The following is a 72,089-nucleotide window of genomic DNA, read 5'->3' on the forward strand; positions in this document are numbered from 1 at the left end:
TCTCTCAGCAATGGTAGATAATTCACTCCTGATTGCGGATCAGTGTCATTGCTCCAGTGGTGGAGACCATCACTCCAGAAGTGCAGTGCTTCCGTGTTATGATCAATTTGGATTAGGCCAGGTGAAAAGGAACTTCAATGGAATTAGTCCCAAATCCATGTAGCCAGACCAATCATCTCCCTGCACTCAAAGTGCAAAAAGTGTTCTGATCCATCTGTGCATGTTCAAAATGTTTGGAATTGACTTCTCAGCTCTGTTCTGTCTTCCCCAATCCATCTCTTCCCATTTCTATTCATAACGTCACTTAGCCATGGAGAGACTGGCCCTTCAGCCTGCTGAGTCTGTGCTAACACCCACACCCCAGATTTTCATACTCACTCACACACCAGGAGGAACTTACAACTGTTTGCTAACCTAACAAGGAACATAAGGGACATTTCTTAGATAGGGAAGGAAACAAGGACATCTGGGGAAAGCCAGTGTGGTCACAGATTTTGCACCAAAGCACAACTGGGAGAGGAAGTTGTTGAGTTACACAAGGCAGCTGCTCCAGATAATTCAGATTTGCTCGTTCTACCTGTAACCCCTTGGAATTCTTCCTGGGTGGTTTTTTTCTCCCTCCATCACAATGATGCACAGGTAGGTGCATTAAATGGCAACTGCAAATTGCCATAAGTGTCTGGGTGAGGGGCAGAATCTGAGCAGAAGATTGTGATAACGTGGTGAGCATGAAATAAAAATATAGGACTAGTAACACTGATTGCTTGTTAGGCAGTGTGGCTACTGGGCTGGATAGCTTGTTTGTGTAACTTTTTTGATGTTTTGCTTTTCAAACAGGCATTCAACTTAGTTGTCTCAGTTGAGTCTTTCCGCACAATTAGACTGGTAACTCTTTGTTGTTTTCTTGCACATAGACATAGACTCATACAGCACCGAACTAGACCTTTTGACCCACCCAGTCTATGCTGGCTATCAACCACTGATTTGCTCAAATTCTACACTGATCCCATTTTGTTTGTCACATATTTCAATAATTTTCCCCAATTCCCACACATTAGAGACAACTTACAGCAGTGAATTTATCTCCTAATATGTTTTGTCTTTGGAATATGGAGAGAAAAATGATGCACTTGGGGGAATCTTGTGGGGTCACAGAAGTAAGTTGCAAACTCTTTGCTGACAGCACCAGAAGTCAGGATCAAACTTAGGTTTCTGAAGCTATGAGGCAGTGACTCTCCTTTCTGCACCACTTTGCTGGATGAGCTTTTCTGCAAGTGAGAGTGTTTTCTGAAGGTTGCACACAGAGTGACTGATTGACATTGGACAGCACAGTAGGTGGAGGCAAAGCAGGAGTGAAGTGTGGGAGGTAGAGAGTGTGGTTCACATCATGAGTGGGAGAGGTAGTGGACAGTGAGTGGTAGAGGAGTGAGGGTGACATGTTCAGGACTGAGGGTGTGTGGTGCAGGGTGAAGGAGGTAAAGAGTGATGGTCCAGGAATGTGGGTAACAGTGAGGAACGTGTGTGAACTTTGAGGGCAAGGATTCAGGAGAGTGAGGAGTCTGAGGTATACAAGAATGAAGGATATAAAATTCATTGAAAATTTATTATCTAAACTATATAAACTACATATTATGTTACCATATACTGTACTAACTCCAGATTCCTTTTCTTGCAGGCATGTAAGGGAAAGAAAGAAATACAATTAAAAAAAACAAATAAATGAAGAAAACCTGACAAACAACCACTGTGGAAAAGAAGACAAACCGTAAATACAAATAATATTGAGAACATGAGTTGTAAAGAGTCCTTGAAAGTGAGTCTGGAGCTTATAAAATTAGTTCAGAGTAGTGGTGAATGAAGTTATCATGCCAATTTAGGAGCTGATGGTTGTAGGGCAATAACTGTTTCTGCCCTGGTAATGTGAAGTCTAAGGTGTCTGTACATCCTACCCAATAGTAGTTGCAAGAAGACTGGATGGTAGGGGTATTTGAAGATAGATATGCTTTGTTGTAACAGCTCTCCATGTAAGTGTACTGTAATGGACTGGTCTGTATATACCACTTTCAGTAGACTTTAAAGCTACTGACCCTCTTCACCTCTGATCAGCTAATAAGGACTGGCTTGTGAACCTCATGCTTCTTCCTCCTGTAGTTAATAATAAACTCTTTGGTTTTACTGATGTTGAGTGAGAGATTGCTATTGTTCTACAAGCTCCCAAATCAATCCCTCCCTTTCCAATCGTAAATAAATCCTGTTCCTTGGAATTTATTCTAAATGACTTCCCTACAACTCAGATAATGACTATCAGCCTCTAGTTACTTTGCACATTCCTGGTGCTCTTCTTGGATAAAAGAACATTACATATCCTCCAGCCCTCTGCTGCCTCACTATGGCTAACAAAAGTGAAAAATTCTCCACTTTGGCCCGAACTAATAACTTTACTTCCTCTATTATCTGAGGATAGACCTTCCACCAATTTAGGACAGAATATCAGTTGTGGTTGAAACCTGGAAAGTATGGCACATTGGGGAAGAGGGAAGAATGTGGCAGGGTGGGTGGTGGGAACGGGACTACAGTAGGAGGAAGAACACCCGATGGATGGTGAAGGGAGAACGAATGGGGAGTGCAAGTGCACAGGGAAGGAAAGTCATGGCCATACCGCATGAAACAGGCAATTCAGTCCACCATGTCCATGTCAACCAGTGAGTACCCTGCCTTATTAAACTGATCTTCCAACAATTGTTCCTTTGTCTTCTGCAGCTGGGAGATACACGTGTTTGTCCAGATGCAACTTCAGTGCTGTCAGTGATTCTGCTTCCAGAACTAACTGGAAATGTGTTCCAGATACTCACTGCTTTCTGGCAGAAAAGGTCATCCAGTCTTTTCCCTATTACCCAAGTCAATCACCTCAATAAATACCTGTGACACGAGGAGTAGAGTCTTGTACTCTATTTGTACTCAATGCAATTTCAGGACCCCTCAAACAGCCTCTGTCCCGGGGAGAACAAATCCAGCCTCTCCAGCCTTTTCTCATTAATCAGCCATTCTAGATGCACGTCTTCTCCATCCTCTATACTGTTCACAAATCCTTCTTGTAGTGTGGAACTGCACACAGGCTCCAACACTCAAGAGGGAGGAGAGCGCACACTGTGCAGTCGACAGTGCAGTTCATGGGTAGGGATGCATGAATGAACGTGGGAAAGCGTACGGGGGTGGGGGAGATTTGGGGAAAGAGCGTGCGGGGTTAGAGTGTGCTTGGGCGGCACGGGGGCGCGTGCACGAATGAAGAAACCGCACATAGGAATAGGACAGGGTGGCTGTAGGCAAGTGGGGGGAGGGAGAGGGATAGGTGCAGATTGGGGAGCAATGAGTTTGCTGGGAAGTCCGCACTGGCGTCTGGCAGTGTGTTGTATGAAGTATAATCCTAGTTGTCCAGGAGCGGGGGCGCAAGATACGAGTTCCGCAGAATCGAGTGGATAGAGCCTCGTGAGTGTACAGTCGCTAGAATTTAGAGCAGAATCTAAAATTCTGGGGGATCTCGTGTGGAGGGAAGTGGACAGTCGACATTTTGGAATCTTATCTCTACTCTCAGTCCTTCACCTAGCTGGCTACCTGCCCTTTAACCTTCCAGTCTAGAGGAAGTATCTCGACCCAAAACGTCGTCTGTGCATTTCCCTCAATAGATGCAGCCTGACCCGCTCAGTTCTTGCATCAGTTTTGTTTTACAGCAGGGGTTCCCAACCTGGGGTCCATGGACCACTTGCTTAATGGTACTGGTCGATGGAATTAAAAAGATTGGGAACCCCTGTTTTATACAGTGGCTGGTGACGGTTTTTGGCGAGCATCTACTGAGAGGATCCTGGAAACCTGCCCAGAGACATGTCGGTGACTGGGCGTTGCTGCCTGCGCCCCCCTGTCGCTGTCTGCACGTGTCCACATCCTTACATGAAGAGGTTTGGCTCCGCACCCTGCCTCTGCACATCCTGTACCTGGCCGGCTGTCTACCGCCCCACCTCCCTCCCTCCCTCTCTCCACACTCCGGAGCAGCGGCGGGGCTGTTTATTTCTGCAGGAAGATTTTTAATTACAGGAGTTCTTACTGGTTGTTCCTTGTAGAGAGCGCTATTTATCCCCGAATTGCCTCCGTGAATTTTATCTGCGCCCTCAGCAGTTTATTGGCAAACGAGTAGATTTGTCGAGGTGCGGTGACACCGCAATGGAGAGTCGGAACGAACTGGGATCGCTCCTTTTTACCATATTGTCTCTCTGCGGGAAGCCAGGCTGGGAAGGCAAGGCTGTGTGATTGTTTTAAAGGACTGTGGTTGCGATTTGGAAACTCACCGCTAATCTCGAGAGATCCCAGGCTCTCCATTAAAGATCCTCCATTAGACTGGAGAACGGCTACATCGCACTGATACAGAGGAAGTCCAAGATGCTGGGGAATTTCTGGAGTCTATAAGTTCGGGATAAAATTATCACTGAAAAATGTTCAACTGGTCTTTGAGATTTGTCGCGGATTCCAAAAGATCTCTTTTCTCTATGAAGTTTAACAGCAGTTGGCAGATCTACATAAGGTGCATTACCGCCACCTACTGAATTGGGGTGTGGAGTAAAGAGACGGGACTAATATCCACGATATCACCTCACCCCCCACCCCCCGCCCCCCAACACAAACCATCACCAAGAAATCCTCAAATAATATCAAAATGAAAGTTAATGCTCACTTAAACACATGAGATGGCAGTGGTATCATAACAAACTTTCTACGTTCACCTGTGTGCCAAAGATCGCAATTCAGCAATAAGATGTTTCCTTTCCACCTCTTAGGAACTACATTCAAACAATGTATGCTGCACTGTTTCTTGACAAATATACTCACTGCAGATGCTAATGTCATGCATATTATTCAACTTAGTATTTCCAATATGTAAATGTATAAGTGTGACTTCTTTCATTTCATACCCATCTGCTAGTTGAGTTCCCACCATCCTATGAATTTTATTTAAAAGCCATTGTTTTATTTCCTTATCCCAACTAAAAAGGTACTTCACCTATTTATCCCACTAATAGTGCTATTTGGGAAATTTAATAGTACCACAACATAATCTAAATGCCTGAGCTTGAATTTTATCTAGAGTCTTTAAGACTTCTAGTGAGGCTGATCCATAAGTAACACATCCATAATCAAACAGATCTGATTAAAGCAATATACATTTATTTAACTGACCTCCTACTCACACCCAACTAAGCAACTGAGCACATTAACGGCTTTTTATATTTCTCTGGAATCTTATTCACATACACTTTTCATGTTACCCTTGAATCTATCCACATATCTACCACAAACATAAAACTTCATCAGTATCTCTTGTTTAAGTGGTGTAATATATAACTTGAGATCATGTCTGGGTGTAATGTTCCTTTCAGAAAAACAAATAAATTTGGACCATGCAAGAGAAAATTTAAACACACACGGACATCACACAGACCTCCTCTCCAGCATTAACTCAAAAGAGTCCGGATTGTAGCTAAGGGTGGATCCAGCCTTTCTGATGAGTCTATTTAGGCTTTTTGCATCATCAGCACTGATGCTGCTCCCCCAACGTAAAGCAGCAAAGGAGACTTGCTACAACAGACTGGTAAGTGATTTCCAAAATCCTGCTGCACACATTGAAGGATCTCAGCTTCACTAAATTTCAACCCACAATTGACTCGTAAACAACCCAAAACTCCAAAAGTCTACTGAATATGCTATCCCATTTTTGACAAATGTAGCCACTTCTCCAATGCCCATTTTCCAATCATGGCTTATGTTAACATAGTTTTGTATTTTGAAACTTACAGGATTTCAACCAGGTTTCCTGTACACATGACATGAGGTTTATTAGTAAATCTTCAATAAATGTCTTAACCTCTTGACCATTAGCTAACAGACTTGCAGAATTCCATTGTAAGATTAAAAAGCCATTAAAAACTCTCCTTTGAAATGTGAACATTTTTACTCCTTGAATAGCTTCTGGAGTCTCTTGTCTCAATGTTTTCTTCTGCTTTTTATTTAGTCCTATTTTAGTTTGTGCTGTGCAATTTACCACATCTGTCATGAAAGTTTATCAACAATCAGAGAATCCCTTATTATATATTAATGCACTTTACACAATGCCATTAAACTATCTGCATTCTGGATATTAATAGATCCCATTGACACTGTCTTCTATACTTTCTGCAGAGCCTCTGCATATGATATGCCTATTTCCATCCAAACACATAAATATGCAGGACATCCCGGATAATCAAGTTACCTTTTCCTTGACAGTTGCTACAATTTAGCCTAATGCTTTCTCCACTATTGCCATAATCACCACATCTACCACATTGCTTTTTACCCTTACACACTGCTACTACACGACTGAACAAGATTTAACTTGGCCATGGATACATCTAGAGGCACTCCAGAGATTACACCCCAAAGCCATTTTGTATAATTACTTGGTGTTATTTTCTTCCTCCCACTGCTTTGAACCCCCAAAGTTTTCTCACATTGCTTTCTATCCTTGTAATATCTCTATAAAGGTTTTGCATGCACAATATTTCACAATTTTTCAGATCGATAGTTGCTATGATTGGATTTATATTGGAGGCAGATCCACATTCAAAACCTTAAACTCTTCCTTCTTTTAGTTAAATCCTGTCGACTGCCATCGTCACTGGAAGATAAGCCTCTACAATCTTCAAAGAGCTTTTTGTTTCTCAGTTTCCCAGAAATCTGCCATTTGCCTTCCTCCATACACCTCCCAGTCGCTACCGCCGAGGTCCCCGTTCCTTCCTGCCATCTCTACCCCCTCCTGCCTGACAGAAAACTCCCAACGGTGGGCTTAGTCCATTGTTCCAACCCCAGTCAGCTTAATTAGCTTGGTGGATGACTTGCAAGCATACACAAACCTTCCCAGCCCCTCAGATGCCCAAGGATGACAACCGCATCACCTTAAGGCAGACATCACACAAAAACCACTGATTTCCCTCAGGGTAGCAAACACCTCCTCCTCTGTAATCTGTCCAGGGTCCATGAAGTTGATGCTGCCTTGCCTCACTTCTGTTAAGTCTGTGTCTATCTCCTGAGTAAATAAAGATGGAAAGAATGTATTTAAGATTTCTCCCATCTGTTTCAGCTCCACACTCAGATTACTATTCTGATCTTCCAGTGGACCAATGTTGTCCCTTGCAATCCTTTTGCTCTTAATATATCTATAGTATCCTTTGGGATTCTCCTTGACCTTCTCTGCTTGAGCAACTTTATGTCTTAGCCTTACTGATTTCTTTCTTGTGTTCTCTTGCATTTCTTGTACTCCATCAGCACCTCATTTGTTTCCCCACTGCTGATGCCTGCTCGACACTTTCTTTTTTCTCTTAACCTGGGGCTCAACATTTCTTGAAACCCAAGGCTCCCTGCACTTCTTATCTTTACCTTTTATTTAGCAAGTACATACAGCTTTGTACTCTCAAAATTTGTTTTTGAAGGCCTCTCACTTTCCAAGTACTCCTTTGCAAAAAAATAGGATGTCACAATCCACACTTACCAGATTCTTTCTTGTACCATCAAAATTAGACTTTCTCCAAGTTAGAATCTCAACCAGTGGACTGGACCTATCTTTTTGCTTATTTACCTTGAAACTAATGGCATTATGGGCACTGGATGCAAAGTGTTCCCCTATATAAACTAATGTCACCTGCCCTGTGTCATTGTGTGTGTGTGTGTGTGTGTGTGTGTGTGTGTGTGTGTGTGTGTGTGTGTGTGTGTGTGTGTGTGTGTGTGTGTGTGTGTGTGTGTATGTGTGTGTGTGTGTGTGTGTGTGTGTGTGTGTGTGTGTGTGTGTGGCCTTCATTGGTCATGGTCAACCATGGGTACTGCACCTCTGGTAGTCACTGCAGTGGCCTCTTCAGGGCGCAAGCCGGGGCAGAATTGATATGGAGATCCATCTGTGCCCATGCAGTGGGACCCCTCTCTCCATGCTGATGACAGGTCCAGAGGAACAACGAAAGTTGATACAGTTTGGTGCCTGCAGCATTGCAGGAGTTGCTGTGCCGGTTCTGGGTACAGCAGTCAGCCGCTTTCGGGACTCTGATTCTGGATTTTTCCTCGAGGTTTACCCCAAACCCTTTCCCATGAGCAGGTATAGTTGCACGGCAGCGGAGGTTTGAAATTTGAGTTTTCCTTCTCCGACATGAGCTACCATCCATGGTTAATGAGCCCCACCTGTCCAGTCATTCCCTAATAGCAGATCAAGTATCCATAATGCCATAAGACATAGGAGCAGCATTAGGCCATCTGATCCATCGAGTCTTCTCCGGCATTCAATCATGGCTGATCCTTTTTTTTTCTCCTCCTCAACCCTAGTTCACGGCCTTCTCCCCATAACATTTGATGCTAAGTCCAATCAAGAACCTATCAATCTCTGCCTTAAGTACACCCAGCGACCTGGCCTCCACAGCTGCCTGTGGCAACAGATTCCGCAAATTCACCACCTTTGAGGGGAACGGCCACAGGGGTGCTCTGCTGTAACTGCCTATTTCTATTTTCCGAACTCCTGCAGCTTCGGGGTGCATACTACCTGTAACTTTGATCAATTATCCGCTCAGTCTCCTGTATAATCCAAAGGTCATCCAGTTCCTGCTCCAGATCCCTAACACTGTCTTTAAGGAGCTGCAGGCAGATGCACTTCACGCAGGTGTAGATCTCCGGGAGATTCTGGGTCTCCCAGTTCTCCAACATCTGGCACGAAGAGCACATTACAGCCATTTAAATAGTATAGTAAAAGAGGATTAAAAAAAAACAAAAAGCAAACGTTAACAGACACCTTATTGTCCCACCCAACCTCAATTTAACTGTATATTGCTTAAAGGCAAATTACACACTGCAGATTGCAGTGAGAGTAATTCAAAAGAGATATATTTGGAAGTATTGTACATAGCACACAGAATGTCGCCATGATTCACCGGCACCATATTGCAGCTTTAGCAAACCCCATTTTTAGAGTCACCCCATAATGTATGTGTGGCGTGTCATGGCGAAGGCCTCTTCCATGTCCGACCTGACATGGGAGACATCCAACCCTCTCTTCTGCACTTAGTCGATGATATCCCTGAGTAGCTCGAGTCTGTCAGAGATTTTCCTGCTCGGTACAGAATACTGAAGAGAAGTGCTGCGGGAGCTCTGCGCTGTCAGAGCAGCGGTATTTAGTGACTTCAGCAGTGGTCGGAGACAATACTGAGAGAGCACTGCAGAGTGAAGCGATCGGCACTGATGGGCTTGTTGAGGCTTCTGTCGGTCAGCGTTGACCATGGATGTGGCATCCTAGCTGTCCAGATACGCAAGCCTGGGCAATACAATGTGGAGAACGAGCTGTTGCCCATGTAGCAAGCTCTCTCTCTCTCTCTCTCTCCGGGCATCTGATGAACCGAGAGGAACAGCAGAGACCGATACACTTTGGCACCAGCTGAGTCGCGGGATTTGCCAGTCAGCGATAAACTCAATGTACGGACTGCAGCTCCAGATTTTTCCCTCAGGGTTTACTCCCAAAGCCTTCCCCATGAGTGGGTATAGCTGCAAGGCATCAGAGGTTTGAGATCAGAGTTTTCCTTCTCCTAGATCAATTGCCAAGCAGGGCTGGCGAGCCGCATCTGCCTGAGGTGACTGGTTTTAAAGTGACAGTACGGTAACCCAGCTTTGGTCTTTCTCCTGTCAGTAGAAACAGTTCCGCTGGGCGAGGTAGCTGAACCACACAGGAAGATCAGGAACTGGACTGGGTTGTCAGGCTATTTGAGTCGCACCCCATTAGACAGTGGCAGCGTATCCCCATTGCCACCCCGGCGATAGCAACCTTAAGGAACTAACTGATGGACGTCCGCACTGTTACAAGGACAATAAAGTAACAATCCAATAATCAACTGACTGGCTTTGCAGCGATCACAAAGGTTCAGTATCCAGCTCAGCAGTTAATGTTTGCCGGGCTCCCTCTCACTCACTGAAGCCCTGCTTCTTCCGGTCCATCACTGAAACCCGTTTCCTGCGCACCCTTTCTGCTTGGCTGGTTCATGGCAAAATGTATTCTCATATTATGTAATAGTTCTTACAAACGAGTTAAGAGGCTGGTGAGGTACCAATGCAAATAATCCTGAGAACCTGCGGATCGAACCCCACCAGAAAACACCAGAACATATGAAGGTTTCAATATGCAGGTCGTTCCCGGGTCCTGTGAACTGGCCATCACCCGAATTCCTTTGTGTGTGGGAAAGGATTGCGGGAACAGGAGAGACGGGAGAACGATGTAGACACGGGAACAGCGGCCGCCAGAGGGCTACTTCCATGCCTGGTGTCCCTGGAGAAGGCGTCTAAGTGTCCATGGCTTTTTCAGGGACCGACGGGCACCTCAGGGGCTCAAGTGCGTTTGGACAGTGACTTCTTCTTCTGCTTATCGTGGAGAGTGACGACCGTATTATAATATGAAATTGTAAATAGTGTGTTTGTCCTGTAAAACGTATAATATTGTATTCTTGTGATATTGTAATGGTATATATAAACCTTGGTTTAAATATAAAGTGCGTCCATCAGCTGGCCTATTTGACTCAGTGAGCGAAGGAGCGAGTCTCCTCAGCTCCACCCAGAACCCAATTAGTGCAACTTTGGGTGGGGAGCGAGCAGGCACGGTAGATGCCCCGTATCCTCCCGGCAGAAGGTGCCCGCAGCTCCGTATAAGCCCCAATACACCCCGGTCTGGAAAATGCTCGATTGCACGAGTGTCTTTAAGTGTCCATAAGTCGAGCGTTTGTAACTGGGGAGTGCCTGTTCCGCGAACATAAGAAAGAACCCCCAAGAATTCCAGCAGCACAAGCGAAGTGCTGAAGGAACTCCAGAGGCCAGGACCCAGGTGAATCTCCACCGCATTCCCTCCATAGTAAGTCCTGTGAAGCTCCGATATCCCAGCACGCTCAAGACTTCAGAGGAACCAGACAATCAGATTTTCACGAGTACTGAATGTAACCCAATTTAATATCCCAGTGTGTAGTTACCTCTTTTAAAGATCTTACGCAATGTTATGATAAATTTTCCCGTGATTCCGGAAGAGTGGACGGCATCAGGAGCCTGGTCAATTTACAGGGAGCGTGGTATCCGGGACACTAACAAGTTTCTGGGGGAGGCCGAGAACAGGAACTCCGGTAGTGTTCCGGGGACCCTGTGAATTCAGTAGAGAATAACGGGTGAGTTTGAAGGGAACACAGAAAATAGACATTTTATTGGGAAAACAGAAGTAGAGACCCAAGTGAGTCTCCTCGAACTATGGGAATTGAGGCAACAGTGAGGTTCAGGGAGCAGGGGATATGTTATATGTGACCCAGATGCTGATATATCAGATTAATCAAAATCTTACCTTGTATAGCTCCGCCCTGGAGTATGAACACCCAATTTTTGGACAAACATGAATGAACTAACTAACGAAATTTCAATTTGTCTGAAGGTTTCCTGTAATTTTTAAAACAATTTTAGGACTTCCATCACTTTAGAGCTGAGATTCATGGTTGAGTTTGTGAGCTGAATCTAGTGATCTGGCTTTAACCAATGTAGTCAGAGCCTGACCATGCATGCAGGCACTTCAAGATGGGGCTAAGGAACCTGAAACAGGAGTGACAGGGTTTGTGGTGGCTATAGCAGCAAAAGAAATTGCAATCAGCAAAAGAACATCTGATAAGTTAATGGTGTATGCAGTGGAGATGCTAGCAGTGTTGGTTCCGTTGCATTGGGTGGAGAAAGCTAGACTAGTCAAAGCATTGATATGCTCAGATTCATCCTCAGTTCTAGCAAGATTAAGGTCTTCTCACTCAAACAGCCGGCAAGATGTACTTCATGAAGTCCTTCAGTCAGTCACAAGAGTTGCAAATCAGAGAGGTCCGGTTAATCTGCTATGGGTTCCAGCTCATGGAGGGGTGAAGGGGAATGAGAGGGTGGATGAGTTGGCAAAGAGGGTGTTAAAGAAAGAAAATATAGAAATGCACATTAGTATCAGTAAAGCAGAGGTTAAGTGTGTTATCTGGGGAAAAATCAACCAAATGTGGCAAGAAAGATGGGACAAGGAGGGGAAAGGGAGGCATTTATATCAAATACAAAAAAGTTTTGCAGGTACTATGGTAGGTAGTAGATACAGAAGAGAGGAAATTGTGTGGACTAGGTTAAGGTTGGGGCACTGTGCACTAAACCAAACATTGTAATTGATAGGGAAACACCAGACAGGACTGTGTGAGGAATGTCAGGAAGAGGAGTCAGTAGAATATGTAGTTCTAAGTTGCAGCAAGTATGGGATACAGAGAGAGATGATGAGAATTAATCTAAGGGAATTGGGGGAGCAGGAATTCACAATAAAAGGGTTGCTGACAATGGATGAGAGAGCACAGTTTAGGGTATTTTTAGCTTTCTTAAGGGGTACAGGGGTTTTTGTTTTTTTATAGGATATGATGGATAAACAGGAATGGGGTACTAGGATGGCTAAAGATGGGAGGATAAAGTGTAGGTTAGGGTATGTGTTTGTGGGATTGGGTGAAGGGATTTAGAATGTGAGACTATTGCACATTCCGGAGCAGAAGGTGGCGGTAGTGCGCCACTAAGCTGGGTGCCAACCACTGTAAAACAAGGATAGAGAGAGAGAGTGCTCGCTTTCCCATTTCTGTTCAAAGTAAAGATATTATCAGAGTATGTATATGTTACCATATACAACCCTGAGTTTGGATTTCTATTGGGCATACACTGAATCCAAGAAACTCAATAGAATTATCTAACCAAAAATCTGTTCAAAAAAGCTGTGATGCAGCCAGACAATATACTCTCTACCATCCATCTATAAATGTTTATCAAGGTTTTATATTTCATGCCGAATTTTTGCAAAATTAAGGAAGTAGAAGCACTGCTGTGCTTTCTTCATAATGGCACTTATGGCTAGGCCCAGGACAGATAATCTGAAATGATAACATAGAGCAATTTAAAGTCACTAACCCTCTCCAGCTTTTATCCCCCAATGAGAACTGACTCATAGACCTCTTGTTTCTTCCTCCTGAAGTCAATAATCAGCCCCGTGATCATGCTGACATTGAGTGAGAAGTTGTTGCTGTGGCACCACTCTGCCAGATTTTCAATCTGCCTCCTATATGTTGATTCATCACCACCTTTAATTCGGCCAACAACTGTGTCATCATCAAACTTACATATGGCATTAGAGTGTGCATAGCCTCACAGTCAAAAGTATAAAGCAAGTACAGCAGGGTGCAAAGCACATAGCGTTGTGGTGTTTCTGTGCTGATGGACATGTTGCTGCCAACCTAAACTGACTGGTGATAACATGCGAGGACATTGAGAATCCAATTGCACACAGAGATATTAAGGCCAAGGTCCTGAAGCTTATTGATTACTTTGGAGGAAGTGATATTATTAAATGCCTAGCTGTACAGTAGTCTATAAAGACTATTGTGATATATGCATCTTTGCAGTCCTGATGTTCCAAAGTTGAGTGAAGAGCCAATGAAATGGCACCTGTTGTGACAATATGCAAATTGGAATGGATCCAAGTGGCTTCTAAGGCATGAGTTGATATGTTTTATCACCAACCTCTCAAAGCACATCATCACAGTGGATGTAAGTGCTACAGGATGATGGTCACAATAGACAATAGACAGTAGATGCAAGGGTGGGCCATTCGGCCCTTCTAGCCAGCACCATTCACTGTGATCATGGCTGATCATGCACAATCAGTACCCCATTCCTGCCCTCTCCCCATATCCCTTGACCCCGCTATCTATGAGAGCTCTATCTAACTCTCCAAGGGTGAGTGGAGAGGTTGTAGTGGGGATTTACCAGGATGCTGCCTGGATTAGTGAGTACGTCTTATGAGGATAGGTTCAGTGAGCTAGGGCTTTTCTCTTTGGAGCAAATGAGGATGAGAGGTAACTTAATAGAGATGTACAGGATGATAAAAGGCATAAGGAAAATAGGTTGAGTGGATAGCCAGAGCTTTTCCCCATGGTGGAAATGGCTAATATGAGGGGGAACAATTTCAAGATGATTATAAGTGAGAAGTCAGGAGGTAAGTTGTTTTTTTTGTTTGTTGTTTTTTTTTTGTTTGTTTTTTTTTTAAATACACAGAGAGCGGTGCACTTAATATTTGACATTTCTAGTCTGGAAAAAACTGACTATCCCATCTCTGCGTGGCTCAGGATTATATATATCTCTACCAGGTCTGCCCTCAACCTCCAATGCTCCAGAAAAAACAATATGAGTTTGCCCAACTAGACAACAGGGAAAGTAACCATGTTTATTCCATTGTGTAATCCTCATATTTTGTAGTCACTCATTCTCCAAATTGCCAAAAAATTCCAGAGTTTCTGCTCATACTATAAACTAAATTTTGGACCCTGCCAATCTCCCATGAAGAAAAGAATTACTCTTGGGTGTCCAGTGTTCAAAACAAGCATTCATACTTCAGAGCAATGATTTGACATTTGGCATTTGTGGTGGAATTAGGACTGGAAGGAGGAACTCAACTCAAGTGGGACCTTACAGACCTTACAGTTCACTGCAACACTGAAACTTGAATACTTTCTCAGATGTAAGAAAAAGTTAAAACATAGCTAAATGGGAGTTCATTAAAGCAGCAGAAGATTCAGCCAACAAGATCCCACAGTGGAAGTAACACTAAACCTATCCTCATAGAGGGATCAGAAGTGGAGAGAATGAGCAATTTCAAGTTCCTGGGTGTCAACATCTCTGAGGACCTAGCATGGACGCAACATATTGATGCAGCTATAAAGAATCCATGACAGTGGCTATATTTCATTAGGAGGTTGAGGAGATTTTGTTGTTCTACTAAAACACTCGAAAACTTCTACAAATGTACAATGGAGAGCATTCTGACTGGCTGCAACAACATCTGTTATGAGGGACTACTCCACAACTTGTAAAATTAGTCAGATCTATCAGGGGTACCAGCCTCCATAGTATCCAAAACATCTTCAAGGAGTGATGCCTTAGGAAGGCTATATCTACCACTGCTCAGGACATGCCACCTTACACTGGAGCCATCAGGAAGGAGGTACAGAATCCTGAAGGCACAGCTTCTTCCCCTCTGCCAACCAATTTCTAAATGGACATTGAACCCATGAACACTACTTCAATACTGTTTTAATTTCTGTAATTTTGCACTACTTATGTTAACTCAATAGTCATATATATACTTTATGTAACTCAGCTTTTTCCTTGGTGTTTATTGTTAGTTTCATTGACTTGCTGCTGTGAAGTTAACAAATCTCAAGACCTATGCCAGTGATATTAAATCTGATTGATTGTGACTAAGCTTGTTGAGGTGTGCAGTCACTCATCACAAAACCTGTTTGAAGCTCCACCCCGTGGTCAGAACTGTGGTTGAATTAGAGCCAAATGCTCACCTGCAAAGGAGAAAAGAGAAGAGATTGAATTGTTATGAAGGATGAGCAGTTCTGATGGGCAGAAGGGTGCAGAGGTGCCCATGTCCTCCCCCCCCCCGGGAGAATTGCAAACCATTACTTTTGTTATGCTGCTTATGAGAGAGAGAGATGGAAAACATGTTGGAACTGGAACATATGCTACTGATAAGGAGGGAGAGGAGAGGCTATTGATTTATTGTTACGTCTTCTGCAAAGGTTGTTTGCCTTGTACCATTCTGCTCATTAACATTCCTCAGTGGACAGCCAGAGTGGGCTGATTTGATGGACACAGTCTCTCAAATGTGGTGGACAATTCAGATGCCGTGAGTGGGGATAAAAGTCAGGTCTGGGAAGACACCCCTCATACATGCCCAGAGACACACTGAGTGTTGAAACCCACGGAAGGTGTGGGGCTTTCGGAGACTGAACCAGGAGGTGAGTCAGTAAAGCTCACAGTGTTACAGCAGGGCCGGTGGGGGCTTGTGTGTGTGTCCACTCATGCCAGAGTGATGAGTCCGCCACAGAAGAACGGTCTAGCTGAAGGACAGAGGGGTCATAACTGAATGGCCACAACAAACAACCCGATGGATCAAGAACACAAAGGAAGGTCTGATCTCTCTCTCTCTCTCTCTCTCTCTCTCTCTCTCACAACAAAACCACCAACAGCTACCTCAGCCTACATGAACTGAACTGAAATTTATACTTATAAACGACAATTCATTATCCCCTAGACAACGATAGAGCTTATTTATATTTGATTATTATTATACCCACACTTTTAGGTTTAGTATTGCTAATGTGTATTATCTGTATATTTGCATTGTTGATATTGTTTTGTATATTTTACTAATAAACACTGTTTAAAATAGTACCACCAGACTCCAACGGATTCTTCTATCTTTGCTGGTTAGACACCCATTTACGGGGTATGTAACAGAATGTACAGTATAATACTGTAGCAGGCTTAACAAAGACATCTGTATGTTTACCCACCTCCAGTGATACCTTGGTTCTCTCCTTGCTGCACCTCTACATCACTCCAAAGATTATCGCAAACACAGTCATCATCCCCAACATGGGACCTGCACAATGGGGCTCACCAACTCCTGTCCACCAAGTAAAGATTGGTAAATTTATAAATGATTTTATTATTGTCACCAGTTACTAGGTACAGTAGAAATACTTGTTTTGCATTCTGTCCATATAGATCATTACATCAGGATATTAAGGTTGTACAAGGGAAAGCAGTAACAGAATGTAAAGGAATGTATTACTTCTACAGAGGATGTGTGGTGCTGGCTGGCAATAAGATGGAAGACTGTTAAAAGTTAAACTGTGAGGTCAGATGTCCATCTTACTATGTTTGGAGACCACTCAGTTTTCTCACAGGAGCAAGACAGAAGTGTTCATTGATCATAATAGTACATGCTTTCAGGCTTTTGTATCTTTTTCCTGATGGGAGCTGGGAGAAATGGGGGGGGAGGGTAATCCTGAGTGGGTGGTATCTTATATATAGGAGGATAGGAGAATGGAAGATGTTTTGAGAAAGGAAGGATGTCATTAGGATGGAGAGGAGTTTCACAAGAATGGTGCCAGGAATTGAATGCTTGAGATACAAGGAGAGACAGGATAGGCAGGGACAATTGTCCCTGGAATGTAGGAGGCTGAGTTATAAAGAGAGGTATATAACATTTTGAGGGGCATAGAAAGAGTGCACAATAATTTTTCAGGGCTTGATGGTATAGGTTTAAGTTAAGAGAGAAAAGATGTAACAGGAACCCGAGGGGCAACATTTTCACCCACAGGGTGGTCATTTTATGGGTGCCAGAAGAAGTGGTTGAGGCAGACAAGTTAACATCTTTTAAAAGATACATCCAACAGCAGGTGGATCTAAAGGGTTTAGAGAGATATGGACCAGGATATATGGGACTTCCTTGAACGGGAATCTTGATTGACAAAGATGTGTGGGGCTGAAGGGTCTGTTTCTCTGCTGCAGAATTCTATGAATCTATGACAATCAAATACTCAACAGCCAGGCAGTGACCACTTGACAGTCAGGTCTTCCCCACAGTCCCAATTGCTTCTTAGTTGTTCTTTCTGTTGAGTTCCTATTGTGTTTCTTTGACCAACAGCTCAACTGCTTCTGTAACAGCTGGTGAGCAGAAGGAACAGATTTAATTCGAGTGGTAAAAGGGCATAGTAAATAATAACTTCCAAATTGGAAATGGGATATGTTCTTGGAATTAAGAAATTTTCAAAGGTGTGTGAGAAGGAGTGGGGCTACTTGAGCAAGTCTTTCAAAGTAGGGAATAGGGTGGTGAAGATAGCCTACAGGATGCTGGATTGCATTGATCAGGGCATCGAATTCAAGAGAAGGGAACTAATGATGCAGCTTTATGGTGGAGATTCTTGATTAGGTCTTTCAAAGAGGTAAATAGAGTGGAGATTCTTGATTAGGTCTTTCAAAGAGGTAAATAGAGTGGTGAAGGAAGTGTACAAGAGACCAATTGACAATGCTTAGAATACAACAGCATGGAAATTATGGTACAGCTTAATAAAACATCAGTGAGAATACATTCCGAGTATTGTTTACAGTTCTGGTCACCAGAGCTGAGGAAAGGTGTGATTGCATTAGACAGAGTGCAGAGGAGATTCACCAGAATGTGGCTCAGATGGATTGGGAAAAGAAAATGGATACACTGGGTTTGTTTTCCTTAGATGGGAGGAGACTGAGGGTGGACCTGATGGAGTTATACAAAATTATTAGGGTTGTAGATAGGAAACACATAGAAAGTGTCCGATGATTTTTTTGATATATATATTAATTCTGTTAATCCACTATTTTCAAATCTGTTTAATATATATACACATTATAGTTGATTTACTTACTTTATATTTCATCTTTCTATATTATCATGCACTGCATTGTTCTGCTGCTGCTAAGATAACAAATTTCACAACACATGCCAGCAACAATAAACCTGATTCTGATTCTGAAGAATGCTGTAGGTTTTGCTTGCTGCAGTTTATGCTTCCACTTCATGTGTTTGCTTGAACTGTAGTAAACTTTTCCCCATAGTAAAGGTGCCTATAACTCGAGGTAGATTTAAGTTGATGACTAAGAAGTTCATAGGGAATCTAGAGATGAATGCTTTCACCAAGGGGGTGTTGGAGTAGGGAAAGGACTGCCTGAGGAGATGGTGGAGGCAGAGACTCTCATAATTTTCAAGATGTATCTAGATGATCGCTTAACTCGTCAAGTTACAGAAGGGGACGGGTTGTGCTTTTGAGAACTAGAGGGTTTGCATTAATCAGGTAGGCTGAAGAGCCTCCTTCTCTGCTACATGAGACCATGAGCCACCACAGGCAGAATGAAGCAAATTCTGTACCAAACAATGACCTACCTCCCTTCAACACCAGTGCCTGTGTCAGGCTGCTGTGCTCGACGCGACAGGCATAGATGTTTGGGTTGTTGCCCTGCAGCTCAATGACTAGTTCCATCCAGTATGTATCATTGTAGTTCGGTAGCACAGTCACCTTGTAGCCCTCAGAAACAACCTGCCCATTCTTCAACCACGTGGCCTTGATAGCACGGGGGTAGAATGGAGTGATGATGCATGAGAGACTCTCGCCTGCAGTAGCTGTTGGCCTCCTTGTCAACACTTGAGCCTCTGGAGCAACTGGGGAAGAATCAAAAATTATGTCACCATCTCAACACAGGCTGATGTTATCTTAGTGTTACAGACTGAAGTTAGAGTGTTCAATGTTGGGATTACTCTCACATCCGTCACTGCCTCAGAATGTGATCTCTCACTATTACACTCACTAAATGATCTGAAATCAGCCTCCCCAGCCCAAACTCATGCAGACGACAGACAGAGATTACGTTCATTCATCTGACCGGTCCAGATCAAGGTCACAGGCACTGTTTCCAATGAAACTGTCATGCAATATCCCAAATTAAGATCATCTTCAAACTGCAAGATGGAGAATGTCCTCAGCACAGCGGTGGTGATCAGAAGGTCTCTCACTGTCCCACACACTGCTCCAAATTGGGAGATCAGTCAATGTCTCAATTTGGGAGAGCCCTCACTCAAAGATTCAAATTACATTAATTATCAAAGTGTGTATACAGAATACAACACTGAAATTATCCTCCAATGCAGCAAAGAAACAAAGAGACACCAAGGAACACCTTCAAAGAAAACATCAAACACCAAACATGCAAAGAGAGAACAGATTGCACAAACAGCAAAGTGAGCTAGCAACACATGGAATATCAAACAGCTGAGCAGGAGTATTTCTGTTCTTAATTGTCCATTCCTCATCTGTTAGGGCACAATAGTGAGAATGACACCAGGGGCAGTGTCTTGTACTGTGTACTGCGTGAGAGATGTGAGGCATCCAGACTCTCGGATAAACACATCTGCACCAGGTGTGTCAAGCTGCAGCTACTCAGAGAATGTGTCAAGGAACTGGACCCGCAGTTCAATGACCTTATCTTCAAATGGGAGAAAAAGGAAGAGATAGATAGGAGCGATAGGGAGGTAGTCACCCTGGGTTGAAGGAGTTAGGTAAATAGGTGACTTTCAGGAATAGGAGGGGAAATGCACAGCCAATGCAGAGTACACCTGTGGTCACTTCTCTCAAAATAAGTGTACCACTTTAGATAATGTTGAGGGCGACAACCTATCGGGGGTAACCATAGTGACCAGGTCTCTGGCACTGAATCTGGTGCTGTGGCTCAGAAGAGCAGAGAGGTGAAGAAGACTGCAGTGTTGATAGGAGATTCCATAGTTAGAAGAATAGAGACAAGATTCTATGGGCACGATGGAGACAGCCAGATGGTATGTTGCCTCCCAGTTGCCTGGATCATGGATGTCCCGGATCAGGTCCATTGCATTTTCAGGAGGGAGGGTGAGCATCCAGAAATCTTGGTGCATATTGGCACCAATGACATGGGTGGAGAAGTTGAGGAGGTCCTGAAGAGAGGTTTTAGGGAGCTGTGTAAAAAGCTGTAAAACAGGACCTCCAGGGTAGTAATCACTGGATTTCTGCCCATGCCACACACCAGTGAGGGGAAGAATAGTATGATTTGGCAGGTGTATGTGTGGCCAAGGAATTAGTGGAAAGAGCAGGGGTTCTCTTCTGGGTATGACCTGTACAAAAGGGACAGGTTACACCTGAACCCAAGGAGGCCCAATATCCTTGCATGCAGCTTAGCTAGAGTTGTTCAGGAGAGTTTAAACTAATTTAACAGGGGGATAGGAACCTGAGTGATAGTGCTGAGGATGGGGTAGTTGGTTTATAAACAGATGCAGTTTATAATAGGACGTAGCAAGGAGAGGATGATGATAGGGCAAAATTGCAATCAACAGGATGAGTTGCAATGTAAAAAGTGGACAAAATCGAAAATGGTGAATACAGGACTAAAGGTGTTATATTTGAATGTGTGCAGTATACGGAATAAGGTCAATGAACTTGTAGCACAGTTACATATTGGCATGTATGATTTTGTGTGCATCACTGATCATGGCTGAAAGAAGATTATAGATGGGATATTAGCATTCAGGGATGTACATTGTATCAAAAGGATAGGCAGGTAGGAAGAGGGGGACGCATTGCTTTGTTGGTAAAAAATGAAATCAAATGAAAATGAAAGGTGATGAAGGGTCAGAAGATATTGAATCATTGTGAGTAAAGCTGAGGAACTTCAAGGGTAAAGAGAACCTGATGAGAGTTATATACAGACCCCTAAACAGCAGTAAGGATGTGGTGCACAAATTACAATGGGGATAGAAAATGCATGCCAAAAAGATAGTGTTACAATAATCATGGGGGATTTCAATATGCAGGTAGATTGGGAAAATCAGTTTGGTGCTGGATCCCAAGAAGTGGAATTTCTAGAATGCTTGTGGGATGGCTTTCTAAAGCAGCTCATGGTTGAGTCCACTGGGGTATCAGCTATTCTGGATAGGGTGTTGTGCAATGAACCAGAATTGTTTACAAAGCTTAAGATAAAGGAACCGTTAGGGGTAAGTGATCATAATATATTAGAATTCACTGTGTAATTTGAGAAGGAGAACTAAAGTCGGGTGCATCAGGATTACAGTGGAGTAAAGGGAATTACAGAAGCATGAGAGAGGAGCTGGCCAAAATTGATTTGAAAAGAACACTGAAAGTGATGATGGCAGAGCATAAGTGGATGGAATTTCTGGAAGCAATTTGGAAGACACAAGATATATACAACCCATAGAGGAAGAAGTATTCCAAAGGCGAGATGACATCAGGTGGGTGTCTAACGAGAAGTCAAAGCCAACATAAAAGCCAAAGAGAGGGATATAATAGAGCAAACTTTAGTGGGAAGTTAGAGAATTGGGAAACTTTTAAAACCCAGCAAAAGCAACTAAGTAAATTATTAAGAAGAAAAAGATGGAATATAAGAGTAAGCTAGCCAATAATAAAGAGGATACAATAAGTTTCTATGGATAAAGTGTAAAAGAGAGGTGAGGTTGGATTTTGGACGGCTGTAAAATGATGCTGGAGAAGTAGTAATTGGGGACAATGAAATAGTGGATGAAATGAGGAAGACACTAGCAGTATGCTGGAAGCTTGAGAGTGTCAGGCAAGCAGGTGTGTGTAAAGTTGCCATTACTAGACAGATGTTTCTTGGGAAAATGAAAGGTCTTAAAGTGACCTGGACAGATAGCGTACATGCCAGAGGTGGCTGAAAAGATTATGGAGGCATTAGTAATGATCTTTCATGAATCTTTAGATTCTGGCATTGTTGCTGAAGATTGGAAAATTGCAAATATCACTCTACTCTTCAAGCAGGGAGAGAAACAGAAGAAAGGAAGTTATAGGCCAGTTAGTCTGACCTCAGTTTTTGGGAAGATTTTGGAGCTGATTGTTCAAGATGGGGTTTTGTGGTACTTGGGGGCAGATGATAAAGTAGGTCGTAGTTCAGATAGTTTCCTCAAGGGAAGATCTATTGGAATTATTTGAAAAAAATAACAAGTCAGATCGACAAAGGAGAATCAGAAGATGTTGTGTACTTCGATTTTCAGAAGGCCTTTGACATGGTGTGACAGAGGTAGAACAAGGAAAGAGGTTTAACTGAGGGAATGTGAGCAATAAGGGACTAAATTAAAAAAGCAGAACAAAAAATGGTGGTAATCTCCAGATTACTACTGAACCACAAGCAAATTGGCATAGGGTTTAGAAGATTAGAGAGTTAAATGTGTGTCTGAAGGATTGGAGTGGGAGAAGTAGGTTTGAATTCACCATAAATTGGCACCAGTATTGGAGAAGAAGGGAGCTGTACCAATGGGACAAGCTCCACCTGAACTGTGATGGGACCTGGACCCTAGTGAATCACATAACCAGGGCTCTGCATAGGGATTTAAATAGTAGGGGGTGGGTTTAGTAGGGGGAAATGGTTGAACAGATTAGAAAAAGTAAAAGAGAAAAGTGTGGATAAAGGTAATGAAAAATCAAAAGATAAAAAAGAGAAAAGTATGAGTGGAGTAAAGAAAAGACAAGTCCAAAAGAGAAAATGATGACAAGGTTTTATAAGCACGAGTGTAGGGGCACTTTATCTGAAAACCCATAGTATTCAAAATGAGGTCTGTGAACTTTTGGCACAAATCAGTACAAAGGGGTATGATTTCATGGGCATTACAGAATTGTGGTTGCAGGGTGGAGAGGATTGGGAAGTAAATATCCAAGGATATCAGGTAATACAGAGGGATAGGCAAGAAGGTAAGGGAGGTGGAGTAGCACTCTGAATTGAGGATGAGATCAGGGTGATAGTGAAAGATGCTGTAAGATCTAATTAGCAGAATTTTGAATCCATCTGGGTAGAGTTTAGGAATAGAAAAGAGAAAAAATCACTGGTGGAAGTTGTCTATCAACCACTGAATTATAACATTACAGTGGCACAGGCAATAAACAGACAAATATCTGTGGCATGTAAGAATGGAACAGCAGTTATCGTGGGGGTTTTTAACTTGTGTATAGATTGGGTGAATCAAGTTGATGGAGGCAGTATTAAGGATGACTTCATAGAATACATCCATGATGGCTTTCTTGAACATCATGTTAGTAAACCTACAAGGGAACACGCCATCTTAGATCTGGTCTTGTGCAATGATCAAGTAAAATTAGTGATCTTGTAGATAGGGATCCTCATGGAAAGAGTGATCACAGTGTGATTGAGTTTCTCATACAAATGGAGGGAACAATAGTTCGATCAAAAACCAGTGTATTATGCTTAAACAATGGCGACTACAATGGAATGGGGGAGGATTTGGCTTGTGTAGAATGGGAACACAGATCATATTGTGGGAGGGTTGAGAAACAGTGGAAGACTTTCAAAGAGATTTTTCACAGTGTTCAACAAGAGTATATTCCAGTCAAAAGTGGGAAGTAAGTAATTAAGTAAGGGTGGGGAGAGTCAGCCTTGGATAACTACGGAAATAAAAGAAGGCATCAAACTAAAAGCTTGTTTGTACAAATTTGTCAAGAGTACTGGGAAACTGGAAGATTGGGAAAACTTTAAAAAGCAACAAAGAACCACTAAGTGAGCAATAAAGGAAGGGAAGACAGATTATGAAAATAAACTAGCACAAAATATAAAAATGGATTGTTAAAGTTGTTATAATTATAGAAAGCAGAAAAGGGTGGCTTAAGTGAACATAGGTCCCTTGGAAGACAAGAAGGGGAATTAATATTGGGTAATGAGGAAATCGCAGAGGCTTTAGATCTATGTTGTGTCGGTCTTCACAGTAGAGGTGGAGGACATGTATAACATGCCAAAGACAGATGTTAAGGATGCGATGGGAGGCAGGAACTCTGATACAATAGGAATCTCTGAAGAGGTAGTGCTGAGCATACTTGTGGGCCCGAAGATAGATAAGTCCCAGGGTACTGAAAGAAATGGCAGAAGTTATAGTAGAGGCTTTGGTGATAATTTACCAAAATGGAACAATAGAGTTGGGGGTAATGTATTAGCATGGATAAAGGATTGGTCGACTAATAGAAAGAAGAGAGTTGGGATACCTGAGTGTTACTCTGGTTGTCAATCAGTGGTGAGTGATGTGTTGTGGTTGTCTGTTGTTCTGGGCTTGCAACTGTTCACGATATACATTAATGATCTGGAAGAGGGGACAAGTGTAGTGTATCTAAGTTTGTGTCAGGTATGGAAGCATCCTGAACTTTGTCAATAAGGATTAAGCAGGAATATCTGACTCCTGGAAACTGCTGAATTGCATGTATTTTAAGGTATAAAAGACCATACTTGTGCTTACTTTAGCAGAGTCTTTTAGTGGGCTCACTGTGGTCATGTAATTAAGTAATAGAACTGAATACTGGTATTTGTGTCTTTGTTTAATCAGTGATAGTAAAATTCTGCGACACTCAGAGTAGAGGGATATTGTTTTCAAATGGAGATCAAGAAGTATTTCTTTTGCCAGAGAGCAGTACATCTGTGGAATTCGTTGCCACAGGCAACTTGGCAGCTGTGGAGGCCACATCTTTAGGTATATTTAAAGCAGAGATTGATAGGTTCTCTATGGTCATGACATGAAGGGAGACGGTGAAGGCAGGACATTGGAACTGTGAGGGTAATGGACCAGCATGATGAAATGGCGGAGCAGACTCGATGGGCCAAATGGCCCCTTTCTGCTTCTATATCTTATGGTTTTATCGAGTCTAGATGTATTCAGTTTAGTTACGTGCCTTGCTACTAGTCAAATGCATGCCGCAGAATCAATCTTTGCTGAAACGCCCAGTGCACACTGATTCACCTCGATCAAACTGCTCATAAACAGCAATACCTGAAGCACATGAACCCTAAAGTTCCCCAAAATGAGTCACAACCATGAGCCTCACCGATCAATCCCTGCAAAGTGGAACACAAGCCTCCTCCACTTTCCTCCAACCGCAGCTAGGAAAAGGGAGAGGAATAGCAGCCAAATGTGACAGATGGCGCCAAACACCAGCCTGGCCTCCACTCCCGGCCTCGTCCACTTCAACCTTGCTCAACCCCTCAGTCAGAGAAAAACAATGGAGCCAGTCATGGGCTCACAGTCCTCCTCCAAGCCTGCAGGCCATACACTCCAATCAACTCACTGTTTCAAATTAGGAGATCCCTCATTACACCAGGTGGGAAACCCCTAATCATTTTGTTTTGGCAGCTCTCCCTCTTTCCCATATCAGGGGATCCCTCTGCATCTCAGATTGGGAGCTTCCTTACTGTCCAGATCAGGAGATTCCTCTCTGTCCCAGATTGGGAACACCATCAATCTGCTAGATCATCAAATCCTTCAGTATCTCGAATCATGACAGCCCACACCATCTCAGTCTCAGAGCCCCATAATCGTCTCAGACTGAGGTATCCCTTATGTTGCTGAGTTGGGAGCTCTTTCACCATTTCAGAATGTTCCACTTGCCTTGCCTTTCAGATGCTTCTTTTCCAAGCTGAACAGCTCTTTTTAAGTACTGAATGCTGTACTTCAAGTCAGGCCCTTCAGTGAAATTGAGTTGGTTCATTCCAGCTTTGATTAATCCTTGGAGATTTGAATTTACGCTGATATCAAGGCTGACCGTTAGAAAATCTGGGATGTTGATTTTTAGAATCACATTGTCCGTATTTCCAGACGCTGTACAGCCCAAGATTCCCTGTATGTAGCTGATGTCTGTAAAGTACCAACAGATTAATTAACATTCATGGCTGAAGCTTCCAACATTAAATCCGATATCCATCTGGATAATGGCCTGCTAAATACGTAAATGCTATGAGAGGTGATTGATAAATTTGTGGCCTAATGTAGAGGAGATGAGTTATACAACTCTCATTACGTGCACGTGCAGTTCAACTCTTTGAGTGATTATGCAGAAAGTATGAAGTTAATAACTCATTGGGGTGATTGATAAGTTTGTGGCCTAAGGTAGAAGGAGTCAATTTTAGTAAACCTAGCACACCTATTTTTCAACATAGTCCCCTCCTTCTTTAACACACTTAGTCCAGAGGACGTGGAGCATATGGATCGTAGACCTCCAGAAAGTGTCCACGCAGGGGTGATTGATAAGTTTGTGGCCTAAGGTGGAAGTAGATGAGTAATACAGCTCTCATTACATGCACATGCAGTTCAACTCTTTGAGCGATTATGCAGAAAATTTGAAGTTAATAACTCGCCAGTGGTGATTGATAAGTTTGTGGCCTAAGGTGGAAGGAAATGTTGAAAAATAAATGTGCTAGGTTTTCTAAAATTGACTCCTTCTACCTTAGGCCATGAACTTATCAATCACCCTTCGTATGTGACAAAGAGGTGCACAAAGTAGTGGGTCACGGTGAGGGACTGTGTACAGTTAAGGCTGAGAGCATGGGGTGACAGCGTACCATATAGAACATTTGTCAGTGTGGCACAGATCACAGGGTCTTGTGAAATCAGTAATCAATGTGAGCAACTGTCTACATGGCAGGGTGGGAGGGGAAAGTATGAGGAGATTCTATTTGTCATTAAATGTTTTCAAACATACAGTGAAAAGCATTTGTATTGGTTACATCACAGCTGGTAGGTAAACGCCAAAGCCCTGAAAGACAAAAGGCTGAGGGGGTGGTGGACTCAGCCAGTCCCATCACAGGTACAGCTCTCCGCGTCGTTCAGGACATCTGCTGAAGGCAATATCCCAGGAAGACAACATCCATCATCTGGAACCACACCCTCCCTATCACCCAGGACAGACCCTCATCTTGATGCTCCCACCAGGAAGGAGAGACAGGCCTAAGGACCCACACCTCAGGCTCCGACAAGAGCTCCATGTCCAACAGCACCAGGTTCTTTAACCAACCAGAAAAGCCTTAAGATGACCCGAGATTATATTCTTATCTCTCTTATTCTTGCACAAATATTGTTACATTTATTCTGTTGCCTATCTTTGCACATGTGCAGGTTGTGTATATTTATTTAACATTGACTCAATGCTAACATGTCCTGTAAAAGAGAATGCTGTTGCTGTAAAACAGTGATTTTATGGCAATTGTACCCTGTATATGTAAGCCTATGATCAGAAATAAACTTGAGCTTGAACATATGCAGAGTGCACAGTACAGAGATCACATTGAAACAGTGTGCATACAAAGCAGGGGGCACATTGAAGGACTCTGTCAATACGTGGGCAGAGCAGGAGCTCAGTGAGAATCTGCGCTGTACAGTCTGCGCTGAACCATGTCCACTGCAGAGTTACGGTGGAGAACTGTGAAAGCAACATGTTTGTAATAAGTGTCAATAAGCACAGAATGTGCAACACAGCAGTTCTGGTCGCTCTGTGATGGTGAGGCTTTGGAGAAGGTGCGGAAGATACTTACCAGATGCTGCCTGCATTGGACAGCATGTGCTATAACAAGAGATTGGACCAACTTGGGCTGTTTTCAGTCGACATCTGGTATCATTTTTTCCTTAGTTGAAATGTCTAATACAAGTGGGTATGTTCAATGCTGATGTGCAGGGTCAGTCTTTAACAGAGTGGCCCGTTCCTAAATTGTGCTGCCAGGGGTGGTGGAAGTAGCAGATACAAAGAGGGTGTTCAAGAAGCCTAGTTGAGCAGGAAATAGGAGGACATGGACATTGTGTATGCAGAAAGGATTAGATTAGTTTGGCATTTGATTATTAATATAATTAGTTCAGCAGAACTTTGTGAGCCAAAGTGCCTATTCCTGTACTGTTGTGTTCTATGTTCTAATGCATGGAGTCACAGCACCGAATTAGATCTGGACAGCGTCACTGTGGCAGGTGACTAGGTAAGAGCCATTGACATCGTAGTTCCAAACCATCCGAGACATTCCCAAGTCTGGAGTTGGGGAGTAGGCTGAGGAAAGGGGTTAGAGCCAGACAAGGCCTGTGTGGACAGTGGGTTTGATTTTCAGTGTTTCTCTGAAGAGGTCAGTGGGGAATGAAGACTGGATAATCAGCTTATTTTCAAGGGTCAGAACTTACCCAGATATTTAGGATGGAATTCTTGTAATTGGAGTTAAGGAAGGTAGAGTGCATAATGGAGATTTGAGAGACTTGAAAGAGTGAAGGACTTTAAACTTGATACAACATAATTGGATTAAATAGAAGATCAAGATATTGGCAATATGCAAGTCCCTGTGATACTCAAGGGGCAGTGTGGATCAAAGACACTCACTAACGATTGAGGACAATTGCTGCAGATGTGTCATGATGAACTCATGAAGCCTGTCAGTTACTTCTTTCTGTTCTTTCTGGTAGTCAGTCAATAAGGCATCTGCGATCCACTGGTGCTTGACTTCTACCTCGTGGAGGGTGCTGTTGTAGTAGTCAATCTGCAAGTCATCCAACATCACAATCCTGAAGAAGGCTGGCAGTTCAGGAGCGCTGAAGGATTGGAAGTAGAAATACATCAAGCCCTGTGAGCCTGAGTAAAAGGAGAGGGAGAGAGAAAGAGAGAGAGAGAAGTGTCAGAAAACAACAAAGGATGTTCACAATTTCTAAGGCATAACTCGGGAGTTTGATGGCACACTTGAATGGATTAATACACATCCAAGCAGACATCTGACTGGATTAGGCAGCACACCCACCCCCTTTATTAGCTCCCCAAACATGAGCAACAAACACTACTAAACGTGCCTCATTGCTCTGGCCGTATACAAAATCCTACGCAGATACTCACCGAAGCCAATCCAACAGAACAACCCAAACCCCAGCACAAAGGAGGTCAAGGGCAGCAGGCAAACAGGAGCCCCAACTCCCACTATAGGGTTGCTTCTAATTCAGAGGCAAACATACTGGAATATGTGTCTGCCATGATAGAGAGGAAGCCAAGGTTCAAGGGGAAGCAAAAGAAATTTCCAGGGCATCAGTGTAGAAATTCTATTGGACTTGATCTTTCAAGAAAAGCCAGGAGATAATAACAAGACACTAATCAGGCCGCACTTAAAGCATTGTGTATAGTTTTGAGCCCCATATTTCAGAAAGGATGTGTTATCATTGGAGATAGTACAGAGGAGGTTCAGGAGGATGATTCTGGGAATGAAGGGGTTAACACATGAGGTGTGTTTGGCAGCTTTGGACCTGTACTCACAGGAGTTTAGAAAAATGTGGGGTGATCTCATTAGAACCTACCGAGTGTTGAAAGGACTTGTTGGGGTGGATGTGGAGAGAATGTCTCCTACAGTGGGAGTATCCAGAACGAGAGGTCACAGCATCAGAATTGAGGGGCGGCCCGTTAGAACAGAGGTAAGGAGGAATTTTTTTAGCCAGAGAGTATTAAATCTATGGAATGCTCTGCCACAGACTCTTAAGTCTGTGCATATATTTAAGGCAGAAGTTGATCATTTCCTGATGGTCAGATATGACGAGAATGCAGGAGTATGGGGTTGTGTGGAATCCGGATTCAGCCATGATGTGATGTGGAAAACTCGCAATGGGCTGAATAGCCTAAATCTGCTCCTATGTCTTATGGTCTTAAAGGTGCAAGAGGCAGTCTGTAGTGTTGCATTGCTGATGTAGGCTCAGGATTATTCAGGTTGGTTCAAGAACTGATGTCTGTAGGAAAGTAGCTGTTCCTGACCTGATGTTGTGGGATGTCAGTCTTCTGTGCCTCCTGCCCGACAGAAGCAGCATGAAGACTGCATGATGTGAATGGTGGGAATCCTTGATGGTAGATGCTGCCTTCTTGAGGCAGTGCCTCCTGTAGATACTGCTAGTGTTGGGGAAGGATGTGCCCATGGTGGATCAGGCTGTGTCCACCATTCTCTGCAGCTCTTGTCTTCCTGTCTATTGTAGTTTCTGTACCAGGTTATGATGCAGCTAGTCAGTAATGTCAAGATTTTAAAGAAAGTGATTCTTCTACAGAGTCAGTACAGTCCTCTGGGTCCATCAACCACCTCTTTACACTCATCTAAACTTATTCTTCCCTCATTTGCATCAACACCTTCCCAGATTCCACCACTCACTCACATCTTAGGGCGATTTACAGCAACCAATTAGCCCACCAATCCACCCATCTTTGGGGTGTGGGAGGAATTCAGAGCAACCAGGAGAATCCTATGATATCTTTCTCTGGGATTACAACACCGGGCAGTGCAGAATAGGGATATGCCCTTCAGCCCAATATGTTGTGCCAAATTAATTAAACCAGTAACTAAATGCCTAATTATTCTAAACCCTTCTGCCAATGTCCATATCCTTCCATTCTCTGCAATTCATGCACCTTTCTAAGTGTATCTTAAATACCTCTGTGGTATGTGCTTCAACCACCAGCCCTCACAGCTGATTCCAGACACGAACCACATAAAATCAACATTGCTCTACAAATTTCCTCTGAACTTATTCCCTTCCACATTAAATACATGCCCTCTAGTGTTAGATAGCTTGACCCTGGGATGCTCTTGTAGTCTTATAAACATCTATCAGATCTTTCCCAGTCTCTGCCACTCCAAAGAACAACTTCTCTTCCACATACGCATCATCAAGGATCTCACGTGGTCTGTAAATACCGCCTGTGTGGTGAAAAAGGCACAACAGTATCTGTTTCACCTCAGACAGTTGAAGTTTATTATGACCCCCTTCAAAATTCTAAGAATTTTCTGTAGGGGCATGATTGAGAGCATCCTGACGGGCTGCATCACTGCCTGGTACGGGAACTGTACCTCCTTTAATCACAGGACTCTGCAGAGAGTGGTGTGGACAGCCCAGCACACCTGTAGATGCGATCTTCCCACTATTCAGGATATTTAGAAGGACAGGTGTGTAAAACAGGCCAAAAGGATCATTGGAGACCTGAGTTACCTGAAGCACAAACTGTTCCAGCTGCTATCATCTGGGAAATGATATCGCAGCATGAGAGCCAGGACCAACAGGCTCCGGGACAGCTTCTTCACCAGACCATCAAACTGCTTAGTTCATGCAGACACACTGTATTTCTATGTTATATTGACTATCCTGTTGTACATAATATTTATTATAAATTTCTATAATTGTACATTGCACATTTGAACAGAGACATAAAGATTTTTACTCCTCTTGTATATGAAGGATGTAAGTAATAAAGTCAATTTAATTCAATTCAATTCTTAAGTCCTCTAATCCAGGAAGCATTCTGGAAAATCTCTTCTGCACTTGGATACCGACTAGAGATGGGGCAGTGTTGGATCTCCTGTTAGGGAATGCGATAGGTCAGCTGACAGATGTATGTGATGGGGAGCACTTCGGGTCCAGTGATCACAATAGCATTAGCTTCAATATAATTATGGAGAAGGACAGTATAGGACCTAGAGTTGAGATTTTTGATTGGAGAAAGGCTAACTTTGAGGAGATGCGAAGGGATTTAGAGAGAGTGGATTGGGTCAAGTTGTTTTATGGGAAGGATGTAATAGAGGTCATTTAAGGGTGAAATTATGAGGGTACAGAATCTTTATGTTCCTGTTAGGTTGAAAGGAAAGATTAAAGGTTTGAAAGCACCATGGTTTTCAAGGGATATTAGAAATTTGGTTCGGAAAAAGAGGGATGTCTACAATAGATATAGGCAGCATGGAGTAAAGGAATTGCTCGAGGAATATAAAGAATGTAAAAGGAATCTTAAGAAAGAGATTAGAAAAGCTAAAAGAAGATATGAGGTTGGTTTGGCAAATAAGGTGAAAGTAAATCCGAAAGGTTTCTACAGTTATATTAAAAGCAAGATAGTGAGGGATAAAATTGGCCCCTTAGAGAATCAGAGTGGTCAGCTATGTGTGGAGCCGAGGGAGATGGGGGAGATTTTGAACGATTTCTTCTCTTCGGTATTCACTAAGGAGAAGGATATTGAATTGTGTAAGTTGTGGGAAACAAGTAAGGAAGTTATGGAACCTATGACAATTAAAGATGTGGAAGTACTGGCGCTTTTAAGAAATTTAAAAGTGGATAAATCTCCGGGTCCTGACAGGATATTCCCCAGGACCTTGAGGGAAGTTTGTGTAGAGATAGCAGGAGCTCTGACGGAGATCTTTAAGGTGTCATTAGAAACGGGGATTGTGGCGTATTGCTCATGTGGTTCCATTGTTTAAAAAGGGTTCTAGAAGTAAGCCTAGCAATTATAGACCTGTCAGTTTGACATCTGTGGTGGGTAAATTAATGGAAAGTATTCTTAGAGATAGTATTAATAATTATCTGGATAGACAGGATCTGATTAGGGGTAGCCAGCATGGATTTGTGCGTGGAAGGTCATGTTTGACAAACCTTATTGAATTTTTTGAAGAAGTTACAAGGAATGTTGACAAGGGTAAGGCAGTGGATATAGTCTATATGGACTTCAGCAAAGCCTTTGACAAAGTTCCACATGGAAGGTTAGTTAAGAAGGTTCAGTCATTAGGTATTAATGCTGGAGTAATAAAATGGATTCAACAGTGGCTAGATGGGAGAGGCCAGAGTGTAGTGGTGGATAATTGTTTATCGGGATGGAGGCCGGTGACTAGCGGGGTGCCTCAGGGATCTGTTTTGTGCCCAGTGTTGTTTGTAATATACATAAATGATCTGGATGATGGGGTGGTAAATTGGATTAGTAAGTATGCCGATGATACTAAGGTAGGAGGTGTTGTGGATAATGAGGTGGGTTTTCAAAGCTTGCAGGGAGATTTATGCCAGATAGAAGAATGGACTGAATGTTGGCAGATGGAGTTTAATGCTGAGAAGTGTGAGGTTCTACATTTTGGCAGGAATAATCCAAATAGAACATACAGGGTAAATGGTAGGGCATTGAGGAATGCAGAGGAACAGAGAGATCTAGGAATAACAGTGTATAGTTCCCTGAAGGTGGAGTCTCATGTAGATAGTGTGGTGAAGAAGGCTTTTGGAACGCTGGCCTTTATAAATCAAAGCATTGAGTACAGAAGTTGGGATGTAATGTTAAAATTGTACAAGGCATTGGTAAGGCCAAATTTAGAATATTGTGTGCAGATCTGGTCACCGAATTATAGGAAAGATAGCAATAAATTAAGCAGAGTGCAGAGACGATTTACTAGGATGTTACCTGGGTTTCAGCACTTAAGTTACAGAGAAAGGTTGAACAAGTTAGGTCTCCATTCATTGGAGCGTAGAAGGTTGAGGGGGGATTTGATCGAGGTATTTAAAATTTTGAGAGGGATAGATAGAGTTGACGTGAATAGGCTGTTTCCATTGAGAGTAGTAGAGAATCAAACGAGAGGACATGATTTGAGAGTTAGGGGGCAGAAGTTTAAGGGAAACACGAGGGGGTATTTCTTTACTCAGAGAGTGATAGCTGTGTGGAATGAGCTTCCTGTAGAAGTAGTAGAGGCCAGTTCAGTTATGTCATTTAAGGTAAAATTGGATAGGTATATGGACAGGAAAGGAGTGGAGGGTTATGGGCTGAGTGCGGGTAGGTGGGACTAGGTGAGATTAAGAGTTCGGCACGGACTAGGAGGGCTGAGATGGCCTGTTTCCGTGCTGTGATTGTTATATGGTTATATGGTTAATGCATCTGTTATCTCTTCAGAAACCTCTCTCAAGACTCTGGGATGTAGTCCATCTGGCTCAGGTGACTTATCCACCTTAAGATCTTTGAAGTTGTCTCGTAATTTTCTTTGCATTAGCAAAAACACCCACTCCTGCTGTCTGACACTCATGGACCTCTGGCACACTGCTAGTGTCTTCCACAGGGAAGACAGATGCAAAGTACCCATTAAGTTCCTTTGCCATTTCTTTGTTCCACATTACTACCTCACCAGCATGATATTCCAGTGGTCTACTATCAAATCTCACTTCTCTTTGACTCTTTATATAACTGAAACAACTTTTGGCGCCCTGCATTATATTATTGGCTATTCAGCCCTCTTATTTAATCTTTTCCCTTCTTTTAGCCTTTTTAGTTATTTTTCTTGGATTTTAAAAGCTTCTCAATCATCCAACTTCCCACTCACATTTTTTACAATATATGCCCTTTCTTTGACTTTTATGCAGTCCTTAACATTCTTTATCAGCCACAGTTGCCTACCCCTGCTAATTGAGAACTTCTTCCTCTGTGGCACATATCTATCCTGTGCCTTGTGAACTATTCCAAGAAACTTCAGCTCTGCTGTCATCCCCACTAGTATTCTCCTTCAATCCACCTGGGCAAGCTCCTCTCTCATGCCTCTGTAATTCCTTTTATACCATTGCAATACTGATACATGAGTTATGTTTCTCCCTCTCAAATTGCAGTATGAATTCAATCATATTTTGATCACTGTCTCCTAAAGAATCTTTATGTTAAGCTCCCTAATAAGATCTGGGTTTTTGCAGCGTACCTGTAGATGTGAACTTCCCACTATTCAGGACATTTTAAAAGACAGGTGTGTAAAAAGGATCATCAGGAACCTGAGTCACCCCACCCACAAAATGTTCCAGCTGCTACCATTTGGGAAATGATACCACAACATAAAAGCCAGGACCAAGGGACAGCTTCATCCATTAGGCCATCAGACTGTTTAATTCATGCTGACACAACTGAATTTCTATGTTATATTGACTATCTTATTGTACACACTATTTATTATAAATTACTATAAATTACAACATTGGATGTTTAGATAGAGATGTAATGTAAAGATTATGAAGGATGTAAGTAACAAAGTCAATTCAATACACAACACCCAATCTATGATAGCCTTTCCCTGAGTAGGCTCAAACACAAGCATTCTCTGACACTATGTCACCTCTTTCTAGAGATGTAATTCCAACTCTTACCAACAGAGCCACACCATTGCCTATGCCTTTTTGCCTGTCCTTTCGATACAAAGTATATCCCTTGATGGTAAGCTCCCAACTTCAGCCTTTTTTCAGCCACAGCTCCGTGATCCCCACAATGTCATTGAGACCAATCTCTAATTGCACCACGGGTTCATCCACCTTATTCCAAATACAACACCTTCAGTGCTGCGTTCTTCACCCTTTTGAATTTTGCCTCTGTGGTACAATTTAACTCTTTGCTCTGTCTGTATTTGTACCAATCATTGTCTTGTACTTCCTTACATTCATGTTACACCAATTATCTTCTTGTAAACCTGCTGGCTCATCCTCAGCTCCATCACCCTGGTTTCCATCCCCCTGCCATATTCATTTAAACCACTAGCAACAGCTCTAGTAAATTTGCCAGCAAGAATATTGGTCCCCCTTGGATTCAAGTGCAATCTGACCTTTTTCTACAGGTCTCACCTGCCCCAGAAGAGGGCCCAATTATCCAGAAATCTGAATCCCTGTCCCCTGCTCCAATTCTTCAGTCACACATTTACCTGCCACCTCATTCTATTCCTATCCTCACTATCATGTGGAACAGGCAGTAATCCTGAGATTACTGCTCTTAAGGACCTGCTCCTCAGCTTCCTTCCTAACTCCCTATATTCTTTTTTCAGGACTTCGTCCCTTTTCCTTCCTATATCATTGATACCAATATGTACCGTGACTTCTCTCTGCTCACCCTCCCTTTTCAGGATATTGTGGACGTGTTCAGACACATCTCGGACCCCGGCACCTGGGAGCCAAACTACCATCTGTGTTTCCCTTTTGCATCTACAGAATCACCCATCTGTCCCCCTGCCTACAGAATCTCCTATTACTGCAGACATCCTCTTCAGTTCCCGACCCTTCTGAGCCACAGGGCCAGACTCAGTGCCAAAGGCACAACCACTGTTGCTTCCCCATGTACTGTTGCAGCTGGGCATCTCTGATAATGGTTTATTTGCTCTGATGTCTCAGTCTGCAGTTGTTTTTGTTCATTGACTTTGTGTATTGTCATTCTGTGTTTTCCCTGAATATGCCTGCTTGTAATGCTGTTGCAAGCAAGATTTTCATTTTATCTATATCTAACCATTCTTATGCATATGGCAATATATATGACTGAACATGACCTAAAATCTCCCTGAACGTCCTAAATTCCCTGCTACCTAGGGTAACAGAAACAGCAATATTGTTCTTTGTGATTTATTGCTCCTATTTCATCTGCTTCCTTTTTCATCATATTTCTGTAAGCAGCCAGTGCAGGCACAGAACACTGTCCCATAGTCTGCCATGTGTAAACATACTGACCAACCGCCCCAACACCAGAGCTTTGATGAACTCGCCACTCATGTCCAGTGCCAATTTCCTCCACTTCCCGCAGCATCCGCCATGAGCGGTGTTAAGCTGGCCACTCACTTGAGAGGGGCCTTTTACAAAACCTCCCAGAGGTGCTTGTGCATAAAATGCATCGATGTTCTCCCAGTCTATGACCACAGCAATCAACAAAACTTAGAGCCAACTCTTGATGCACTTTGAAAATAGGATGAAAAAGAAAAGAAAAAGATGCCAGTCAACAGGCCAGGCAGTATCGAGGGGAAAGAGGAACTGTTAATGTCTCAAGTTAAAGACGGAAAGCTCCGTCGTTCCGATAGCATGCAAGGAGAGAGAAATAGAACTAATGTTTCAGGGCCAAGATGGAAACTTGCAACAGTTCCCGTAGCATCTGTTGGGAGACAAACAATAAATGTTTCAGATTCGGGAGCCTGAATCAGAACTTGGAATGAGAGAAATCAAGTTAGTTTTTGTTAGCAGAGAAGTCCTTCACACATAAGGCACAGAAAGAGGACACTCGGACCGCTATGTGGGTGCAGACCCTTAAGGAACAGAGGTATTTCTCTGGTATTGTGAAACAGACTGATATAACGTGGAAGTTAAGGGATAGTTAAACTCATACTAATTACTTTAATGTGATGCCTCTGTTAAGATTGTGGGACTTTCCTCTTTGGAAACTGGCGACAATTCCTACCCACCGGTGAAACATATTCAAGGATCATTTTGCCCCGAGTTTATCGACTCCAGAAATGTCGCAAGAGTGAAATAGAACACAGGAGTGCGATGAGTTCGTCTTCCCGTCTGATGCAGCCACAGCCAGGAACTCTGAAAGATTTAAAGGCGAGTTTCCCGACACAACCCCCAACCATCGCCGTCACATACCCTCGCCTCACCTGTCTGGCTTCCCGCGACAGAGCAGAGAGAGAACGCGGTGACAAGGAGCGATACCAGTCCGGTGCAACACTCCATTGCGACGACTCCTCGCATCGACTGAACCCTGATCGTTAGTCAGTGAAGTGCTGAGGGTGGAGTTAGATTCACAGACGCGGCTTGGTGTAAACAAGGTTATTTACAGGGCAGCCAGTAACTGAAAATCCTCCTACATAAATGGACTGTGGGCGGAGCGGAGATTCGGCTGAACGCGGGAGGGAGCGGAGCCAAACCACTTCCAGTTGTGTTGCATCAAATCCGGCGAGAGGTGATTTCAGGAAATACCCATTGTCCCGAGGGAAGCTGCTCAGCACAAACCTTCTCAAATTACTGGGTAAAACAAAACTTCTAGAGGATCTCGGCGGGCCAGGCAGCAGATGTGAAGGGAAAAGCAGCGACAACACAAAATGCCCACTGTCCATGTCCCTCCACAGCTGCGGGCAGACCCGCTGATTTATAGTCATACTTCATGAAACAGGACCGGTTAGGGAATGATCACAGAATAGGGTTCTTCCGCCACTGGACAGGGAGTGGCCAGGTTCGCTGAGAGAGCCCCTCAATTATTGTAGCAGAGCTCCCCCCCCCCCCCACCACCACCACCCACGGTCTCAGAAGATTGTCAATAGTCTCTCACAACATCATCGACCTTATTAACTCTGGAGATCTCCCATCCACTGCTACCAACCTCATAGTTCCCACACCCCAACTGCCCAAGATTCACAACCCTACCTGTCCAGGTAGACCGATTGTTTCTGCTGGTTACTGCTCCACTGAACGTATATCTGCATACCTCTACTCAGTTTTATCCCCCACCCGCCCCCGTTCAGTCCTTCCCACCTACATCCTTGACACTTCACACCCTCCTAATCTTTTCAATGATTTCAAGTTCACTCTACCTGATCATCATATTTTTACTATGGATGTCCAACTCTATACACCTCCACATCCCACTAGGACGGTCTCAAGGCTCTCTGTTTCTTTCTGGACAGCATACCCCACCAGTTCCCCTCCATCACCACTCTCCACCTAGCGAAACTGTTCCTCACTCTCAATAACTTCTCCTTTGGCTCCTCCCTTCAAGCAAATGGTTTATTATGGGAACTTGTATGGCTTTCAGGTATGCCTGCATTTTTGTTGGTTATGTGGAATAGTCTATGTTCTAACCCTACACTGGTTGGTGCTGTTTCCTACTCCCATGTGGAGCTTGTCAGCTTCATCAACTTTGCCGCCAGTTTCCATCCTCAGATTTATTTAGTCCATTTCTGACACCTCCCTCCACTTTCTCGATCTCACTAACTCTATCTCTGGAGACAGCTTAGCTATTGATGTCTTTTATAGACCCACTGACCCTCACATCTATCTGTACTATACCTCTTCCCACCCTGTTACTTGAAAAAATGCCACCCCCTTCTCTCAATTCCTTCTTCTCCACCGCATCTGCTCTCAGGATGAAGCTTTTCATTCTAGAGCTAAAGAAATGTTCTCTTTCTTCAAAGAAAGGGGCTTCCCTTCCTCCACCATCAATACTGCCCTCAGCTGCTTCTCTTCTATTTCACACTCCTCTGCCCTCACCCCATCCTCCCACCACCCCAACCAAAGTTCCTCTTCTCCTCAGCTACCACCTCACCTGCCTTTGCGTTCAGCACATAATTCTCCATAACTTCTGCCATCTCCAACAGAATCCCACCACCAAACACATTTTCCCTTCCCACAACCTCCCACCACACTTGCTGCAGGAATCGCTTCCTACGTGACTCCCTGGTCCATATGTTCTTCCTCATTGATTTCCCTCCTGGCATTTATCCTTGCAAGCAGAACAAGTGTTACAGCTGCCCCTACACCTCCTCCCTCACTACCATTCAGAGCCCCAAACAGTCCTTCCAAGTGAGGCAACATTTCACTTATGAGTCTGTAGGGGTTATCTACTGTATCCAGTTCTCCAGGTGTGTGGCCTCCTGTATATTGGTGAGACCTGACATAGATTGGGAGACTGCTTCGCAAGCACTGACACTCTCTTCACCAGAAGAAGCAGAATCCTCCAGTGGCCACCCATTTTAATTCTACTTCTCATTCCCATTCTGACATGTCAAGCCATGGTCTCCTCTATTGCCGTGATGTATTCCATCTGGGTAGCCTCCAACCTCCAACATTGATTTTTCCAACTTCCGGTAATGCCCCTCCTCCCCTCTACTTCAGCATTCCCCATCCCCATTTCCCTTTCCCATCTTATCACCTTACCTGCATACCACCTTCCTCTGGTGCTCCTTCCCTTCACTTCCTTCCACGGCCTCTGTCATCCCCTTTTTTAGCCCTTTATCTCTTTCACCATTTGAACCCCTAGCTCTTTACTTCACACCTCCCTCTCTCCCGGTTTCACCTATCACCTATGATCTTGTACTTCCTCCTCTCCAACGCCCCATAGAACCATAAAACACTACTGCACAAAAAGCAGGCCATTTGGCCCTTCTAGTCTGTGCTGAAACTTTATTCCGCTAGTCCCATTGACCTGCATCCAGTCCATAACCCTCCAGACCTCTCCCATCCATGTACCTATCCAATTTATTCTTAAAATTTAAGAGTAAGCCTGCAGTTATCATGTCAGATGGCAGCTCGTTCCACAATTCTACCACTCTCTGAGTGAAGAAATTCCCCCTAATGTTCCCCCTAAACCTTTCCCCTTTCATCCTGAAGCCATGTCCTCTCATATTTATCTCTCCTAACCTAAGTGGAAAGAGCCTGTTCACATTTACTCTGTTTTACCCCTCATAACTTTGTAAACCTCTATCAAATCTCCCCTCATTCTTCTACACTCCAAGGAATAAAGTCCTAACCTGTTCAATCTTTCCCTGTAACTCAACTCCTGAAGACCCCAGCAACATCCTCATAAATCTCTGCACTCTTTCAATTTTACTGATAGCCTTCCTATAGTTTAGTGACCAGAAATGTACACAACACTCCAAATTTGGCCTCACCGATGTCTTACACAACTTCCCCATAAAATCTCAACTCCTATACTCAATACTTTAATTTATGAATGCCAGGATGCCAAAAGCTTTCTTTACAACCCTGTCTACCTGTGACACCACTTTCAGGGCATTATGTATCTGAACTCCCAGATCTCTTTGTTCCTTCATACTCCTCAGTGCCCTACCATTTACTGTGTATGTCCTACCTTGATTTGTCCTTCCAAAATGCAACACTTCACACTTGTCTGCATTAAATTCCATCTGCCATTTACTGGCCCATTTTTCCAGTTGGTCCAGATCCCTCTGCAAGATTTGAAAGCCTTTCTCGCAGTCCACAACACCTCAAATCCTAGTGTCATCAGTAAACTTGCTGATCCAATTTACCACATTATTATCTAGATCATTGATATAGACAACAAACAACAATGGTCCTAGCACAGATCCTTGAGGCACACCACTAGTCATAGGCCTCCAGTCTGATAAGCAATCATCCACTACCAATCTGTCTTCTCCCAAACAGCCAATTTCAAATCCAGTTTACAACCTCTCCATGGATACCCAGTGCCTGAGTCTTCTGAATTAACCTCCCATGTGGGACCTTATCAAAGACCTTATCAAGCCCATGTAGACAACATCCACAGCTTTTCCTTTGACTGCTTTCTTGGTAACCTCCTTGAAAAACCCTACAAGATTTGATAAACACGATCTACCACGCATGAAGCCATGCTGACTATCCTTAATCAGCCCTTGGCTGTCCAAATACTTCTAATTCCGATCTCTCAGAACACCTTCCAATAATTTACTTACTACTGACATCAGGCTCACCGGCCTGTAATTACCCGGTTTACATTTGGAGCTTTTTTTAAACAATGGAACAACATGAGCTACCCTCCAATCCTCTGGCACTATACCCGTGGTGAAGAACATTTTAAATATTTCTGCCAAGGCCCCTGCAATTTCTACACTAGTCTTCCTCAAGGTCCAAGGAAATATTATGTCAGGCCCGGGGGATTTATCAACCTGTAAGGCAGCAAGCACCTCCTCCTCTTTAATCTCTATATGTTCCAAGACACTGCTGCTTGTTTCCCTTCCTTCCATATATGCTATGCCAGTTTCCTAAGTAAATACTGATGCAAAAAAATTGTTTAAGATCTCTCCCATTTTGTCAGGCTCCACCCAAAGATGACCACTTTGATCTTCTAAGGGACCAATTTTGTCCCTTACTATCTTTTTACTCTTAATATACTTGTAGAAACCCTTCAGATTTACCTTCACATTATCTGGCAAAGCAACCTCATGTCTTCTTATTGCCTTCCTGATTTCCTTCTTCAGTATTTTCTATACTCTTCAAGAACCTCATTTGTTCCTTGTTGCCTATACCTGCTATATGCCTCTCTTTTTTTCTTAACCAGATCGCCAAATTCCCTTGAAAACCAAGATTCCCTCTGCTTGTTAACTTTGCCTTTAGTCCTGGCATGAACATGCATACTCTAACTCTCAAAATTTCACCCTTGAATGCCTTCCACATTCTGAACAAATTCTTGCCAGAAAACAACTTATCCCAATCCACTCTTCCAAGATCCTTTCTTATTTCCTTAAAATTGGCCCTTCTCCAATTTAGAGCCTTAACTCAAGGACCAGACCTACCCTTATCCATAATTAACTTGAAACTAATGACATTATGATCACTGGACCAAAACTGTTTGCCTACACATACTTCTGTCAGCCCACATTCTTACTTTGACTTCTTATATATTTTTCTCCAGTCCTGATGAAGGGTCTCGATCTGAAACTTAGACTGTTTACTCTTTTCCATAGATGTTACCTGACCTGCTGAGTTCCTCCAGCAATTTGAGTGCATGGCAACAATCGTATTAATTTTAGCAAATATAATAGAGCTCTAAACATTCACTGTGACTCTATGAATAAAAAGACATTGTATGGTTTATTCTTGTAAATATTTTTCTTTCTTTTTAAATCTTTTCATTAATTTTAAACAAACATAAATGAAACATGAATACAAGAGAGTTTGAGACTACATAATTAATAGGTTAAATACACATTCAATTAGATGATAATCCATATATATTAACCTCCCAAACTCATAGTAATTACGAACAAAAGGAGTAAGTTAAAAAAAATCCCCAAAAAAAGAAAAGAAAAAAATTAACCAACATGGCCCATTGCATTATGTCAAATACATACAATAGTGTCAATAACTCCATACCTCCATCCAAATAATTAAGGATAATAAAAGTGTTTAGGAAATGTCAGTTTAATTCCTATGAAAATATTGAATAAATGGTCTCCAAGTTTCTTCAAATTTAATTGAAGGATCAAAGACAACACTTCTAATTTTTTTTCTAAACTCAAACAAGAAATAGTTTGAGAAAACCACTGAAATATAGTTGGAGGATTAATTTCTTTCCAATTCAATAGGATAGATCTTCCAACCATTAATGTAACAAATGCAATCATTTGTCGAGATGAAGGGGATAAACAACTATTATCCACCATTGGTAAACTAAAAACTTGCAGTAATAGGATGTGGTTGCAATTTTATATTCAGAACTGTTGAAATAATACCGAACATATCTTTCCAATAATTTTGCAAACAAGGGCAAGATCATAACATGTGGGTCAATGAAGCAACTTCAAAATGACATCTGTCACAGGTTGGATTAACGTAAGAATAAAATCGAGCAAGTTTATCCTTAGACATATGAGCTCTATGTACAACCTTAAATTGTATTAGGGCATGTTTAGCACAAATAGAAGAGAAATTGACTAATTGTAAAATTTTCTCCCACTGCTCAGTGGGTATAAGACAATGAAGTTCTTTTTCCTATTCCTTCTTAATTTTTTCTGATACTTCTTGCTGTATTTTCATGATCATATTATAAGTGATGGCTACTAAACCCTTCTGGCAAGGATTCAGAGCTAAAAAAAATTCTGTAACTTCTGTTGGACAAAATTTCAGAAAAGACTGTAACTTATTATTCAAGAAATTTCTAACTTGCAAATATCTAAAAAAAGGCTTATAAGTAAATTCTATTTATTAGAGAGCTGTTCAAAGGACATAAAACTATTATCTAAAAATAGATCATGAAAACACGTTATACCTTTTGTTTTCCATAATACAAAGACTTGATCCATAAAAGAGGGCCAAAAAAAAGTTAGATATAATAGGGCTTGATGAGATAAACTTATTCAAGCCAAAAAAAATTTTGAAATTGAAACTATATTCGCAATGCATGTTTAACTATAGGATTAGTTATTTGTTTATTCAATTTAGATAAAGAAAAAGGAAGTGAAAATCTTAAAATTGAAAATAATGAAAATAACAGATTTACATTCCAAATTTACCCATTGTGGGAAGCTGCTATAATTGATTCTTGTGTCCAAAATATTAAATATTGTATATTAACTGCTCAATAGTAAAATCTCAGGTTTGGCAAAGCCAAACCACCCTCCTTTTTAGGCTTCTGTAAATATTTTTCGCTTAGTCTAGCATTTTTATTCTGCCACACATACAAGGATATTTTGGAGTCAATAATATCAAAAAAAGATTTATGAATAAAAATTGGTAATGCTTGGAATAAATATACCATATGGTCATACCATCATCTTAAAAGCATTAATTTGACCAACCAATGACAAAGATAATGGGGACCACCTGTAACAAGTTGCTTAATTTGGTCAATTAAAGGTGAAAAATTAACTTTAAGTAAATCCCTATGTTTCTTGGTAAATTTAATACCCAAATAAGTAAAATGATATGTGACAACTTTAAATGGCAAATGTTTATAAATTGAAACCTGCATATTTAATGGAAATAATTCATCCTTATTAAAATTCAGTTTGTAACCAGAAAAGCTACTAAACTGAGTAAGCAAGGATGAAATAGCAGGAATAGATCTCTCAGGGTCAGATATGTATATTAACAAATCATCAGCATATAATGATAACGTTATAAGCCCCTTCCCCATGGGTAATACCCAAAATATTAGGTGATTCACGAATGGCTATAGCTAAAGGTTCCAAAACAATGTCAAATAGTAAAGGACTTAAAGGACAGCCTTGCCTTGTACCATGGAATAACTGAAAAAAGGAGATCTTTGATTATTGGTAAAAACTGAGGCCAAAGGTTTATAATATATTAATTTAATCCATGATATAAATTTCAAACTAAAATTAAAATGTTGCAACGTATTAAATAAATATGGCCATTCAACTCTATCAAATGCTTTTTCAGCATCTAAGGAAATGACACATTCTGGTATTTTGGAGGAAGGCGTATAAATAATATTAATCAATTTTCTAATGTTAAAAGATGAGTAATGGTTTTTAATAAATCCAGTCTGATCTTTAGAGATAATTCGAGGTAATGTATTTTCTAATCTAGTGGCCAAAATTTTACTAAATATCTTAGAGTCCATATTCAGCAAGGATATAGGCCGATAGGATGCACAGTCAGTGGGGTCTTTATCTTTTTTAAGAATTAAAGAAATAGAGGCATCATAAAAAGATTGTTGCAATTTACCTGCAGTTAACACATCTTTAATGATTTTACAAAGCCAAGGAGAGAGTATAGAGGAAAGGGATTTTAAAAATTCTGCAGTATAACCATCTGGACCAGGGGCTTTACCGGAATTCATTGAAAAAATAGCCTCTTTTATTTCAGTTTCCATAATAGGTTCATCTAGAAATACACTATCTTCTGTTGTTAATTTTGGGATATTCAATTTTCTTAAAAATTCATCCATTATAGAAGAATCCTCAACAAATTCTGATTGATATAAGGAATTTTAAAATCTTGAAAGGCTTTATTTATCTATTTATGATCGATTGTCAAAGTGTCATCTCGTTTACGAATCTTAGTAATTTGTCATTTAACTGAAGCAGTTTTCAATTGATTAGCCAATAATTTGCCAGATTTATCTCCATGTACATAGAATTGGGTAATTGTGTTCTAGATTTAATAAACTGATTTTCAATTGAAGAGGATAATAACAAACTGTGCTCCATTTGAAGTTCAACTCTTTCTTTATAAAGTTCTTTGCTGGGGATCATGGAATAAATCTTATCAATTGCTTTGATTTTATCAATCAATGTTAATATTTTAGAATTAGTTTGTTTCCTAACTCCAGCAGAGTATGAAATAATCTGTCCATGAATAAATGTTTTAAAAGTGTCCCATAAAATTCCACTAGACATCTTTGCTGTAGAATTTGTTGAGAAAAAAAATCAATTTGTTGTTTAATAAAATTAAGAAAGTCTGAGTCCTGCAATAATAGAGTTGAACCTCCAAGATTTAGCATTAGAAGATGAATCCATTGTCTTAATAGATAGCTTCAAAGGTGCATGGTCAGAAATGGTAATGGAGTCATATTTACAATCAATGACATCTGTAAGTAAACGATAATAATCAATTCTTGAACAATTATGATAAACATGAGAAAAGTATGAAAATTCTTTGTCATTGGGCTGTAAAAAAAAGCCTAATTTTGGAAATTCCAGAATCAACCATATAGGAATTAATAAGAGAGGCCGATTTATTTGGAAGAGCTTGGGTGGGCTTAGATCTATCCATCGAACGGTTTAAGCAACAGTTAAAATCCCCACCCATTATCAGCATGTACTGATTCAAATTAGGAAAGGATGTAAATAGACACTTACAAATTCAGGACAATCAGTGTTTGGAGCATAAACATTAACTAAGACAACTTCTTGATTAAAAAGTAAACCAGTAATAAGCAAAAATCTACCTTGTGGGTCCAAAATTGTTTAACAGTGTATAAAGGAGGTTGAAGAATCTATAAAAATGGAAATGCCACTTACTTTGGCTTGGGAATTCGAGTGATTTTTCCAAAACCTAAAAAAACGTTGACTTCCTCACATGAGTCTCTTGACGAAAACAATATTAGCATTCATTCTGTGGAATACTTTGAACATTTTTTTCCATTTGATCGGATGTTTTAAACCATCAGTATTCCAAGAAACAAAATTAATAATCATTCATGTTGCCAATACTTATTACAATTAACACATAAGGTTAAAAAAAGATGAACTCATGAATCCGGAAGAGGGATGTAAGTACAGGGAGGAACCGGAAGTTATGACACTGCAACCATTTTTGTAGTTTCGATCAGCCCATGAAGTAAAACTAAGCGTGACGCAAGCAAAAGGAAAGACCCCTCCCCTCCCTCCACCCTCAAAACCCCAGAAAAAAGCCAGAAGGAGGGAAGTAGGCAATCTAATACTAAATTTACCCCCATGTCTCAAGACGGCAACTCAAACAAGAAAGTAAAAAAAATACAAACCACCCATATTTTAAGAAAGAGTTGGTAGAACTAAGATTGAACTGTAAAATTAGTATTATCTATATAAAACAAAAGGATTTAAAAAAAGAAAAAAAACTAAAACATTAAAACCCATAAATGGATGATATTGTATTAGTGTTTTAAAAGAAAGTCCTTAAACTTATCCAGACACATCGAAACAGATGTGATGTATCCAAGCACTAAGGTCTTTGGGAAAAAGAAACTACATCTTAGAAAAGTTTTTTATTTAAAAAATCTTAATATCTAAGCATTAAAATATTTTAAAAAGTGTTTTTGAACTTAAAAGAAAAACCTAATGAGTTACTTTCAGAACTAACAAAATAATAATATAAAAAGAACAAACTCAGGATAAACAAAAAAAAGGACCTTTACCGTGTGTAAGAAATACACTTTTAGCCATCTCGTAAAAAATCATCAAATTACAAAAGATCCAAATCTACAGACTAATTATTACATTAGTCAACTCGTAGTTAAAATAAAGTATTATTCTTCAAGGAATCTTTCAGCATCCGCTGGAGATTTGAACAGCCGGTAAGTCCCATCTTTGAGAGTAACTCTCATTTGTGCTGGAAATAATAGCGCTTGCTTGTAGCCTTTCTAATGAATTTCCGACATAATCGATTTAAAAGCCATACTTGCCCTTAAAACTTCGGGACTATAATCTTCCAGAATACGAAATTGGAAATTTTGAAAGCTGATCATATCCTTTTTCCGAGCAGCGCAAATCAAACATTCTTTTGTATGAGGATAATGAATCCGGAGAATCTCTGGTCGTGGTTTCGTACCTGAAGCTGGTTGAAAACGTGAAATGCGATGTGCACGGTCGATTAATGGAGGGGTATCCAGTACTTCTGAGCCGAAGACGTCCATTAAAAATTTAGAGAAAAATACAGTGAGATCACCGTTCTCAAAATTTGCCGGAAGCCCAATTATCCGGAGATTTTGTCTTCGAGAGCGGTTTTCAAGATCAGTGATTTTAGATTTATAACGATCCAGCAGTTGAGAAGTCGAATCTTGCTGTTGTTGCAGAGTTTCAATTATGCGATCTCTCTGGTGAGCGGCTTCTTCAAGAACTAAAATTTTTGCTTCTTGTTGTTTTGAATCCAGTGTAAGTGATTGAATTTTTGCATTGACTGTCTTTAAAATTTCATCGAGTGTAGAAAGCTTTGGGGTTAATTTATTCTCCAGTTTTTCAAGTCTTTTGTCCATAAGTTTCGCAATTGCTTCCAAAGTTAACGGTTCTTTCGACTGTTTCGATTCCTTAGGTTCTTGTGGTTTAGACATTTTAACGAGTTGAAAATGATTCAAACAGTTGAAAAAGATTTCATAAGTATAGACCCCTTTAAAATAGGTATAAACAGGTCAATTAGGGGGTGGTTTTAGGTAGAAAACAAGTAAAAGGATTGGAATGAATCCCAAAGCAGTTTCACTCCATAAGCGCCATCTTGAGACTCCTCATTCTTGTAAATATTTTTATTATGCATAAAAGTTTATTTTGATATTTTTTAAAAAAATGAAACAGGCCTTTCTGTGCAAGCAAGATGCCCATGTTCAATCCATTTGCCAGTGTTTAGCCCATAACTTTCCAAACCATGTACCTGTAGTACCAAACTATAGTGGAGTGTGTCAGGAATGGTCAGGAGGAAGAGTATAGGAAACTGATACAGGACTTTGTGATATGGTGCAACTCAAACTACCTGCGTCTCAATATCACCAAGACCAAGGAGATGGTGGTGGACTTTAGGAGACCTAGGCCTCATATGGAGCCAGTGATCATTAATGGAGAATGTGTGGAGCAGGTTAAGACCTACAAGTATCTGGGAGTGCAGTTAGACGAGAAGCTAGACTGGAGTGCCAACACAAATGCCCTGTGCAGGAAAGCACAGAGTCGACTGTACTTCCTTAGAAGGCTGGCGTCATTCAATGTTTGTAGTGAGATGCTGAAGATGTTCTATCGGTCAGTTGTGGAGAGCGCCCTCTTCTTTGTGGTGGCGTGCTGGGGAGGCAGCATTAAGAAGAGGGACGCCTCACATCTTAATAAGCTGGTAAGGAAGGTGGGCTCTGTTGTGGGCACAGAACTGGAGAGTATGACATCAGTGGCAGAGCTGAGGGCGCTGAGTAGGCTACGGTCAATCATGGAAAACCCTGAACATCCTCTGCACAGCACCATCCAGAGACAGAGAAGCAGCTTCAGCGGCAGGTTGCTGTCAATGCAATGCTACTCAGACAGGATGAAGAGATCATTACTCCCCAACGCCATTCAGCTATACAATTCAACCACCAGGGACAAGACATGTTTAGTGCTGGGGTTAGGACTGAGCTTAAGTTACCACTCAATGCACTTTAGTAAACTATTTAAGAACTTTTTAAAAGTTAATTATTAATGCTTTTTGGGAGGGTGATTTTAGATGCATTTCATATTTATACTGAGTTAAATTCTGTATGTAATTAGTTTTGCTATAATAAGTGTATGGGACACTGGAAAAATGTTGAATTTCCCCTTGGGGATGAATAAAGTATCTAACTATCTATCTATCTGTTTTTTAAAAGCTGTTTCTTTACCTATCGCAAACAATTTCTTTGGCACTTCAGTTTATATACAAAGAAAGGGATGGAGGTGCCTCCATCTGGCCAGGACCCCTTTCCGTAACTCCCTCCCTCTGCTCTGTTGTTCCTGGAAACACAAGGACTGCACTTCTGTGCAACATACACCCACACACTGCAGATATCCCTTCATCGGCTCCTTTGCTCTCCAGTTCCACATCGCACTGCTCCTCACTCTGTTCCCATCCATCTCTCTCTCCCACACCAGAATTTCTGTCTACTTCATTCAGATACATCTGCTCTCTCTTGCTCCCCATGTCCACGATCTTCTGCTCACCTGTGTGCTCTTTCCCATTTCCCAATCCTCTCTCTCTCCCCCTGCACTCCGTCCTCTCCTCCTAGGGTCGGATTCATGCAGCACTACAGCACAGGCATAGGTCATTTGGCCCATCTCAAACATGCAGAATTGTTAGTCTTCATAGCGCCATCAACTCACACATGGACAGCACTCCAGGCTGCTCCCATGCATGTACTGAACCTCTCATAAAAGTTGCAAACAAACCTACATTCACCACTTCCCCTGGCAGTTTATTCCACACTCTCACCATTTCTTTCCTTTTCAAATCTTTTTATTGCATTATAATCAGTCAAATGAACATATCAATAATAACAATATCAAGAGAACAGGATTACAATAAAAGCTATAACACATACAAACATCAGTTCCAAATATCATATCCAGACATGTCCACCTGATCTTCTGATAATTGAAGCAGGAAAAAGTTCAAAAGGTCTGTTCAAAAGAAAAAGAAACGAAAATCCCCTGAACTAAGCAATAAACAAAACAAATTAAAACTGGGCTGCCATAATATGTTAAATATAATTATTCCGTCCTTGACTCCGTTCCTCTTTCCATAAACGGTTAAGTAGTAGGAAAAAGGATTCAAAAAAAGAAAAAAATCAACTTAAGTCATATGTATGGAAATATTGAATAAAAGGCTCCCAAGTTTCCTCAAATTTAATCATGCCACTCCAAATTTTTTCTAGGTTTAAACAAACTATAGTTTGAAAGAACCATTGAAGTGTAGTAGGGGGATCAAAATCTCTCTATTTAAATAAAATGTATCTTCTGGCCATCAGCGTAACAAATGCTATCAAACAGCAGGCTGAAGATGATAAATAACTAGAATCAATCATTGGTAATCCAAAAATTGCTGTAATAGGATGGAGTTGTTTATCAATATGTAAAACTGCTGAACGAATATCAAAGATGTCTTTCCAATATTTTTTCAAAAGAGGGCAGGACCAAAACATATGGGTTAAAGAAGCAACCTCAGAGCTACATCTGTCACATGTAGGGTTTATATGGGAATAAAAATGGGCTAGTTTGTCTTTTGACATATATGCTTAATGAACCACTTTAAGTTGTATTAAAGTATGTCTAGCACACATTGAAGTATTAACTAATTTAAGAATCTTTTCCCTTCTTGATGATTTAATATTTTTATCCTCTTACTCATTATCCGTTCCATGTTTTGAACGCTATCTTCCACCTTCTCAATTCGAGTCTCTGGCACTGCTATTTTTTCATTGACATTGGCGAATTCTGACTTAATATCATGTAGCTGCTGCTTTATATCTCTCTGGACCTCCATTATTTCTTTCAGAATTTTCATTATATTCGCCGCGTCGCCTGAACGAGGCCCAGCACCCGCCTCGCTAGCATGTGGTTGGGTAGGAGAGCTGCTTGCTGCACATCTACCGGCCACAGATTCCGCAGTGTCACTTTTTATTTCCATTCTTTTTCCCCATTCTTGCCCCTCTTTTCAGTTCAAATATTTTTTGAAAAATACAATATTTGATGGGTTAATAAGGGTTATTACACCCTCTCAGAAATCTACACCGTCTCAGAAATCCCATTATGATAGTAACCTCCCTGTTTGCTGGAGAAATTGTGGAAATCAAAATGCAAATGATTATCATATTTTTGGGACTGCTCTGTTATCAAAGACTATTGTAGGAAGATACACAATGCCCTACAAGACATCTTTAAATGTGAAATACCCTTAGAGAGTAAGACCATATATTTTGGATATATACCTTGATGAACAACTCTGATCGGCAGGAGGGTGCAGAGTTGCCCATGTCCCTTCCCCGCCCCCCCCCCCCCCCGGGAGAATCGCAAACCGTTACTATTTCTATGCTGCTAATGAGAATGAGAGAAAGACACAGATAAAAGGGAAAACATACTGGGACTGGAACATCTGCTCCAGATAAGGAAGAGATAACACTGGGGGAGAGACGCTTGTTGATCCACCATGTTACTGCTGCTGAGAGACTTATGGCTGCGGAGAGGGCTGTTTACGTGGTACCATTCTGTTCATTAAAATTCCTCAGTGGACAGCCGGAGTGGGCTGGTTTGATGGACTAAGCCATTCAAAACTGATTAACACTTGAGACCCTGTGAGGAGGGATAAAAGTGAGGTCTGGGGAGATACCCCTCAGACGCACTGGGAGACACACCAGTGAGCACTGTTTGAGTGTTGGGACCCACGAGAAAGTGTGGGGCATCGGAGACCAAATGGATCGGTCAATTTTACTCACAGTGTTATAGCGAGGCCGGTGGGGGCTTGTGTGTGTGTCCACCCTTGCCTGGCTGATGAGTCCACCATGGAACGGTCTAGCTACACAACAGAGGGGTCATACCTGAATGGCCACAACAACGACTCAACAGATCAAGAACCTAAAGGAAGGTTTGACTGGCTGTCACTTCTCTCTCTCTCTCTCTCTCTCTCTCTCTCTCTCTCTCTCTCTCTCTCTCTCTCTCTCTCTCTCTTCCCCTCTCCCTCCACCTCTCTCCAAAACCACCAACAACTACCTCAGCCTACATGAACTGAACTGAACTTTATACTTATAAATGACAATTCATTATCCCCTAGACAACGATAGAGCTTATTTATATTTGATTATTATTATACCCACACTTTTAGGTTTAGTATTGCTAACGTGTATTATCTGTATATTTGCATTGTTGATATTGTTTTGTATATTTTACTAATAAACACTGTTTAAAATAGTACCACCAGACTCCAACGGATTCTTCTATCTTTGCTGGTAAGACACCCAGTTACAGGGTACGTAACAAATTGGGGCCTCGTCTCGAGATTTGATACCAAATTGGGGGGCCAGTGAATTGGGCTATAAGTCCAGAATTTGATCTGGTTGTGTGGGTAACCAGATGGGAAACCAACAGAGATGGAAATAGACAAATTATAATGAACCCGACTCCAGGGGCATTGGAGGATGCCCGGAAGGTGGAATTAGTGAGTTTTGCAAAACTATTAAAGCTCTCGGCAGTGAAATCGTTGATGAGAAAGTGGGAGATACAGAGGGAAATAGCCATATATTATGTATCTGCGGGTGTGTTCCAAAGGGATGCATTGGAATTGCTTCCTGAGATGAAACCAGCCGACAGTGAGGTTCAGTTAGAGAGAGAAATTAAGGTTGGCTGAGAAGGAGGAGAGGCAGCATGCCCTTCGGATGAGGCAGTTGGAAGCAGAGGAGGAGGAAAAGGAAGCTTAAAGGTGGATGGAGGAGGAAGAGAGACAACGGCAGCTTGAGAGGGAGAAATGCAACATGTGGGTAGCGGGGCAGACCGAGAGGAGAAGTTTAATGTTAGTAGGGAGTTTAGGTTAGTACCTCCATTCGAGGAGACAGATGTTGATAGTTACTTGCATTTTGAAAAGGTGGCAGTGAATCAGAAGTGGCCCAGAGATCAGTGGGTGGTGTTGCTACAAAGTGTGTTAAGAGGGAAGGCTCAGCAGGCATATGCGGCGTTGTCCGAAGACGATTCTCAGGATTATGGGGAAGTAAAGCAGGCTATCCTTCGGGCCTATGAGTTGGTCCCTGAAGCATATAGACAAAAGTTCAGAGATTTAAAGAAACTGAGGAATCAGACGTATGAAGAGTTTGCCTATGAGAAGGGTGTGCTCTTGGATCGTTGGTGTGCTGCAGAGAGGGTGGAGGAGGATTTCCATCGTTTCAGAGAGTTAATTCTGATTGAGGAATTTAAAGGTTGTGTTTCGGATAATATCCGGACATATTTGAACGAGAAGATGAATAAGTCTATATCGGAATTTGCCAAGTTAGCAGGTGAATATTCCCTAACCCACAAGACAAAGTTTTCCTCAAATAAGAGTTACCAGAAAGACCCTAGGGATGGCGGGGAAAGCCCGCCGGCTAAGGTAGAGAATAAGCCTGGAGCTGGTGGTAAAGGTAAGGAGGAGGACAAGCAGGCTGGCAGGAGGGTTCCTGGCCTGACCTGTTTTAATTTTGGACAGGTTGGTCATATTGCAACTAAGTGCTTTGGTCCGAAGAAGGAGACAGGAAAAGGGAAAGTAGCAGTCCCTACAGGTTGTATTGAGTCGATCAGCAAATTGACAAGAAAGGCAAAGGTAGATCATATACAAGAGGGGCGTGAGAAATTTATTTCAGAAGGGACAGTGTCTGTGAAAGAGGGAGAAACCCCTGTAATGGCTAACACGAGAGGGCACATTTTTAAGATGCTTGGAAGTAGGTACAGAGATGATGTTAGGGGCAAAGTTTTTATACAGTGAGTGGTGAGTGCATGGATGCAATCTGCCAGTGACAGTGGTGGAGTCGGATATGATAGGGTCTTTTGAGAGACTCCTGGATAGCTACATGGAGCTTAGAAAAACAGAGGGCTATGAGTAACTCTAGGTCATTTCTAAAGGAAGTACATGTTCGGCAAAGCATTGTGGGCTGAAGGGTCTGTGCTGTGTGCTGTGCTACAGGTTTTCTATGTTTCATTATGCCTCAATCTTGGTGTAATGCACAAATTTGCTGATCCAGTTTACCATGTTATCATCCAAATTATTAATACAGATGTCAAAAAGCAACAGACCCAACACTATGGCATGACACTGGTCACAGGCCTCCAGTCAGAAAGGAAACCATATCATTCTCTCATTTCTCCAATTCCAATGTTGAATCCAATTTGCTACTTCATCCTGAATGCCAGGTGATTAAACCTCTTTGACCAGCCTCTCTTGCAGGACTTTGTCAAATGCGTTACTGAAGTCTATGTCAGCAATGTCCACTGCCTTTTCCTCAAGAACATTCCTAGTAATATCCCTGAATCCTTTGTAAGCTTGGTTAGACACAACTTACCATGAACAAATCCATGGTGACTCTCTCTAATCAGGCCATGTCTATACATATACTTATATATCATGTCCCTTATAATACCTTCCAAAAGATTACCAACTGATGACTTCAGATCACTGACCTTTAATTTTGCTACTTATTATTAGTCTTGCTTAAATAATCAAACAACATTCGCTATCCTTCAGTCCTTCTGCACTTCACCTGTGCTTAAGTACATTTTAAATACCTTAACCAGTGTTCTTATAATTTCTGCACCTGACTCCCAAAAAGTCTGGCAGGGTCCAGATAAAGGATCTTGGCCTGAACTGTTTACTCTTTTCCATAGATGCTGCCTGGCCTGTTGACTTACTCCAGCATTTTGTGTGTGTTGTTTTGAATACAAACTCTGCTTTAATACACACAAAATGCTGGGGGAAGTGAGCAGTCTAGGCAGCATCAGTGGAAAGGAATAAACAGTCAAAGGTTTGGGCTGAGACCTTTTATTGGGTTTGGGGAAAAAACATGAGAAGTTAAAGTAAGAAAGTGTGGGGAGGGGAGGAAAATGTGCAAGGTGGTAGGTGATGGGTGAAACTGGGAGAGGGGAATGGGAGCAAAGTAAGGAACTTGGAAGTTGATTGGTGAAAGAGATCAAAGGCAGATGGAGGGTGAATCTGTTAGAAAAAGACCATGAAAGAAAGGGATGGAGGAGGAGCACCAGAGGCAGATGATGGGCAGGTAAGGATAAAGGTGAGAGAGGATAACAGGAATGGTGAATGATGAAGGGCGGGGGCAATTACTGGGTTTGAGAAATCGCTGTTCATTCCATCAGATTGGAAGCTACCCAAATGGAATATAAGGTGTTGATGCTCCAACCTCAACACAGTAGTAGAGAAGGCCATGGCTAACATGTTGGAATGGGTATGGTAAGTAGAATTGAAGTAGGTGACCTCCGGGAGATCCCGTTTTTCTGGCAGATGGTATGTAGGTGACGTGGTCTCCCAATCTACATCGGGTCTCGCCAATATACAGGAAGCCACACTGGGAGAATCAACAGTAGATGATCCGAACAGGCTCATAGAAAAGTGTCACCTCACCTGTAAAGACTGTTTGGGGCCTTAAATGGTAGTGAGGGAGAAGATGTAGCAGCAGGTGAGGCACTTGTTCCACTTGCAAGGACAAACGGGAATAACAGTGGGGAGGGACAAGTGGACAAGGGAGTGGCATAGTGTACAATTCCTCTGGAAAGCAGATAGTGCGGGGGGGGAGGAAAAGATGTGCTTGGTGGGTGGAATCCCATTGGAGATGGCAGAAGTTACAGAGAATTATATGCTGAATGTGAAGGCTGGTGGGGTGGTTGATGAGGAAAAGCAGAACCCTATCCATGGTAGGTTGGCAGATGGATGACCAGACATGAGCAAAATGGTAGAGATGTGGGTGAGGACAGTGTAGGTAATGGAGGAAGGGAAGAAGGAGGATATCTCATAAGTTCTGGAGTGAAAACTCTCATCCTGAGAGGAGATGAAATAGAGACAGTGGAACTGAGAGGAGATGGCACTTATACAGTGATAGGGTGGGAAGAGGTATTGTCCAGGCAGCTGTGAAAATTAGTGGGTTAATAAAAGACATTGGCGGATAAACTGTCTCCAGAGATAGAGATGGAGAAAAGGGTGGTTGGTGTCGGAAATGGACCAAGTAAATTTGAAGGCAGGCTGAAAGCTGCAGACAAAGTTGATGAAGCTGACGAGCTCAGCGTGGGTGCAGAAGACAGCACTAATGCAGTTGTCAATTTAGTGTAGGAAGATTTGTGGAGAAGAGCTGGTATAGGCTTGGAAAATGGGCTGTTCCATGAAGGTGACAAAAAGGCAGGCATAGCTGGGACCCATACAAGTACCCATAGCTACAGCTTTGGTTTGAAGGAAGTGGGAGGAGCAAAAGGAGAAATTAATGAGAGTGAAGACCATTTCCACCATACAGAGGAAGCTGGTTGGGTCTGTTGTCAAGAAAGAAATGGAAAGCTGCAAGTCCCACCAGATTGGGGGTGGAAGCACAAAGAAAGAGAGGGAAAGAACTGGTTTCACTTTCAATAATTTCTTCTTTGGCTCCTCACTATGCTCTCTCCCTTTCTTGCACTTTGCACTGTCCTGATTTGTGGGAGTACTGTGTGCAGTTCTACACTACAGCAAGTGTTTGATAGTACTGTAGAGGTGAGATAAGATTCACCAGGGGAGTTTCAGTTACGAGGAGAAACATAAGAGGCACTTTCTGTTTCCGTTGGACAGGGGAGATTGACAGAAGACAGGATCCAGGTTTGTAAAGCTATTGTGGGATAGAGTGTATAGATTGCAGGATGCTACTTCTCATATCAACTATCTCCTGCATTCCTGTTGTGGCTCAGTCTTGCTGTAAGTAATGCAGGTGGGTCTGAACACAATTGCAGATTGCAGGCAGAGAGAGCAACAGTGTTAGTCAACTGACTACAAGTTTTACTTCAACAGTCAAAAGCACTCAGCACAACTGTCTTGCCACATTCACTTGTTCAGATTCCAAATAAAATACACAGGTAATTTCAGTGTACTCAGAGAATATAACAAAAAAGGTGTCAGATAAGCTGTCTCACAAGATACAAGCCTTTAGGAGGAAATCAGGCAAGTCTGGCCACAAAATAAAGGGGTTATTTCCATAGGCTAGATCCCAGGTAAGTCCTTTCACAGGATGGACACAGGTAAATAAATCCACAGTGAATGACAAACTCTAGCAGTTGATTCTAACAAGCAGAGCAAGTATCAAGACTGAGCTACTGATAGATGCAGCCACCAGCCTTAACACCTCAGCCAGTTTCAGGTGTGTCTCATAAATCCAACAGAGACTCCTCCCAACGATTAGGAGTGAAGATCTCCCCCCCCCCCCCAGACAGATGACATCATTGCTCTTGGAGGTGTCGGCGTGCTTCGGGTGTTACAGTGGGTCCAGGTTCCAGCTGAGACTGGAGTTGTTGTAGACATAATCACCCTCTCAAAGCATTTCATCACCGTAGATGTAAGCGCTACTGGATGATAAGGCTGCTCATCCTGCACATCTTGGGCACTGGTATGATTGTTGCCCTTTTGAAGCAGGTAGGAATTCCCAACTGCAGTTATGAGAGATTGAAAACATCTTTGAACATACTTGCCAATTAGTTGGTGCAGATTTTCAGAGCCCTCTCAGGTACTCATCAGAGCCTGTCAACTTGCAAGGGTTCTCCCTCTTGACAGACAGTCTGATGTCAGTCTCCAAAACAGAGATCACAGGGTCACTGGGTGCTGCAGGGTTCCTCATAGCTGTAGTTTTATTGTCCCTTTCAAAGTGTGCTTAAAAGGCATTGTGCTCACCTGGGAGTGAAGGGTGTGCTGTTTCATATCTGCTTATTGCATCGCTCAATTTGTCTGTGGCTGTTTCACACTGGCCTGAGGTGGTTTGTAAACCAGTACATCTCACCTCACATTAGCTGAAACTCACGCAGCAGATAAAATGGTCGCTAGATGTTCTAGCCCAGGTGAGCAGGACTGGGACAGCACCACCACATTTGTACAGCACAAAGAGTTGATCATAAATTATTCACCACCTCCTTTGCCTTTGACTCAGTCCTGCCTTGGTGGAGAATTGTGAAATCATCGACCTTTATCATTACGTCCTCAATGGCAGAGGATGTCCAAGTCTCTGTAAAACAAACAACACCACAGCTCTTAATGTGCCACTGGTACAGCAATCTTGCACTGAGATCTTCAATTTTATTTACCAGAGACTTTACACTTGACAGCAGTAAATGGGAATACTTGATGATTTCCATCGAGCTGTTCGCAGGAGACGCTTTTTTCATGGCACCCCAGCCAATGATTTCCTCAGAGACTTTTAGGCCCAGCAGTCATCATCTCCTGCTTTAATGACATTCATTTCATTAAGAATGTAACTGTTTGCTAATGATTTTGCAGTGCTTGGAGTGGTAGAGACTGAGTCAAGTCAAGTCACTTTTTATTCTCATTTTGACCATAAGTGCTGGTACAGTACGCAGTAAAAATGAGGCACCATTTTTCAGGACATGGTGCTACATGAACATTACAAAAACTACACTGAACTACGTAAACCAACACAAAAACTACACTAGAATAGGTGATCTCATTGAGATTTCAAAGATCAAAAGCTCATAGTAAATATTATTTTTAAAGTACATATATATAACCATCTACAAATAACCCTGAGATTCATTGTCCTGCAGGAGTATTCGTCAAATCTATAGAATAGTAACTGCAACAGGATTGGTGAAAGATCAACAGACTGCAGAAAACTACAAACTGTTCAAAAGCAAATACAAATAAATAATGAGAACATGAGATAACAAGATAAAGGGTCCTTAAAGTGAGATCATTAGTTGTGGGAACATCTCAATGGATGGGCATGGGATTACAGGTATCCCTTTTGTTCAAGAGTCTGGTGGTTGAGGTGTAGTAGCTGATCTTGAACCTTGTGGTGCATGTCCTGAGGCTCTTGTACCTTCTCCCTGACAGCAGCAAAAAAGAGCATGGGTGATGGTGATCTTTGTTGGCTAATGCTTTCCTTCGACAGCATTTCATGTAGATGTGCTCAATGGTTGGGAGGCCTTTACCCTTGATGTACTGGGCTGAATCCACTATGATTTGGATGATTTTCTGTTCAACAGCATTGGTATTTTTATACAAGGCTATGATGCAGCCAGTCAATAACTGTCAACTACACATCTATTGAAGTTTGTTAAAGGTTTAGATGACATGTCAAATCTTCACAGACTCCTTAGGAAGTAGAGGGGTTGCTGTGCTTATTTCACAATTGCACTTACGTGCTGAGTCCAGGACAGATCCTCTAAAATAGCTACACCCAGGAATTTAAAGTTGCTAATCCTCTCATGTGGACTGGCTCATGGACTTCTGGCTTCCCTCTTCTGATACCTTCAATCAGTTCCTTGGTCTGGCTGACAATGAGAGAGAGGTTGTTGTTATGATACCACTCAGCCAAATTTTTAGTCTCCCTCCTGTATGCTAATACTTCACCACCTTTGATGCAGCCCTCAACAGTGGTATCTTCAGCAAATTTGAATATATCATTGGATCTGTACTTAGCCTCACAGTCATAGGTGTACAGTGAGTACTGCAGGGGACTCAGCACAGAGCCCTGTGATGCACCTCTGCTGATGAAGATTATGGAAGAGATTGTGTTGCTTATCTGAACTGACTGGGGTCTGTCAGGATGCTGAAGCAGAGTCCCAATTGCAGACCCAGTACTGTACAGACTGCGATATTTATTGAGTAACAAATCCAGAGGGGCAACAAATTCAGCATCAAAGTTCAGGTGGGTATCAAAAAATCCAGAGAAATCCAAAAATCAGAATCGGGAAACAGACAGTCAATACTCAGAAGGACAGAGTTTAGATATGAATGCTGGAAAGGCTCAGGAAAGCTGACTGGCACAATCTGGCAAAACACAGGACTAAAATACACTGAGCAATAAACAGAGAGGCAGATGATAGGTGGAACACAATGAGACACAAGTGGCAGTAATAATGAGAAACCGGTGAGGGGCAGAGTAATCAGTGATACAGGGGCCAGAGTAGATCAAGAGCAGGAACAGGGACAGGAGCATATGGGACATGAAAACAAACAAGAGCACTAGGCGTTAGTAAAACACAGAATGACGGCTAGGGGAAAAATACAAAAAAAAATTGAGTTCAACTGGAGGTACTGACAGGGATCTATGAGAAAAGAAACACTTGAAATTTATGGATACAGCTTCTAATGCTAGACAATGGCGATTTGACTCTACCTTGTTGCAAGACTCTGACTTTATAAAATTTATGGAGGAGCAGATCGACTTCTTCTTTTCAACTAATTCTACAGATGATATTTCCTGCAGAACACTTTGGGACACTTTTAAAGCGTATATACGTGGACAGATTATTTCTTATTCTGTTGGTTTGAGGAAACGTACTAAGATGGAAACTCTTTTATTGGTTGATAAAATTAAAGAGATTGATAAGAAATATTCGATTGCTCCTAGTAAGGAGTTTTACGAACAAAGGGTTGAACTTCAAATGGAACATAGTTTATTACTTACATCGTCGATTGAAAATCAATTAATGAAAACTAAATCTGATTTTTATATACATAGTGATAAATCTGGTAAACTGTTAGCTAGTCAATTGAAGAATGTTTTGGTTAAACGTCAAATCACTAAGATTGGTCAGCAGAATGGGAATCTGACAGTTAATCATGATGAGATAAATAAGGCATTTCAAGACTTCTATACCTCCCTGGATCAATCTGAATTTCCTCAAGATCATAATACCAAGTCTGATTTTCTTGGGAAATTAAATTTTCCAAGATTATCATCTGATGATCTTTTGATATTGGATACTCCTATTATGGATGTAGAAATTAAAGGGGCTATTTCCTCAATGAATTCTGGGAAAGCACCGGGTCCAGATGGTTATACAGTTGAATTTTTTAAATTTTTTTCCGCTACTCTTTCCCCTTGGTTAGGTAAGGTTTTTGAGGAAGCCATTAGATTGGGGAATTTGCCACAATCTTTTTATAGAGATTCCATTTCTCTAATATTGAAGAAAGATAAAGACCCTACTAACTGTGCTTCTTATAGACCTATATCTTTATTGAATGTAGACTCCAAGATTTTTTCCAAGTTACTGGCATCTAGATTGGAGAAGGTATTACCCAAAATTATTTCAGATGATCAAACCGGTTTTATTAAAAATCGTTATTCTTTTTTAACATTAGGAGATTGTTGAATATTGTTTATACTCCCTCACATGACACTTCAGAATGCGTGATTTCATTAGATGCAGAGAAAGCATTTGATAGAGTTGAATGGCCTTACTTATTTAATGTGTTGGAGAAGTTTAATTTTAGTCTGATATTTATATCATGGATTAAATTGATTTATCATACTCCAGTAGCCTCAGTGTTTACCAATAATCAAAGATCTCCCTTTTTTCGCCTATTTCGGGGCACTAGACAAGGATGTCCTCTTAGTCCATTACTATTTAACTTTGCCTTAGAACCTTTGGCAATTGCCATCAGACAATCACAGGATATTTTGGGTATTAATCGTGGGACAGATATTCATAAGTTATCTTTGTATGCAGATGGTTTATTACTATTCATTTCTAACCTGGAGAAATCCATTCCAGCAGTTTTATCATTATTGGCTCAGTTTAGTGAGTTTTCTGGGTATAAGTTAAAATCTTAATAAAAGTTAATTGTTTCCTTTGAATAAACGGGTCCCAATTTATGGAAATTTACCTTTTAAATTAGTTAATCACTCTTTTACTTATTTAGGGATCAAAATCACAAAAAACCATAAAGATTTATTTAGATTTAATTTTTTACCCTTAATTGATCAGATTAAAGGTTTGTTTACTAAGTGGTCACCTTTATCTTTATCCCTAATAGGTAGGATTAATGCTATTAAGATGGTTATTTTACCTAAGTTTTTATATATTTTTCAAGCGATACCAATTTTTATCCCGAAATCTTTTTTTACTAATGTTGACTCTAAAATTTCTTCATATATATGGCAGAATAAAAATCCCAGGTTAGGTAAAACATATTTACAGAAGACAAAAAAGGAAGGCGAGTTAGCATTACCTAATTTCAGATTTTACTATTGGGCAGTTAATATTAGATATTTGTTATGTTGGCTGAAAGATGAGGGTGGATCTTTTGGCCCTTGTTGGCTGAGTTTAGAAACTAAATCAGTATCAGCTTATGCTCTGGGTTCTATTTTAGGGACTTCTCTCCCTTTAGCTCTTTCTAAATTGTCAAAACGAATTGACAACCCGATAGTTAAACATACTTTGCGTATATGGTTTCAATTTCGGAGATTTTTTTGGGTTGACTCAATTCGTTTTAAATAGTCCTATTGTATCTAATTGTTTTTTTCACCCTTCCATTATAGATCAAGTGTATTCGGCTTGGAAAACTAAGGGATTACTAAGATTTTCTGATTTATTTTTAGATAATTGTTTCATGTCTTTTGAGCAATTATCCAACAAATATAACTTGCCTAGATTTCATTTTTTTAGATATTTACAGATTAGACATTTTTTTAAGTTCTGTACTCTCTACGTTTCCAAATTTTGTGCCTTCAGATATTTTGGAGAGTTTATTTGAATTAGACCCTTTTCAAAAAGGGCTTATTTCAAAACTTTATAATATAATTATGAAGATACATTCAGAGCCTCTTTATAAGACTAAAAAGGATTGGGAAAGAGAGCTTAGTCTTAGTATTTCTAGTGAGAATTGGGATAGAATTCTTCAATTAGTTAATACATCATCGTTATGTGCCAAACATTCACTAATACAATTTAAGGTCGTACATAGGGCCCATATGTCCAAGGATAAATTAGCTCATTTTCACTCTCATATTAGTCCTATTTGTGATAGATGTCATTCTGAAATTGCGACTTTAACTCATATGTTTTGGTCTTGTTCATTTTTGGAGAAATATTGGAAAGATATTTTTGATATTATTTCTGCGGTTTTGAATATCGATTTACAACCTCATCCTATTACCGCAATTTTTGGTTTACCAATCTTAGACTCACTGCATTTATCTTCTTCTGCCCGTCGAACAATTGCATTTCTAACTCTGATGGCTAGAAGATCTATACTGTTGAATTGGAAAGAAATTAATCCTCCCACTGTATTTAATTGGTTCTCCCAAACTATGTTATGTTTAAATTTAGAAAAAATTAGAAGTGGTACTTTTGAGACTTCTATTAAATTTGAAAAGTTATGGAGACCATTTATTCAACATTTTCATATGATGTAATATGACCCTGTGCCAAGTTCATTTGATTTCCCAGCTTTTAGCTTATAGATTTTGAGAGGACCGGAAGTGACGGCATTGATGAATACTTATTTTTGTGAGATATTATAAACAGCCCCCTTTTTTTTCTCTTTTTTGCTTCTTTTTTCTTCTATATTAGTTATTAGTTATTAGATTAGATTAGCTAGTTTGGCATTATATTTTTTTTGTTTCTTTTGTTCTTTCTTTTTTCTGTTTTCTTTATATCATATATTATGAAATATTTAGACTTACTATGTTCATACATATATTTTATGGCTTATGTTTTGGTAAACTCATTTATATTGTAACTATTATGTATGTTTTTTTCATATTTAATGGAATTTATATGTTGGTAATTTCTTTATCAATATATCATTTGTATTCAGTACATATTACTAATATTAATAAAAAGATTTAGAAAGAAAGAAAGAAAGAAAGAAAGAAAGAAAGAAAGAAAGAAAGAATTCTTCAATTAGTTAATACATCATCGTTATGTGCCAAACATTCATTAATACAATTTAAGGTCATACATTGGGCCCATATGTCCAAGGATAAATTAGCTCATTTTTACTCTCATATTAGTCCTGTTTGTGATAGATGTCATTCTGAAATGGCGTCTTTAACTCATATGTTTTGGTCTTGTTCATTTTTGGAGAAATATTGGAAAGATATTTTTGATATTATTTCTGCGGTTTTGAATATCGATTTACAACCTCATCCTATTACCGCAATTTTTGGTTTACCAATGTTAGACTCACTGCATTTATCTTCTTCTGCCCGTCGAATGATTGTGTTTCTAACTCTGATGGCTAGAAGATCTATATTGTTGAATCGGAAAGAAATTAATCCTCCCACTGTATTTAATTGGTTCTCCCAAATTATGTTATGTTTAAATTTAGAAAAAATTAGAAGTGGTACTTTTGAGACTTCTATTAAATTTGAAAAGTTATGGAGACCATTTATTCAACATTTTCATATGATGTAATATGACACTGTGCCAAGTTCATTTGATTTCCCAGCTTTTAGCTTATGTATTTTGAGAGGACCGGAAGTGACAGCATTGATGAATACTTATTTTTGTGAGATATTATAAACAGCCCCCTTTTTATTCTCTCTTTTTTTGCTTCTTTTTTCTTTTATATTAGTTATTAGTTATTAGATTAGATTAGCTAGTTTTGCATTATATATATTTTTTTTCTTTCTTTTTTCTGTTTTCTTTATATCATATATTATGAAATATTTAGACTTACCATGTTCATACATATATTTCATGGCTTATGTCTTGGTAAACTCATTTATATTGTAACTAATGTGTATGTTTTTTTTCATATGTAATGGAATTTGTATGTTGGTAATTTCTTTATCAATATATCATTTGTATTCTGTCCATATTACTAATATTAAGAAAAAGATTTAGAAAGAAAGAGAAAAGATACACTGAATCCAGTTGACAGGAGTTATTGAGGCCAAGATCTTGGAGCTTATTGATTAGCTTTGAGGGGATTCTAGCAATGAAAGCCGAGCTGTAATCGATAATGAAGATCCTGATGTATGCATCTTTGCTGTCCAAATGTTCTAGGATTGAGTGAAGAGCCAATGAGATGCATCTGCTGTGGACCTGTTGCTCTGATAGGCAAATTAGAGTGGATCCAAGTCACCTCTCCCTCAGGAACTGATATGTTTCATCAGCAGCCTCTCAAACCATTCATCACTGTGAATGTAAGGGCAGCATTGGGGCAGGTCACTATGCTGTTCTTGGGCACCTGTTAAATTGAAGACTACCTGAAGCAGTGGGTACCATATACTTCTGACGTGAGAGGTTAAAGATCTCAGTGAACACACCAGCACAGGTCTTTGGTACAAGGCCAGGTACCCTGTCTGATCAGATCTGGATGCTTTCTGTGGATTCACCCTCTGAAAGCAGCTTGCACATCAGCTTGAGATACTGAGTGTTACCATGGTTCAGATATGGCCCAAGTGCAGAGTGAGAGACACTGAAGTGGGTCGATATTTCACAAAACTTTAATGCGAGCAGTGTTCAAGGAAAAATAAAACAATAAAGCTAGGTCAAACTGGACTGTTGGCTAAAACTCTCAACAGAAAACAAAAGCTACACTGCGGCTGAAAAGAACATCTAATTATTAAACAAATACTGCAAGTCGTCAGAGTCAGTTGACTCTGCAGTCCAATTTCTTGGGCAAGGCCGATGCAAAACAAAAGTGAAGCATTACTGTGCCCTATCCAAGTCTAGACAAGCTCTATGATGACAGGTATGCTGTTAAGTACTGTTACGATTAAATAATAATTAGCTGACGCATGCAAATTCACAAGTTCAATTGCCGTATCTACTGTGCTGCTGTATCTGTGGTTGTGACAGAGCCCCCCTCTCGAGGCGCAGCCCCTGGGATGCCACAGACCAGTGTGCGCTGGAGTCTCAGATCAACGACTTGTCCAAGATATCCTTTTTCAGGATCCAAGTACATTCTTCTGGGCCATACCCTTCCCAGTCCAAAAGGTACTGGACCTGACCACATATCCGGCGAGATGCCAGGAGGTGCCGCACAGTATAGACATGGGAACCGTCAATGAGGCAGGGAGGAGGGAGTGGGGTGACTGAGACAAGGGGAGAGGTAGTAACCAGCTTGAGATGGGAAACATGGAATACTGGGTGGATCATCAGTGATGCTGGAAGACGCAATCAATAGGGCACATTGTTTACAGCCTTTTCCACTACAAACTGTCCCATGTAGCGTGCTGCCAATTTCCGGTTTTCAACTTTCAGGGGAAGATCCTTGATGCCAACCAGACCTCCCCTCCTGGCTTGAATGGCTCTACCTGTTCACAGTGCCTATCAGCCTGCCGGGTTTTCTGTTTTGGGTGCGCAGCAGAGAAGCCCTGGCTCGTCCCCAGGTGCGCTTGTAGCACTGGAGCAGCTGTTCAGCAGCAGGAACTCCTACGTCGATCTCCTGATCAGGGAAGAACGGGCGTCTGTTCCTGTGCTGTACTATGTTCTATGCTTCTCTTCATTCACATTTACTCAGGTACTAGTATGACAAATTCCAGCTTGAGGCTGATATCTCACAAAGGCTAGACAATTATTATTTCCAACAAGGGAGAATTGAGCTACCTGTCTTTGACATTGAAAACTTTATTATTGTTGAATCCTTCACCATAAGTACCTTGGCTGTAGTCATGTAACACATTCCTGCATAGAATGATATCTAAAGACCACTAGTATTTCCAATGCCTGGAATGATAGCAAGTGTGCTATATGAGTGAAAATTTTGAACTCGACAATACCAACACAATGACTGGACTATTACAAAACCTTAGCACTATCCTGTCCAGTTGATCAGTGTCATGTCGGCCATTTATCACTCCTGTAGCACCAATAGAATGGAGCTGCGGTAGATGTTGTCAACAGATTCTGCCACAACACTCTGAAGGCCACCAATAATGTAACAGGAGTGGTTGTCAAGCTGGGTTTGAACCAGAATTGTTATGAAGTTCTGTATCTTTAGCCAGGAGAAACTTAGATTAGTGAACCCAAATGCAGAGAAGACCGGAGCTGAGGATGGAATTGAAGAAAGAACCTATATTTGTGGTTTGGTTAGCAGAGAACACGGGCTAGGACTCGAGAATCACTTCCCAAAGGGTAGGTAAATTCCAGACTGAGCAGAGATGAACAGAACAAAGCAACTTATAGACAAACAAAGCAAGACACAGATGCACAGGTAACTAAAGCAGGACATGGAAATAATCAGCTAATAATCAGGACAGCAGGAACTTTTTGCTTTCTGTCATCTTGTCTACTATTTTTGGTTTCTCTCTGTCTCTCCCTCCCTCCCATAATGTTCGCAGTGTATCTTGGTTGTTATGGCTGTTTCTGCTGTTTTGTTTGGGCTCTCACAGCTGGATGGCAAGCATTCCCTTACAGCAGGCCTGGGCAAACTATGGCCCGTGGGCCATATGCGGCCCGTTAAGCTTTTTAATCCGGCCCGCAGAACTTGATGAAATTATATTAATAAACCTTGTTAACGTTTTTTCCCCGCAATTCTGGCGTTTTCCCAATAGATGACGCACTCTATATACGTTGACCGTTGTTGAGGTGCAGCATATTACTCCACATTTGTGCTTTACTCTTTGTTCGGCTCGACCTATTTGTGTGAACAGGCGTTCAGCGTCATGAACATCAACAAAGCCAGCCACTGATCCAAGTTAACTGACCAACACCTCAGATCCATCCTGAGAATCGCCACAACAAAACTAAATCCAGACTTTGATGCGCAGGCTAAAAAGGGAGACCAACAACACTGTTCCCACTGAAATTAAAAATAAGTTTTTTCGTTGTGTTATGTAAAAAATGCATTTGAAAATATTTTTTTCAATAAGCCTTACATGTTACATGTCATTTCTTTTAAGTGATGGACATGAGTAGTGCGCAGGTGCACGTACGTTCTCAAAATAAAAAATGCGCTCCAGATCAAATAACGCGCTCCGCATATTGGCGCGCTGTCACTGTTCTGTCATTGTGCTGGTCGTTGTTGATTTTTGGCACAGGGGACAATTGAATAAGAAGGAGCAGGACAAGTAGACCTGCATCTCCTACCGCTTTTGAAATAAAGACAGTCAGGAGGAGAGTGATGATGATAATATCTTGAAGGATAACAGAATTTTCAGTGCTTTAAAATAATAACTGTTACTATTTAAAAAAGCTGTATTTTATTCATTTAATTTTCAGTGTTTTAAAAGCCATTTCAATAAATAGCTAAATACCATGGGACTTCAAAGACAGATATTTTGTTGTAATGCATTTGTTCATTTTCAATTGAAATTAAAGCACATGTTTTCTACATATCCCATGATATTTTATTTTCTCTTATGAGGTGTATTACCAAAACACTCCGTCCATCTGCTTCTGGTCCGGCCCCCCTGTCAAATTTTAGAACCCTTTGTGGCCCACAAGTCAAAAAGTTTGCCCACCCCTACCTTACAGTGTAGGACTTACTGCATGTAAGAATTGATTGTCCCTTGCAAGATCCATATCAGATATACAGAGAAGCTGTGATATTGATCCAAACACTTCAAAACAGTTGGAGAGTTTTGGTATCACATGAAAAACTGAATTGTAAAAACAAGAGTAATAATCTTACAGTGTTAGTAACAATCAAAGAGCCTTTGTGGACATGCATTTGATCCACAAATAACAAACACATGGATGTTAATTACCTTTCTCAGCCCGGCAAAGTGTTAAATCCAGCAGCATTGGGGTCAGACCTAGGTTCACCCCAGTGTTGGTCTCTGTCATCAGACACTCCCCAATGTTAGGCTGTTGGCTGTGTCCAAGATTCCACAGTGTCAGGGTCTGTTCCACATTCTCCCCACATGCCATGAATTCTCCATTGTGTCAGACTGTGACTCCAGAAACACCCCTCTCAGGCTTTCTCATCATTCTTCCCCCAATGTTAGGCTCCAAATCTGGACCTTTCCCAATGACAGATTCTCTGTCTGGATGCTTCCAGTATTGAACATTATCCTGAGATTCTTCACAGTCTGCATGGTATCCCCAGGATATTTCTATATTAGTGATTTTTTTCTTATTGCTGTGACGTTATTTTTTCTGTTTACTGCAGAATTAACTTAGACTGTTCAGGAACCAAAAGGTCTGCATAGATAGCCGAAAGGGAACCTATTAGTTGCTCTTCAGTTGGAAATGTACTGTGTGGTGTTGTGGCTACAGTACTGTTAGGATCTTCACAGACAGGCAGAGGACCTTGTGCATCCAAGTGATCTATCACAGTCTATAACCAGCTTGTGAAGTTTCTTCATTAATAACCCAGCATTTATTGTCATTGCACAAAGAGTTCATTGGTTTGATGGTAAATATGAACAAAAACTAATATTTACAAGTGAATATATGTCATAACAGCCTTCATTTTATTAATGAGCATAATTGATTTAATGTACTGTTCTACAAAGTTATTTTAAAAACAAAGGCAATTTATTATTTTTATTTTTATTTTATTATTTATTATTGCCATATGTACCAAGATACAGTGAAAAACTTCATTCGGACTTCAAGACCACATGAATAGTGATTTGGCAGGATCACTGAAAGTTTCATGCTTGTAACATGGGCATTGAAAATTTTAGACCTTAGTTCAGATGTTGGGAGTTTCTGATGTTACAATACGGTCTAAAAGCTTCACCTGAAACCATTCAGGGCAATTTGTTACCTTCAAGCGCAGAGTGTACAAGTACAGGATGTGAGAGTGACCATTGCAAGCAGATACCACTCCCGTGTAAAAGGGCCAAGCCCACTTACTTCTGAAATTGGAATGGATGAAAAATGTGACGTATGTAACTGTTTAAGGCACCATGGGTGTGCAGCTTTAAGCATGGTGCTATTCCAGCTCTGGGCTTCAGGTATCAGAGCTCTCGTCTGTGCGGAGTTTTTACGGTCTCCTCATGACCATGTGGGTTTCCTCCCACAGTGCAGACATACCAATTAGTGGGTTAATTGGTCATTGTAAATTGTCCTGTAATTAGGCTAGTGTTAAATAGATGGGTTGTTTGGTGGCACAGATCGTTGGGCCAGAAGGGCCTTTTCTGCACTGTATCTCTAAATAAATAGATCTGGAAAGGGAAACATTTTATGGGATAGAAAGGGATAACTCTCATTTCATCACAATAAAATAGTGTAAAGCAAACTTGATGCTTCCTGGGTGTTACAAGAAAGCCCTTTTTCAGAAAGTGAAATTGATGAATGATAAATCTTAGTCCATTGTTATTAGTGGCTGGAAGTCTGTTCCGTTTCTAAAAGTGAAACAGGAACAGTGGTTTGGGAAAAATTAGTACATTATAGTAAATAAACACTCAATACATACACAAAGTGGGCACACAATCTCAGTTTTCTTTTTAGTGGATAATAATTTTTTTCAGAGCTCATGAGAAGGAGAATTGTAATTAATAGCATTCAGAAATTGAATCATTGTACTGATTGAAAATATATGGTAGAGAAAGAAAATGTAGCATCAGTTATTTATTTACTGTATATTTATTTAATGATACAGCATCGAACAGGCCCTTTTGGACTTCAGGTCACACCGTTCCAGCAACCCCCAACCAACCAGATTAACTCCACGCATTCCATGGAGATCATTACAGATCGGCGCCAGAATTGAACTCTGAACTCCAGAAAACCCTGAGCTGTAATAGCATTACTCTAACTGCTCTGCTATCATGGCACCTGTATACATTTTAATACCTTTCTAATCAGAATCAGCAAAGTGTAGGACAGAAAAGTAATTTGATTGTTTTTTCATGGCAATGTTTGTGGTCTTGTGATGAAGGAATAGACATGAGGTAGCCCAGCCTCCCTCAAGGAAATCCAGATCAAGTAGCAAAAGTATTCAAGCAATCCACAATCGGTTGACAAGATCAGTTGATAGCCCAAGTACGGCCCATGTTGAAAGTTACCATTGGCCTTTTATTGGGATACTACTACCTGTATATGTGCTAAAGTGAAGCAACAAAAACTGAAAAAGTCTAGGTCATATTTGCACTGAAAACTGTGTTCTTAATATGTTACATTGCTCACAAATCACCAGATGAAAAGGTTAAATAGCTCAGAGGGTCTGCCCCCTGCCTCCTCCCCATAGTGTACCTCTACTGTCCCATTCCCTTCTCTCCAACTCCTCAATAAGTTGTCAATGTGCACTGGTGATCTATTGGGACCTTGGTAAATGTATATCTGGATGGATGGTGGCCCTGAGCTTAATTTGTAACACAGGCCCAGACATTAATTTGAACACATTGCTGCTCAGTTCAAGAATTCACAAGGGAAGTAACACCGAGAGGACATAGCTTTAACTGAGAAATTTTGAATAATGAAAATGAAAGCCAATGGATATAGGCCAATGGCAAGCAAATGGAACTAGCTTAGCTGGGCACCTTAGTCGACATGGAGAAGTTGATCTGACAGGACAATTTCTATGCTGGTCTACTCTGACTTTTAAACAAAGTATTGGTTAATTGATTGATCAAGTCATACAGCATGGAAAAAGCACTGTTCAGTCCACCATTTCCACACCAATTAGTGATCACCCATCTGTATTAATCTCACCTTCCACACTTAGCCTGTAGCTTCCATATGGGTAATTCAAGTGTATATCTAGACACTCCTTGAGTGCTATCAATGGCTCTCTTTCCACCGCTCTCTCAGGCAATTCATTCCAGCACTCTCTTGGTAAAACCCAGTACAGTTTTCCTCACATCCTAAGCTAGCAACAAAGTAAATTTCCTTAGTGATGGGTAAGCAGTTCTGATCAGCTATTTCAGTCCTGGGAGCTCAGCAAACAAATGATCCCAGTATTATCAGTGCAAAGACATTGTGTTCTTGATGGTCTGAAGCTACACAGTGGCTGAGAAGGTGGTCACTCTACACCTTGTCAACAGTGGACTTGTAATTCTCTTGGTACTGATATCCAGAAGCACAGGAAACCCAAATCCAAAGTTAAGAACAAAGTTTGACTTATCTGCAGACCAGGCCAAAGGCAAATGCCTTAATCTCTCTGCAATTTGGTAAAAAGACTTGCTCCTAACCCAGTGTTTACAATGGTAATGTCTATAAGTTCTGATCTGTGTACTCATGAATCAATATGGGGATTT

General features: G+C 41.2%; 1 protein-coding gene across 3 annotated transcripts; it reads right to left on the reverse strand.

The window, feature by feature from the left end:
• Positions 1-8,908: 8,908 nt before the first annotated feature.
• On the reverse strand, positions 8,909-37,679 carry LOC132394465 (major histocompatibility complex class I-related gene protein-like). 3 transcript variants are annotated; one of them, XM_059970658.1, is made up of 6 exons: positions 37,492-37,679; positions 28,686-28,934; positions 25,946-26,191; positions 18,899-19,174; positions 16,500-16,600; positions 8,909-15,476 (listed from the first exon to the last, which is right to left on the reverse strand). In XM_059970658.1, the coding sequence occupies exons 1-5, from the start codon at positions 37,583-37,585 to the stop codon at positions 16,524-16,526; spliced, it is 942 nt and encodes a 313-aa protein (XP_059826641.1). In that variant the 5' UTR covers positions 37,586-37,679; the 3' UTR covers positions 8,909-15,476; positions 16,500-16,523. The 3 variants fall into 3 exon arrangements, with proteins under 3 accessions (XP_059826641.1, XP_059826642.1, XP_059826640.1); XM_059970657.1 differs by having other exon boundaries at positions 8,914-15,476; positions 16,488-16,600; positions 37,492-37,673; XM_059970659.1 differs by lacking the exon at positions 25,946-26,191 and having other exon boundaries at positions 16,488-16,600; positions 37,492-37,677.
• Between the last annotated feature and the right edge of the window lie 34,410 nt (positions 37,680-72,089).

This window comes from Hypanus sabinus, chromosome 5 (assembly GCF_030144855.1).
Source record: "Hypanus sabinus isolate sHypSab1 chromosome 5, sHypSab1.hap1, whole genome shotgun sequence".
NCBI lineage: Eukaryota > Metazoa > Chordata > Chondrichthyes > Myliobatiformes > Dasyatidae > Hypanus > Hypanus sabinus.

Coding starts and splice junctions, on each gene's coding strand:
- LOC132394465 (XM_059970658.1), bottom strand. CDS start 37,585: ATGCGAGGAGTCGTCGCAATGGAGTGTTGCACCGGACTGGTATCGCTC. Junction 19,175..25,945: donor AGAAGCATCTGAAAGGCAAG/GCAAGTGGAACA, acceptor ATTCTTCCCCAG/TTGCTCCAGAGGCTCAAGTG. Junction 16,601..18,898: donor GGCACTGGTGTTGAAGGGAG/GTAGGTCATTGT, acceptor CTTGGTGGACAG/GAGTTGGTGAGCCCCATTGT.